The 72,089-nt window shown below is 41.8% G+C and overlaps 2 protein-coding genes across 2 annotated transcripts; one reads left to right on the top strand and one right to left on the bottom strand.

The window, feature by feature from the left end:
- Nucleotides 1–34,939: 34,939 nt before the first annotated feature.
- LOC149390199 (uncharacterized) lies at nt 34,940–37,623 on the bottom strand. Its single transcript, XM_089619704.1, has 2 exons — nt 37,614–37,623; nt 34,940–35,370 (listed from the first exon to the last, which is right to left on the bottom strand). The coding sequence occupies exons 1-2, from the start codon at nt 37,621–37,623 to the stop codon at nt 34,940–34,942; spliced, it is 441 nt and encodes a 146-aa protein (XP_089475830.1).
- Nucleotides 37,624–38,519: 896 nt separating this feature from the next.
- Nucleotides 38,520–46,503, top strand: LOC149390198 (protein RRC1-like). Its single transcript, XM_089619038.1, has 18 exons — nt 38,520–38,688; nt 39,289–39,377; nt 39,462–39,597; nt 39,785–39,830; nt 41,095–41,155; nt 41,240–41,383; nt 41,750–41,866; nt 41,958–42,123; nt 42,494–42,606; nt 42,790–42,861; nt 42,949–43,170; nt 43,346–43,404; nt 43,535–43,619; nt 43,707–43,844; nt 43,937–44,161; nt 44,253–45,058; nt 45,157–45,323; nt 45,829–46,503. Exons 2-18 carry the CDS (start codon nt 39,303–39,305, stop codon nt 46,107–46,109), a joined length of 2,913 nt encoding a protein of 970 aa, XP_089475164.1. The 5' UTR covers nt 38,520–38,688; nt 39,289–39,302; the 3' UTR covers nt 46,110–46,503.
- Nucleotides 46,504–72,089: the final 25,586 nt, after the last annotated feature.

Genomic DNA, 72,089 nt, shown 5'->3' with positions numbered 1-72,089 from the left:
CGCACAATATAAAAAAGACGTGCTAATCGATTATGCCTCCGTTGGCAAATCGAGAACATAAGACGCGCACAAAACAAAAAAGACGTGCAAATCGATTATGCCTTCGTTGGCAAATCGAGAAAACAAGACGCGCACAAAACAATAAAGACGCGCAAATCGATTATGCCTTCGTTGGCAAATCGAGAAAACAAGACGCGCGCAAGACGACAAAGACGTGCAAATCGGTTACGCCTTCGTTGGCGAGTCGAGAAAATAAGACGCGCACAACACAATAAAGACGTGCTAATCGATTATGCCTTCGTTGGCAAATCGAGAACATAAGACGCGCACAATACAAAAAAGACGTGCTAATCGATTATGCCTTCGTTGGCAAATCGAGAAAACAAGACGCGCACAAAACAATAAAGACGCGCAAATCGATTATGCCTTCGTTGGCAAATCGAGAAAACAAGACGCGCGCAAGACGACAAAGACGTGCAAATCGGTTACGCCTTCGTTGGCGAGTCGAGAAAATAAGACGCGCACAACACAATAAAGCCGTGCTAATCGATCACGCCCTCATTGGTAGATCGAGAAAATGAGCCACGCACGATCAACCCGAAACAAAAAGTCGTCCCTCGCGACGCGCGAAGGCCATTCCTCATGACGCAAACCCAATCCATATGAAAGCGTGGATTTTGAGTTTCCACTCGACCTACGCTCGACCAGAAACTCGGGGGGCTAATGTTGTCGGTCCGTCTCGGATCGACGGGGACTAAGGCGTCACTTCGACCCGCGCGACCGATGCAAGGCCTCGAAGGGCGAACCCTTGCCTCGGCCTTTGGCCGGCCCAAACCAGCGGTCGGGTCAAGGGTCAGCCGGCCGGCCATATGCTCAGCCGGCCAGCGGCCGGCCATACGCTTGGCTGGCCTATCGCCGGCCCAAAGGTCAGCCGGCCAATGGCCGGCCATATGCTCAGCCGGCCCTCCATGGCCGGCACTCCAAGGCCGGCCCTCCTCCATGGCCGGCCGGCACTCCAAGGCCGGCACTCCAAGGCCGGCCTCCCTCCATGGCCGGCTCTCCATGGCCGGCCCTCCAAGGCCGGCCCTCCTCCATGGCCGGCACTCCAAGGCCGGCCTTCCTCCATGGCCGGCCCTCCAAGGCCGGCCCTCCTCCATGGCCGGCGCTCCAAGGCCGGCCCTCCTCCATGGCCGGCCGGCACTCCAAGGCCGGCATCCCTCCATGGCCGGCTCTCCATGGCCGGCCCTCCAAGGCCGGCCCTCCTCCATGGCCGGCCGGCACTCCAAGGCCGGCCTCCCTCCATGGCCGGCTCTCCATGGCCGGCCCTCCAAGGCCGGCCTTCCTCCATGGCCGGCCCTCTATGGCCGGCCCTCCATGGCCGGCGCTCCAAGGCCGGCCCTCCTCCATGGCCGGCCGGCACTCCAAGGCCGGCCTCCCTCCATGGCCGGCCCTCCATGGCCGGCGCTCCAAGGCCGGCCCTCCTCCATGGCCGGCCGGCACTCCAAGGCCGGCACTCCAAGGCCGGCCTCCCTCCATGGCCGGCTTTCCATGGCCGGCCCTCCAAGGCCGGCCCTCCTCCATGGCCGGCCGGCACTCCAAGGCCGGCACTCCAAGGCCGGCCTCCCTCCATGGCCGGCCCTCCACGGCCGGCACTCCAAGGCCGGCCCTCCTCCAAGGCCGGCCCAACCTTGCTCACTCGGCCAAGGGGTCTTCAAACCACCCCTTGGCTGCCTATAAATACGAGGGTCCTTCCCTTGACCCAGGTAATCCGAATTTGAGTACTGAAACGCTGTCGAACTCGTACCTCGCTCGTTTCTCTCAAGTCTCGACCTCTAAACACTAAACCCTCTACAAACCACCTCAATCCTACTAATGTTGAGCGTCGGAGAGGTAAACAGAGGCAACCCCTCTGTTTTCCCTTTGTAGTTCACACCTTTCTGTTCACGTTTCAGGTGCTTGGACGAGATAGAGATCATCTACAGCTAAGGGACGGCTTGGGACACCAAGCCCGACACGCTCGAGTCGAGACGAGACCACTTGGTCCGGCCTTGGGTCTAACCGTCTACGACCCCTAAATCGTTGTTCGAAAAACTGCGACAACAGTGGACATTATTGGTAAGCTCCCTAAAGCACCAAGACAGTACAGGTACGCCATAGTTGCCATAGACTACTTCACTAAGTGGGTAGAGGCCGAGCCGCTCGCCAGAATAACTGAAGCGAATACAACGAACTTCATCTGGAAAAGCATCATATGCAGGCACGGTATCCCTGCCTCGATTGTGACCGACAATGGCGCACAATTCAATAAGGCGCGAGTAAGAGATATCTGCGATCAACTAAAGATCAGCAAGACATTCTCCTCGCCGTGTCACCCTCAGGCCAACGGCCAGGTCGAAGCAGTCAACAAGACTATCAAGAGCAATCTTAAAAAGAAGCTCGAAGACAAAAAAGGCGCTTGGGCCGAAGAGCTACCATTCGTCCTGTGGGCTTACCGGACGACCGTGCAAAACACCACCGGTGAAACGCCATTCTCCCTCGCATATGGGATCGAAGCCGTGGTTCCGATCGAAACCGAGATCCCCAAATTCCGAGTCGATACATACGACGAAGCAAACAATGACGAGGCCATGCGCCTGGAGTTTGACTTAATCGAAGAAAAGAGGTCAGAAGCGCTTGTTGCGATATTTTTATAACTAGCACGCAAGCGGACGTATCGAACAAGTAATAGTGTTACGTAAGTAACGGATATCGATCCCACAGAGACTAGTTACTATAGCGATTTTCTAAAACTTGATGCTAATTAATTCCAAGTAAGATTAAGAAGATGGTTGTAACAAAAACAATAATAAAACTAAAGCAGAGAGTTAAATACGAGTTTTGCAAGAAGAGAAGGTAGGGGTCACGATTTCACCGGAACTAACTAGGACGGGGGTTTCGGGCTCGAACAACAAAATCTACTCCTATGGATGCTAATCTCACTCTATCAAAATTATTCACTAGCCTCTCTCGATTGTTCTAGCAAACCTATGCAATTGACGGATTATTATCCTTTCGGCATCTAATCCTATTAAAACAATCACACGCAATGAAACAAGAGTTCAAACGATTACATAAATTGCCTAGATTTTCTAACCTAGGATCAACTATGAAGACATGAAAAAAAGCACGATTATTTACTCTCTCTTGAGTAGCTAAACAATCCTAGATAACAGTTCTAATGGTGATCAAGCACTAGAAAGCATAATGAACAATTCACATCAAGCAATCCATAATAAGGAAGCAAACAATAATTATCTAACCCTAACGAGGACCCCAACCATTATCAATCCCGGCTACATCGCAACCCCATAAGAAACTTAGCCTCTAATGGAATTCATAATCAACGCTAAACATAACAGAATAATTAAAAGCACTAAAATAAAGATTGAAACCAACACAGAATTCATATTAAATAAAATTGATGTTCAACAACAATCTAAAGCAATAAAATAAATAAAAGAAAGGGAAGAAAGAAGAACGATTGAAATCGGAGAAGGGGAACTCGTCGGGTTGTCAATTCCGTTGAAGAACGCCGTTTCCTCTTTCAAAAGCTCTCAAGAACAACCAAACAATAAAAGAGAAACTAAAACAAAAAGGAAGATCGTGTTTTCAGAGCTTAGAGTCTAATATATAGGTCAAGGGGTGATTTTCGGAGCATATTGGGCCTTTGGAATGGCTTAATTCGCCCAAAAACATCAAAAACGGAAAGTAAGTCCGTCAAAACCCGAAGAGCGTGCGGCACGCGGTCCTCCTTGCGCGGCGCGTGGTTCAGATTTCAGCTTATGCGCGGAGCGCGCATAAGACTCTGTGCATTTTCATGTTTGCGTTCCCGGGATGCGCGGCGCGCGACTGTCTCTGCGCGGCGCGCGGTCTCAGATTTTGCCTTAGCGCGGCACGCGATGGTGGGTGCGCGGCGCGCGAGGTCGCCAACTTCTTGCTTATCTCTTTTTTACTCTATTTCGACCGTTTTGTCTCCAAATCCCGTCCTTTTTCCACGAAATTGATTGTAGACGCTCTATTGCTCTTTTGAACCTGAAACTACTCAAAAACCTACTAAAACCATAAAAATACTTGAGGACTCGTCGGTTTTTGGTTCGGGAAATAGGAGTTTTAGGCGTGATTAACGCACCTATCAGCGCTCAACCGCCTCGCTACACAGAAACGCAAGGTTGAAAAATACTACAACTCCAAGATCAAAAGGCGAACCTTTACCGTCGGAAGCCTCGTACTCAGACGGGTGTTTCAGAATACACAAGTGCAAGGCGGCGGCGTCCTGGGCCCAAACTGGGAAGGCCCTTATAGAGTCCGCAAAGTCATTCACGACGGGACATACTACATCGAACACACGGACGGAACGCCAATCCGCCACCCGTGGAATGTGGAACACTTGAGGCAGTACTACCAGTAGCTAGCAACCTCCCCGTTTTAATTATTTTAATTTCCCATTTTCAATAAGGCCTACGAGCAAATGTTTTACGATTTCAACTTTTCCGCAAGCATAATAAAGTTCAAGATTTTCTTTCCAAAATACATTTATATACAAGTTTTCCGATTATCAAAAGCAAAATTTATAACCCAAAAACTCGGGGGGCTAGTAACAGTAAGGAAACCCTCAAGAAAACACGCTCCACCAAAAATTTCAAGTCTCAACCCGAACAGAAATGGGAACAAGGACACTAAGACGCCTACACGGCGCACCTAAGACGCCTACATGGCGCAACTAAGACACCTACATGGCGCACATAAGACGCCTATATGGCGCAACCAAGTCGTCCCTCGAGACGCACCTAAGACGCCTACGTACATGGCGCACGTAAGACGCCTACATGGCGCAACCAAGCCGTCCCTCGAGACGCACCTAAGACGCCTACATGGCGTAACTAAGACGCCTACATGGCGCACATAAGACGCCTACATGGCGCAACCAAGTCATCCCTCGAGACGCACGTAAGACGCCTATATGGCGCACTAAGACACCTACATGGTGCAACTAAGACGCCTACATGGCGCATGTAAGACGCCAACATGGCGCAACCAAGTTGTCCCTCGAGACGCACCTAAGACGCCTACATGGCGCACTAAGACGCCTACATGGCGCACGTAAGACGCCTACATGGCGCAACCAAGTCATCCCTCGAGACGCACCTAAGACGCCTACATGGCGCACTAAGATGCCTACATGGCCCAACTAAGACGCCTACATGGCGCACCTAAGACGCCTACATGGTGCAACCAAGCCGTCCCTCGAGACGCACCTAAGATGCCTACATGGCGCAACTAAGACGCCTACGTGGCGAAACTAAGATGCTTACCTTGCGTAAAAAGTCGTCCCTCGAGACGCGAACAACTAAGATGCCTATATGGCATGACTAACTCACAGTTGAAACGCTTGCAGAACGCAAACCATTCAAACGGTCAGTGCGTCTAAGGCGAAACCCTGCTGAGACAAAAGAACTAGCAAGACTGTTGGTATAAAACGCGTGTCTATCAAAGCATGTCATAACCAAAAATGAGCAAACACGTTCATAAAGGGAAATAATGTTTCATAATAAAGAGGGCAACTGCCCCAAAAATCCAAGAAAGCAAGCGCTAAAACAAGTAAGCTAAAAGGAAAGTCCTAAAAGAAAGCATGCGCTAAACACTTGCTCGAAAAAATAAATGAATAATAAAAGAATAAAAAATATTTTCACTCAGTGGGATTGTCACCAAAGGGTTCGACCCCGTCAAGCGGTGGGAACAGTGAGTCGAAGAACTGGAAGGTGACCCCCCGAGAAACATTCTCGGTAGCTGTAGCGTCCCGACACTCCACCACCGCCGCATGCCTCGCCTCTTCAACCCCGATGTCGAAGTCATCTTGAAGGTCGGACGTGAGCTATTCCGCCGCAGCCTTCTCCGCGGTGACCGGAGCCACTTCCTCCGCCAAGGAGTCATGCTCGCGCTCCGCTCGAACACGAGCAGCTTCGCTCGATGAAAGCTGACCTTGAAGAATGCCTACTTCTTCTGTACGAGACTCCAACTGGCGTCGAAGGTCCCGCACCTCGCTACGGAAAACTTTCATCGATCGAGTCGCCACTTCGAGAGCTTGATGTTCCGTCGTTAGCTCCTCAGCCATTTTCGCCACGGCAGACTGAGCACGGTCGCACTTGCCTCGGGTAACCCCCAACTCCACACGAGCCTCTAGAAGCTGCTCGCGGAGACATGCAAACTCTGCCTTTGAGTGAGAACCTCGCTCGACACGGGCTAGCTGAGACTTCGCTTAAGCAAGCTCCTCCTCGGCAATGCCCATGCGTCGAATAAGGTCATGAAGGATCTTCTCACCCCGGGTCATTCGGGCAAGCACCTGAGAAGGCAAAAGGACAAGTCAGCAAAAGACAAGATCCTAGCAAAACAAAGCGAAAGGATAAAGCAGAGGGGACTTACTCTTTGTGCGTCAGAGACGCCATGGCGGAAGAACTCCATGTCGTTGCTGGCCACGACGCTCTTCCACATCTTCATCAAGATTGCGCGAGCCCCTGGGAACATTCCCCTCTAACCTCCACAGCCTCCACCTCGATCATCGAGTTTGCATGCTTCGAGTCCGAAGACGTATCCGGAAGAGTTGCGGAAGAGGGTCGCTTCAAGGAAGCGCGGGGACCGCCCTCCGCCAAATGACCGGCATCGGACTTCTCCCGAATGTTCCTTGCTGCGATCCGGGAACAGATTGCCGCCAACGATTCCGGGTCTCGAGAAGCCTTCGCCAGGCACGCCATCGCCCTCGCCCTAGCCAAGGAAGCTACAAAAACAACAAAGTCAGAACCCTAGACTAAAACAAAAATAGAAAGAGCAAAAGTCGGAATACATGGAAGACCGCTGCTCGAGGGAGATGACACGACGCTTTGGCACTCTCCGCCCGCTGACTGTCGTCACGGCCAAGAGGAAAAGGTGGTAACCACCCGGTAGAAGCCATCAGCTCAGGCGAACAAAATCGCTCACCAGCTTTCCGAGCCTCCAACATTCCCCGGATCTCCTTCACAAAGTCGAGATCATCAGCCCCGGTGTCGGCAAAGAACTCGGTCAAAGGACCAAATCGGAGTGGTGCATCGCCAAAGGCCTCGGCTGAAACACACACCCATGCTCTCCGGTTGTGCTTCTCCGAATCCGTGATCAGCTTGGTGTTCCGGCGATCGCGGGCCATGAAGAAACTGGGTTGCCCGGGTGCAGGGAAGACCGCGACAAGGTTGCGAAAGTCGCTCACGGTCATCGCCCGCTCAGTTTGGCAATGCCCCGTTCAAGTACATTTTCTTTTCTAAAGTATGAAATGATGTTGATACCTTACCACTCCTTGTGACACATCGCCACCATACGGTAAAACGTTGGGCTCATCTGACAAGCATGCATCCCCAATCGCGCGAGGAGCTGCTGAACGATGGGTTGGAACGGAAACCGCAACCCGCAGTTGAGACTCGCGACCGAAACTGCGGCGAATCCATGACGTGGACAAAAAGGACGATCGTCCGGCAAGGGACGGAGGAGCACCACGGACGACAGAATGGCGAATGCCTCTCTGAGATCGATGAATGTTCGGTAGGTGGGCGAGCTCGAAGCATCCACCCCCGAACAATCGAAGCCCTCGAGAGCAGCAAAGCCTTCCTCGGGATAGCACTCCGTCCTAGCAAGTGACATCGCCGACACTATCGTTTTTGCATCAGGGGTCTCGAGATGAGCACTTCCTGGTTCCAAGGAAGGGCCTCCACCCTCCAATACGGCCGCGGCCCTTTTGGACACTCCGGTGCAAGGCCCTCGGCCCCTGGACATGTCTCTGAATTGCCTCCGGGATCTTCTGACTCGGGCCCAAAGTCATCCACGCAGTCAATCTCATCGAGGACCGATTCTATCGGTGTCATCCCAGCCGCGCCGGAAACTTCTCCCGGCATGCCATAAACGTCCAAGTCGGACTTTGGCGCGTCGGGACGGGGCTTGTCACGCGCACCCTCGCCAACCAAGTTGATCACGAGGCGAGGCGCAGCTTCCCTGGATGTAGGGTGATCGACTCCCCCATCTGTGCCACGCCCAGTCAGCGCACACTCCTCCCAAGGCTGAGGAATGGGCGCAGCCGCGCCTAGCTCGCGTTCTTCGAGCCACTGCTCTATTCCACTTGGATTCTCCTCCACGCGCAAAGGAACTTCCCCTAATCCCGCGAAAAGGTCGTCCTCTACATGCTCAGAGTCCTGAAACAAGAGAGAGAAATCAATCTGGGGAACCTCAGTTGAGAAGGGGGAATGAATATCCATAATGCAAAAGTGTAGAGAAAGAGAGAAAAAATAAAGTGGGAGAATAACAGAGGAGTGAACCAGTATTTATAGACTCCTGGGGGGGTAGGAGTCCAAATCCTACTCCCACAAGGAGAGAAAAAGAAGAAAAACCTCCAAAGAGTCGAATTTCCCCGTGCAAACGCGTCAGCCCCGCGCACGGGGCGCGCGCCGCGCGGTCACCACCTAAAGAAAAGAAAGAAAAACGAAAAACTGTGGGTGGCGGTGAGGACTTTGAAATGAAGTTTCCTCAAACACCCAACCGAAAGGACTTAAAGTTCATCACCAGGAACCTCCCGAGCGACGAACTTGGGGGGCTAATGTTGTCGGTCATTTTCGAAAAACCCGGAACGCCTAGAAGACGCGCCGCTCAAGGGGCCGATGGTCAGGCCGGAGGTCCTGAAGAGTCGCAAGCCTTCCCTCGCGAGTCACCGACAAGTCATCACATCGAGACTCTCGATCCTTCGAGTCGAGCTTCGCTCATCGAGTCGAATCGCTCTCCTCAAGTCGAGCTTCACTCCTTGAGTCGAGTCATTCTCCTCGAGTCGAGTTTCGTTCCTCGGATGGAACCACGGGATATTCTTTTCAAGTTGAGCCTCGGGTCGGTCTCCTCAAGTTGAGCATCGCTCCTCAAGTCGAGCCCCGAGTCACGCTCCTCGAATCAAATCTCGCTCGTCGAATAGACATTTTCGCATTTCGTGCAGCAAGCGCAGTATTCAAAGCCCAAAACTGTCCAACGGGCCCGATAGAACAAAGGCCATGAAGGCCCACAAAAAAGCAGCCAGGTGCGTGCCACGCCCAGTGCGCCGCGCACCGCGCCTGGCTAGGGTCTTGCAGCGTGCAGGGCAGCGCATCCTGCACACTGCGAGTCGTGCGCCGCGCGCACGCGTGCCATGCGCCACGCGCTGTGCGCCGCGCATAGGTTGCGCACCTCCGCTTGACGGTGTGCGTGCCCCTAGTCCCACATGGACGATAAAGGACCCTCTTAAGGCCCTCAAACACCTATAAATACCTCTTCTCACTGAGGGGGAATCCAACGAATAATTTCCTATCGATATGGATTGGGCATGCGACATGTCGCACCTAATATGGATACCTTTAGGTGCGACATATCGCACCTAATACCTTTAGCGACAGACTTTTAGGTGCGAATTTGTCGCACCGAAAGTCGCACCTAATAAACTATTAGGTGCGACTTTTGAGGCATTTTGCACGACAATTGTCGCACCGGATGCCTTTATTTGTTCTAGTGTTTTGGTGGAGCATTTTATTACCTGAAACCGGTAGGGTCCACTGAGTTTTTACACACTGATTCAGATAGTACGCTGATGTTAGTAGTCAGACAATTACTTGAGAATACATTTGAAATCTCATTGCATTGTGAGTGTTTTGGAAGTAGAGAGTCAGCTACTAATTGAAGAACCTGCGTTTGATGAAAGTTAATTAGTAATCCGATCCGAAAAGGAAATGTGGTTCAAAGTTAAAGACCCTAAGGACTCCAACTAGAAGTGGATATGTTATGCCTCAAAGCTTAGCAAGACAACATCATTCGCGATTAAGACGTTTATGTTGGAATTGATCTAGGGTTTAAGAAAAAGATTAACGCTTCGGGTAAGCGGCGGAATTTTAAAAAATTTCTTTTGACAAGTAAAACGATTTTACTAACCTAGAAAAAGAGCAAGTACACGTAAATAAAAATTATTATGAGCATTATAAATTTACTAACCTTTTTAGAAGCTTGAACGTTGCGAAGCTTTTGGAAAGTTGCAACGTTCGTCTCCCCTCGCAGCACGTCTCTCTTCTTTCCTCGGGAACTCGAGCAACCACGGAAGTTTCTATCACAAGAATCACTCGAGAGAAAAGGAATTAGTGAGTGGGCACTTTTAAACACGACGACTCGAGAACAAGTCTCAAAGTCGAAGAGCTAAAACACTAGGTCAAATGTGGACCTAGGTTCCAAAACAAAAACCAAAAATAACTAGAGAGAGAGAGAGAGGATCGCCACAATGTCTACAGAGAGAAGCTCTCAATCTCTAACTTATGTGGGATGAGAAAACAATGAGAATGAGGCCTCTATTTATAATGGAGGGGTTACCTCCAATAAGGTGGTTTCCTCTTCTATAGAATATCACATATTCATGAGCAAATATGGCCTCTTTCTCCTCATGAGTCAAACGGCCAAGGCTTGCCTTCTAGAAGCCTTGGATTTGTTTCCTCTTTTATTTTGCTTCTCTCTTGCCTATTGTTGGCCGCCCACATGGTTTCCTTGTATAGGAAATTTGTTTCATCTTTTTCGTTTGGCAAGTATCTTCATACATTTACGCACAAAATAAACTCTCTTTTTCTCTACTGGGTTGGACGAAATTTAGGCACTAGAACATGCTTCTAGATGTTTCTTCATTTTTTCATGACAACATAAGAAAAGCCCATACAGAATTTTCAATAAAAATTCCATGAAATGAAATTAATCTTCAAGGCCCAAATTCTTTAATATGGCCGAGTGGTTTTTAAATCATTTGTCATCATATGACAATGTCAAAAAATTTATTGACATTCATTTCGTCCTATGTCCAAAAAGACAAAAATACCATTTAGACAATTTTCGTAAAACTTGTCTCGTTCTTGTTTTGACTTAGCTTCTAGTTTAACTATTCCTACTCGATATGATTTGTGAAAGTGACCTCATGGATCCAAATGAACAAAGCTTGAGCTAAATACTTGGACTCAAAAGTTCACAAACATTTTCCAAGTTTAGCTTAATGTCAACTGACTCCACTAAAGAGTTGACACTGAAAATATCTCGGTTCAAATGAATTTATTTTCTACTCAAGAATTCACCCTAATTATGATGAATGGATCCACTGAATATTATCTATGTTTATCCTTCATGAATGTCATCAGCTAGTCGGGATTTACAAAATTACCATTTTACCCTTTTAGCTGTTATTTCCTCAACTCATTTGTCGCTTGTGAATAAGTTAGAAACAATGTATTGACGAGGAGCTAACAAGTCACATTGTTTCATCCAAAAGAGTCAAGACTCAATTTGGACATTGGCCAGTTCATTTATTCACATTCCAAGGAACAAAGCATGAGGTGATATACATTACATTTCAGCAATCTTGTATATGAATTCCATATCTATGAGAACTTCACAAAGTTACTCATGACATCTTCACAACTTAGTACTTCACCAATAGGTCCTGTTCAGAATCATATAGTGAGTCCGAACTCTGACTTTCTCAAATGAGAATACGTAAGCTGTGAAATGGCATGTCTCATTTCAGGATTAAGGTAAGCACGATGCAATTCATTCGTAGTGACTTCGAGACATAAGAGGCTAAATAGTTTGTTCTTATCTTGTCTCTAGAAGTGCACTGGTCAATTCAGTACCTTCAGAAGATACCTAGAAGAACTATAGAGTCTCCAACTCTCAATGCCCCATAACCAGACATCATAGATTCTCCTAATAATCGTACTAAGGTCAATAGTCCTTTGACCCTTAGATTGCGAATATATCATTTTAAGCAAACTACGAAGAGTTTGTTCATGCGAATCTACATTTGTCTCTTCATAAGTTGTTAAGTTTGTTTATGGACTAAAGACTAATGTTTTATCATAAAGCTTCAAACATACAAAGAAGAATGAATGAACGTTTCAACTTTTTATTAAATGAATAAGCAATTACAAGAAAGAGTCTTCGTGAGACTTTATTACATCAAATGTACAAAATAAATACTACAACTCTTCTTGTGGGCACCATTGACAGCAGTTTATACCTGAGCGCACGTTTATACATGAGCTTGGCAAAAGAACGTTTTCCTGCAACATATGGAATATATCATGTATGTAGCTTACTATTGAACTTGATGCGATCAGTGTTATTCGACTCATAACTATGGTTTAATTTGGCTTACAGGGATTCCGTGTGCACATGAAATTTCTTGTATTTGGAAAAGGCATGAACAACCTGAAACGTATGTTCATGATTGCTACAAGAAGGTGACTTACGTGAAAGCTACTAGTACATGGTAAGTGTCGTAGTGGTTTTCGAAAATTATTAAATTCCCCGTGACTTACGAAGAATTCAGCGTCGAATCCCGAATTCGGAGGCCCAACGAGCCAGGCCACAAAAAATCCCATCAAAGCCCACAAAGGCTAAGGCCCACTTGAAACAGACCCGAGGCGAGCCCACACTCGCTCTCGTTGCAGCCACGCACAACATAGGTTGTGTGCCTCGTGCACCACGTGAACATGCGTGGGGAGCGCGCACCTAGAAGCCCATCCCCCTCCGTGCTTGTGCCTCAAAAAAAAGGAGGCATGCATGCGCGCCCAACAGATTGGTGTACCGCGCCTAACAAGGGGGCGACGCACCATAGCACAGAAGGGGCGCGCGCAGCCTGCTTCTGCGCCCCACGCTCATCAAATTCTACCGCCGCTCCAGGAAGTGCGTCCAGAGACTCTCCTAGGCCTCCACATCTACTATAAATACTCCCCCCCTCAGAGAGGGTCAGAGACACATTCATTCTTCCTCAAGATTACTCACTTTTAGAGTTCTGAAACGCTGCCAGAGACTTTCTGCCATGGTTTCCTCTAATCAAGTGCTTAATCTCCCACACACAGCTGTGCCCGTAATTCTCCACTGAGAATATCACTCATCTCTAAGAGAAAACACACATTCTCTCTCGGGTCACTCGATTCTAGAGTCTTGAAACATCGCCGAGGACTTCTCCGCGCTCTGTTTCCTCTGTCGAGCAAACCCTTCAGCCTCGTTGAACTACGTCATGACTTGATCCCATAACTCGGATACCTAGGCAGCTTACATGAAGCGCAGTCACACCCCTCATTCACCCTCTTTTCTCCTTAGAGAACGCCTCCGGAAGCGGCCACTTTGTCTGGCCTTGGGTCAAACAACACGAAGCTTTCTACGTTGCCGATTTTCGTCGACAACAATAAGTCCCTTGAACCCAATCGAGCAATGGTTTTCCACCTATGGCTACGCCTCCAAATAGAGCCGAGCCAAGTAGACCTAAGAATTTGAGGAGGGTGGAATATGATGAGTTTGTGCCACCGTGTGGAACAAGAATTACTCATAAATATGTCACAGTCCGGTGTCCTGGTTGTGAGAAAGCTGAGCACAACCTTAAAACATGCTTTAAGAGACAACAAGAGGATTTGATATTGTTGATTAACATTAAATTGGTTATTGTTTCAAATCTAATCACTAATACATGCACATAGACAACAACAACGAGCTGCTAAAGATGCTCATTGAGCTGGTAGATATGCTCATAGACAACAGTACGGTCTCCGAAACCTCGCGCACCGTCTTGAAGGGCAACCTCGCGATAGCGAGAGCCAGCCCCAAGACCCGGTGAACGACCCCGAGGCCGAGCTCCGAGAGGACACGGCCCGGCGGCTCGCGGAGCTCCTTGACCGTCCCGGCGTTGACAGCTCCCTCATCGTCGGTCTCCTCGGCTACGACGTCGAGGATCGATCAGCTCAAGATTACTCCGACCCCGAGTACGTGGAGGAGTCGAGGACCGGCGAGGCCACCCCTAGCCTCGCTCAAACGCGACCCGAGAGGGCCAACGGTGCGTTGGCCGATCCTTTGTGCCCGGCGCGACAACAGGCACGGTCACAGTCCCGGGGACTCGCCCCCTCGGTTTCAAGAGGTGGCCGGACACGGCCCCTCGCCGAGGAGAGAGCGACTCTGGTCGACGATGGAGCCGATAGCCGAAGCGCTCGCCGGACGACCCGACCAAGGGCGACCTCGCCTCGACGCGCACCAAGCGTGGACCTTAGAGAGCGCTTGACGGCGCAGAGAAACTCCCGAGGGGAGGATCTCCGCCAAAGGCTAAATTCTCGAAGGGACGCGCTCCCCGCCGCAACTCTTGGCCGACCTCAGGCCAATGTCGTGGACCAAGCGTCCAATGAACGCCAACCGGTGACCCCCGTGGCCCCGACGATTGGCCCTGCCAACGGGCTTGATATGGTCACAATGATCCAGAGCCTCCAAAACCAAATCATCGAGATGAGGGAATCAGGGAGGCAAAGGCCATACGGAGGGATCGAGGAATCATACTCTCCCTTCGCCGCACAAGTCCTCGCGCAGCCATGCGTGGGAAACTTTAAGTTACCGTCCATTCCCCCCTATGATGGACGTACGGACCCCCACTTCCACGTCCAACACTATGAGACGTGGATGACGATGCAAGGGCAGACGGACGCCACCCTCTGCCAAGCCTTCAGCCTGACCCTCACAGGGTCGGGCTTTGAGTGGTTCCAAAGTTTGAGGCCTGGAAGCATCCCGTCCTTCCGGGCCTTGCGAGAGGCTTTCCTCGCTCGCTTTGCCACGCTTGTGGCACAAAAGAAATCGAAGACCCACCTCCTCTCCATTCGACAGGGGAGAGATGAGACGTTGAGACAATACCTCGCCCGCTTCACCGAGGAGTCTCACAAAGTCGAGGGCTTCGACGACAGGGACGCCATCACGGCGATTACCGAGGGAGTTCGCACGAGCGACTTCCTCAAGTCCATTGTCGGGCAAGTCCCGCGAGACATGGCGGAGCTGATGACGAGAGCCCGCACACATATGGGAATCGAGGACTATCTCGATGGCCGCGATGGCCGGAAGTCAAGAGGACAAGGTAGTCGCCACCGCGAAGAACGGGACGAAGATCGCCCCGACCCTCAAAGCAAGAGGAGCAAGGGAGGCCGGGCCCCTAACGGTCGCCCCCTCTCCGGTCCAAGATCGTCGCACGTTGATAACTTCCAAGCATTATCAACGTACACCCCGCTGAACACTCCGCAAGAGCGGATCCTAGCTCTGCACCGCGACAAGCTAGGAAGTCCGGCTCCTCTAGCGAAGGATCCCGCGAAGAGGGATCGGAACAAGTTCTGTGAGTACCACCAGGATCACGGGCATCTGACGTCCGAGTGCTATCATCTTAGGCGTCAGATCGAGGCCCTGATTCAGGACGGGAAATTAAAAGAGTATGTCCTGAGAACGGTCGGGGCGGCCACGATGCACGAAGGCCATCCGCGGCAGGGAAGGAAGGGTCCGGCGACGGTGACTGTCATGGACCAGACAGCGATTGAAGAACCGGGGAGCTCACAGCTGCATGTCGTGGGCTAAAGCCCGTCCCCTTCTCTCATTATGTCATTTTATTTCCGGTTTTAAGACAATCTCGAATTTCAATAAGGCCAAAGGCCCAGGGATGTAATTTTTGACTATTTATGCATGGTAATTAGATTACATTTCACCTCGAAGTCTTTATCTTGTTGCATTATAATTTCTAGTCTCCTCTACGAGTACACACGAAACTCGGGGGGCTAATGGGAGACAATGCTCAGCGAAACTAGAGCTCGCTCGCTCAAAAAAAAAAAAAAAAAAAAACAACAAGAATACAAAAAAGACGTGCTAATCGAATATGCCTCCGTTGGCAAATCGAGAACATAAGACGCGCACAAAACAAAAAAGACGTGCTAATCGATTATGCCTTCGTTGGCAAATCGAGAACATAAGACGCGCACAATACAAAAAAGACGTGCTAATCGATTATGCCTCCGTTGGCAAATCGAGAACATAAGACGCGCACAAAACAAAAAAGACGTGCTAATCGATTATGCCTTCGTTGGCAAATCGAGAACATAAGACGCGCACAATATAAAAAAGACGTGCTAATCGATTATGCCTCCGTTGGCAAATCGAGAACATAAGACGCGCACAAAACAAAAAAGACGTGCAAATCGATTATGCCTTCGTTGGCAAATCGAGAAAACAAGACGCGCACAAAACAATAAAGACGCGCAAATCGATTATGCCTTCGTTGGCAAATCGAGAAAACAAGACGCGCGCAAGACGACAAAGACGTGCAAATCGGTTACGCCTTCGTTGGCGAGTCGAGAAAATAAGACGCGCACAACACAATAAAGACGTGCTAATCGATTATGCCTTCGTTGGCAAATCGAGAACATAAGACGCGCACAATACAAAAAAGACGTGCTAATCGATTATGCCTTCGTTGGCAAATCGAGAAAACAAGACGCGCACAAAACAATAAAGACGCGCAAATCGATTATGCCTTCGTTGGCAAATCGAGAAAACAAGACGCGCGCAAGACGACAAAGACGTGCAAATCGGTTACGCCTTCGTTGGCGAGTCGAGAAAATAAGACGCGCACAACACAATAAAGCCGTGCTAATCGATCACGCCCTCATTGGTAGATCGAGAAAATGAGCCACGCACGATCAACCCGAAACAAAAAGTCGTCCCTCGCGACGCGCGAAGGCCATTCCTCATGACGCAAACCCAATCCATATGAAAGCGTGGATTTTGAGTTTCCACTCGACCTACGCTCGACCAGAAACTCGGGGGGCTAATGTTGTCGGTCCGTCTCGGATCGACGGGGACTAAGGCGTCACTTCGACCCGCGCGACCGATGCAAGGCCTCGAAGGGCGAACCCTTGCCTCGGCCTTTGGCCGGCCCAAACCAGCGGTCGGGTCAAGGGTCAGCCGGCCGGCCATATGCTCAGCCGGCCAGCGGCCGGCCATACGCTTGGCTGGCCTATCGCCGGCCCAAAGGTCAGCCGGCCAATGGCCGGCCATATGCTCAGCCGGCCCTCCATGGCCGGCACTCCAAGGCCGGCCCTCCTCCATGGCCGGCCGGCACTCCAAGGCCGGCACTCCAAGGCCGGCCTCCCTCCATGGCCGGCTCTCCATGGCCGGCCCTCCAAGGCCGGCCCTCCTCCATGGCCGGCACTCCAAGGCCGGCCTTCCTCCATGGCCGGCCCTCCAAGGCCGGCCCTCCTCCATGGCCGGCGCTCCAAGGCCGGCCCTCCTCCATGGCCGGCCGGCACTCCAAGGCCGGCCTCCCTCCAAGGCCGGCCCTCCTCCATGGCCGGCCGGCACTCCAAGGCCGGCCTCCCTCCATGGCCGGCTCTCCATGGCCGGCCCTCTAAGGCCGGCCTTCCTCCATGGCCGGCCCTCTATGGCCGGCCCTCCATGGCCGGCGCTCCAAGGCCGGCCCTCCTCCATGGCCGGCCGGCACTCCAAGGCCGGCCTCCCTCCATGGCCGGCCCTCCATGGCCGGCGCTCCAAGGCCGGCCCTCCTCCATGGCCGGCCGGCACTCCAAGGCCGGCACTCCAAGGCCGGCCTCCCTCCATGGCCGGCTCTCCATGGCCGGCCCTCCAAGGCCGGCCCTCCTCCATGGCCGGCCGGCACTCCAAGGCCGGCCTCCCTCCATGGCCGGCCCTCCACGGCCGGCACTCCAAGGCCGGCCCTCCTCCAAGGCCGGCCCAACCTTGCTCACTCGGCCAAGGGGTCTTCAAACCACCCCTTGGCTGCCTATAAATACGAGGGTCCTTCCCTTGACCCAGGTAATCCGAATTTGAGTACTGAAACGTTGTCGAACTCGTACCTCGCTCGTTTCTCTCAAGTCTCGACCTCTAAACACTAAACCCTCTACAAACCACCTCAATCCTACTAATGTTGAGCGTCGGAGAGGTAAACAGAGGCAACCCCTCTGTTTCCCCTTTGTAGTTCACACCTTTCTGTTCACGTTTCAGGTGCTTGGACGAGATAGAGATCATCTACAGCTAAGGGACGGCTTGGGACACCAAGCCCGACACGCTCGAGTCGAGACGAGACCACTTGGTCCGGCCTTGGGTCTAACCGTCTACGACCCCTAAATCGTTGTCCGAAAAACTGCGACAACAGTGGACATTATTGGTAAGCTCCCTAAAGCACCAAGACAGTACAGGTACGCCATAGTTGCCATAGACTACTTCACTAAGTGGGTAGAGGCCGAGCCGCTCGCCAGAATAACTGAAGCGAATACAACGAACTTCATCTGGAAAAGCATCATATGCAGGCACGGTATCCCTGCCTCGATTGTGACCGACAATGGCGCACAATTCAATAAGGCGCGAGTAAGAGATATCTGCGATCAACTAAAGATCAGCAAGACATTCTCCTCGCCGTGTCACCCTCAGGCCAACGGCCAGGTCGAAGCAGTCAACAAGACTATCAAGAGCAATCTTAAAAAGAAGCTCGAAGACAAAAAAGGCGCTTGGGCCGAAGAGCTACCATTCGTCCTGTGGGCTTACCGGACGACCGTGCAAAACACCACCGGTGAAACGCCATTCTCCCTCGCATATGGGATCGAAGCCGTGGTTCCGATCGAAACCGAGATCCCCAAATTCCGAGTCGATACATACGACGAAGCAAACAATGACGAGGCCATGCGCCTGGAGTTTGACTTAATCGAAGAAAAGAGGTCAGAAGCGCTTGTTGCGATATTTTTATAACTAGCACGCAAGCGGACGTATCGAACAAGTAATAGTGTTACGTAAGTAACGGATATCGATCCCACAGAGACTAGTTACTATAGCGATTTTCTAAAACTTGATGCTAATTAATTCCAAGTAAGATTAAGAAGATGGTTGTAACAAAAACAATAATAAAACTAAAGCAGAGAGTTAAATACGAGTTTTGCAAGAAGAGAAGGTAGGGGTCACGATTTCACCGGAACTAACTAGGACGGGGGTTTCGGGCTCGAACAACAAAATCTACTCCTATGGATGCTAATCTCACTCTATCAAAATTATTCACTAGCCTCTCTCGATTGTTCTAGCAAACCTATGCAATTGACGGATTATTATCCTCTCTGCATCTAATCCTATTAAAACAATCACACGCAATGAAACAAGAGTTCAAACGATTACATAAATTGCCTAGATTTTCTAACCTAGGATCAACTATGAAGACATGAAAAAAAGCACGATTATTTACTCTCTCTTGAGTAGCTAAACAATCCTAGATAACAGTTCTAATGGTGATCAAGCACTAGAAAGCATAATGAACAATTCACATCAAGCAATCCATAATAAGGAAGCAAACAATAATTATCTAACCCTAACGAGGACCCCAACCATTATCAATCCCGGCTACATCGCAACCCCATAAGAAACTTAGCCTCTAATGGAATTCATAATCAACGCTAAACATAACAGAATAATTAAAAGCACTAAAATAAAGATTGAAACCAACACAGAATTCATATTAAATAAAATTGATGTTCAACAACAATCTAAAGCAATAAAATAAATAAAAGAAAGGGAAGAAAGAAGAACGATTGAAATCGGAGAAGGGGAACTCGTCGGGTTGTCAATTCCGTTGAAGAACGCCGTTTCCTCTTTCAAAAGCTCTCAAGAACAACCAAACAATAAAAGAGAAACTAAAACAAAAAGGAAGATCGTGTTTTCAGAGCTTAGAGTCTAATATATAGGTCAAGGGGTGATTTTCGGAGCATATTGGGCCTTTGGAATGGCTTAATTCGCCCAAAAACATCAAAAACGGAAAGTAAGTCCGTCAAAACCCGAAGAGCGTGCGGCACGCGGTCCTCCTTGCGCGGCGCGTGGTTCAGATTTCAGCTTATGCGCGGAGCGCGCATAAGACTCTGTGCATTTTCATGTTTGCGTTCCCGGGATGCGCGGCGCGCGACTGTCTCTGCGCGGCGCGCGGTCTCAGATTTTGCCTTAGCGCGGCACGCGATGGTGGGTGCGCGGCGCGCGAGGTCGCCAACTTCTTGCTTATCTCTTTTTTACTCTATTTCGACCGTTTTGTCTCCAAATCCCGTCCTTTTTCCACGAAATTGATTGTAGACGCTCTATTGCTCTTTTGAACCTGAAACTACTCAAAAACCTACTAAAACCATAAAAATACTTGAGGACTCGTCGGTTTTTGGTTCGGGAAATAGGAGTTTTAGGCGTGATTAACGCACCTATCAGCGCTCAACCGCCTCGCTACACAGAAACGCAAGGTTGAAAAATACTACAACTCCAAGATCAAAAGGCGAACCTTTACCGTCGGAAGCCTCGTACTCAGACGGGTGTTTCAGAATACACAAGTGCAAGGCGGCGGCGTCCTGGGCCCAAACTGGGAAGGCCCTTATAGAGTCCGCAAAGTCATTCACGACGGGACATACTACATCGAACACACGGACGGAACGCCAATCCGCCACCCGTGGAATGTGGAACACTTGAGGCAGTACTACCAGTAGCTAGCAACCTCCCCGTTTTAATTATTTTAATTTCCCATTTTCAATAAGGCCTACGAGCAAATGTTTTACGATTTCAACTTTTCCGCAAGCATAATAAAGTTCAAGATTTTCTTTCCAAAATACATTTATATACAAGTTTTCCGATTATCAAAAGCAAAATTTATAACCCAAAAACTCGGGGGGCTAGTAACAGTAAGGAAACCCTCAAGAAAACACGCTCCACCAAAAATTTCAAGTCTCAACCCGAACAGAAATGGGAACAAGGACACTAAGACGCCTACACGGCGCACCTAAGACGCCTACATGGCGCAACTAAGACACCTACATGGCGCACATAAGACGCCTATATGGCGCAACCAAGTCGTCCCTCGAGACGCACCTAAGACGCCTACGTACATGGCGCACGTAAGACGCCTACATGGCGCAACCAAGCCGTCCCTCGAGACGCACCTAAGACGCCTACATGGCGTAACTAAGACGCCTACATGGCGCACATAAGACGCCTACATGGCGCAACCAAGTCATCCCTCGAGACGCACGTAAGACGCCTATATGGCGCACTAAGACACCTACATGGTGCAACTAAGACGCCTACATGGCGCATGTAAGACGCCAACATGGCGCAACCAAGTTGTCCCTCGAGACGCACCTAAGACGCCTACATGGCGCACTAAGACGCCTACATGGCGCACGTAAGACGCCTACATGGCGCAACCAAGTCATCCCTCGAGACGCACCTAAGACGCCTACATGGCGCACTAAGATGCCTACATGGCCCAACTAAGACGCCTACATGGCGCACCTAAGACGCCTACATGGTGCAACCAAGCCGTCCCTCGAGACGCACCTAAGATGCCTACATGGCGCAACTAAGACGCCTACGTGGCGAAACTAAGATGCTTACCTTGCGTAAAAAGTCGTCCCTCGAGACGCGAACAACTAAGATGCCTATATGGCATGACTAACTCACAGTTGAAACGCTTGCAGAACGCAAACCATTCAAACGGTCAGTGCGTCTAAGGCGAAACCCTGCTGAGACAAAAGAACTAGCAAGACTGTTGGTATAAAACGCGTGTCTATCAAAGCATGTCATAACCAAAAATGAGCAAACACGTTCATAAAGGGAAATAATGTTTCATAATAAAGAGGGCAACTGCCCCAAAAATCCAAGAAAGCAAGCGCTAAAACAAGTAAGCTAAAAGGAAAGTCCTAAAAGAAAGCATGCGCTAAACACTTGCTCGAAAAAATAAATGAATAATAAAAGAATAAAAAATATTTTCACTCAGTGGGATTGTCACCAAAGGGTTCGACCCCGTCAAGCGGTGGGAACAGTGAGTCGAAGAACTGGAAGGTGACCCCCCGAGAAACATTCTCGGTAGCTGTAGCGTCCCGACACTCCACCACCGCCGCATGCCTCGCCTCTTCAACCCCGATGTCGAAGTCATCTTGAAGGTCGGACGTGAGCTATTCCGCCGCAGCCTTCTCCGCGGTGACCGGAGCCACTTCCTCCGCCAAGGAGTCATGCTCGCGCTCCGCTCGAACACGAGCAGCTTCGCTCGATGAAAGCTGACCTTGAAGAATGCCTACTTCTTCTGTACGAGACTCCAACTGGCGTCGAAGGTCCCGCACCTCGCTACGGAAAACTTTCATCGATCGAGTCGCCACTTCGAGAGCTTGATGTTCCGTCGTTAGCTCCTCAGCCATTTTCGCCACGGCAGACTGAGCACGGTCGCACTTGCCTCGGGTAACCCCCAACTCCACACGAGCCTCTAGAAGCTGCTCGCGGAGACATGCAAACTCTGCCTTTGAGTGAGAACCTCGCTCGACACGGGCTAGCTGAGACTTCGCTTAAGCAAGCTCCTCCTCGGCAATGCCCATGCGTCGAATAAGGTCATGAAGGATCTTCTCACCCCGGGTCATTCGGGCAAGCACCTGAGAAGGCAAAAGGACAAGTCAGCAAAAGACAAGATCCTAGCAAAACAAAGCGAAAGGATAAAGCAGAGGGGACTTACTCTTTGTGCGTCAGAGACGCCATGGCGGAAGAACTCCATGTCGTTGCTGGCCACGACGCTCTTCCACATCTTCATCAAGATTGCGCGAGCCCCTGGGAACATTCCCCTCTAACCTCCACAGCCTCCACCTCGATCATCGAGTTTGCATGCTTCGAGTCCGAAGACGTATCCGGAAGAGTTGCGGAAGAGGGTCGCTTCAAGGAAGCGCGGGGACCGCCCTCCGCCAAATGACCGGCATCGGACTTCTCCCGAATGTTCCTTGCTGCGATCCGGGAACAGATTGCCGCCAACGATTCCGGGTCTCGAGAAGCCTTCGCCAGGCACGCCATCGCCCTCGCCCTAGCCAAGGAAGCTACAAAAACAACAAAGTCAGAACCCTAGACTAAAACAAAAATAGAAAGAGCAAAAGTCGGAATACATGGAAGACCGCTGCTCGAGGGAGATGACACGACGCTTTGGCACTCTCCGCCCGCTGACTGTCGTCACGGCCAAGAGGAAAAGGTGGTAACCACCCGGTAGAAGCCATCAGCTCAGGCGAACAAAATCGCTCACCAGCTTTCCGAGCCTCCAACATTCCCCGGATCTCCTTCACAAAGTCGAGATCATCAGCCCCGGTGTCGGCAAAGAACTCGGTCAAAGGACCAAATCGGAGTGGTGCATCGCCAAAGGCCTCGGCTGAAACACACACCCATGCTCTCCGGTTGTGCTTCTCCGAATCCGTGATCAGCTTGGTGTTCCGGCGATCGCGGGCCATGAAGAAACTGGGTTGCCCGGGTGCAGGGAAGACCGCGACAAGGTTGCGAAAGTCGCTCACGGTCATCGCCCGCTCAGTTTGGCAATGCCCCGTTCAAGTACATTTTCTTTTCTAAAGTATGAAATGATGTTGATACCTTACCACTCCTTGTGACACATCGCCACCATACGGTAAAACGTTGGGCTCATCTGACAAGCATGCATCCCCAATCGCGCGAGGAGCTGCTGAACGATGGGTTGGAACGGAAACCGCAACCCGCAGTTGAGACTCGCGACCGAAACTGCGGCGAATCCATGACGTGGACAAAAAGGACGATCGTCCGGCAAGGGACGGAGGAGCACCACGGACGACAGAATGGCGAATGCCTCTCTGAGATCGATGAATGTTCGGTAGGTGGGCGAGCTCGAAGCATCCACCCCCGAACAATCGAAGCCCTCGAGAGCAGCAAAGCCTTCCTCGGGATAGCACTCCGTCCTAGCAAGTGACATCGCCGACACTATCGTTTTTGCATCAGGGGTCTCGAGATGAGCACTTCCTGGTTCCAAGGAAGGGCCTCCACCCTCCAATTCGGCCGCGGCCCTTCTGGACACTCCGGTGCAAGGCCCTCGGCCCCTGGACATGTCTCTGAATTGCCTCCGGGATCTTCTGACTCGGGCCCAAAGTCATCCACGCAGTCAATCTCATCGAGGACCGATTCTAGCGGTGTCATCCCAGCCGCGCCGGAAACTTCTCCCGGCATGCCATAAACGTCCAAGTCGGACTTTGGCGCGTCGGGACAGGGCTTGTCACGCGCACCCTCGCCAACCAAGTTGATCACGAGGCGAGGCGCAGCTTCCCTGGATGTAGGGTGATCGACTCCCCCATCTGTGCCACGCCCAGTCAGCGCACACTCCTCCCAAGGCTGAGGAATGGGCGCAGCCGCGCCTAGCTCGCGTTCTTCGAGCCACTGCTCTATTCCACTTGGATTCTCCTCCACGCGCAAAGGAACTTCCCCTAATCCCGCGAAAAGGTCGTCCTCTACATGCTCAGAGTCCTGAAACAAGAGAGAGAAATCAATCTGGGGAACCTCAGTTGAGAAGGGGGAATGAATATCCATAATGCAAAAGTGTAGAGAAAGAGAGAAAAAATAAAGTGGGAGAATAACAGAGGAGTGAACCAGTATTTATAGACTCCTGGGGGGGTAGGAGTCCAAATCCTACTCCCACAAGGAGAGAAAAAGAAGAAAAACCTCCAAAGAGTCGAATTTCCCCGTGCAAACGCGTCAGCCCCGCGCACGGGGCGCGCGCCGCGCGGTCACCACCTAAAGAAAAGAAAGAAAAACGAAAAAGTGTGGGTGGCGGTGAGGACTTTGAAATGAAGTTTCCTCAAACACCCAACCGAAAGGACTTAAAGTTCATCACCAGGAACCTCCCGAGCGACGAACTTGGGGGGCTAATGTTGTCGGTCATTTTCGAAAAACCCGGAACGCCTAGAAGACGCGCCGCTCAAGGGGCCGATGGTCAGGCCGGAGGTCCTGAAGAGTCGCAAGCCTTCCCTCGCGAGTCACCGACAAGTCATCACATCGAGACTCTCGATCCTTCGAGTCGAGCTTCGCTCATCGAGTCGAATCGCTCTCCTCAAGTCGAGCTTCACTCCTTGAGTCGAGTCATTCTCCTCGAGTCGAGTTTCGTTCCTCGGATGGAACCACGGGATATTCTTTTCAAGTTGAGCCTCGGGTCGGTCTCCTCAAGTTGAGCATCGCTCCTCAAGTCGAGCCCCGAGTCACGCTCCTCGAATCAAATCTCGCTCGTCGAATAGACATTTTCGCATTTCGTGCAGCAAGCGCAGTATTCAAAGCCCAAAACTGTCCAACGGGCCCGATAGAACAAAGGCCATGAAGGCCCACAAAAAAGCAGCCAGGTGCGTGCCACGCCCAGTGCGCCGCGCACCGCGCCTGGCTAGGGTCTTGCAGCGTGCAGGGCAGCGCATCCTGCACACTGCGAGTCGTGCGCCGCGCGCACGCGTGCCATGCGCCACGCGCTGTGCGCCGCGCATAGGTTGCGCACCTCCGCTTGACGGTGTGCGTGCCCCTAGTCCCACATGGACGATAAAGGACCCTCTTAAGGCCCTCAAACACCTATAAATACCTCTTCTCACTGAGGGGGAATCCAACGAATAATTTCCTATCAATATGGATTGGGCATGCGACATGTCGCACCTAATATGGATACCTTTAGGTGCGACATATCGCACCTAATACCTTTAGCGACAGACTTTTAGGTGCGAATTTGTCGCACCGAAAGTCGCACCTAATAAACTATTAGGTGCGACTTTTGAGGCATTTTGCACGACAATTGTCGCACCGGATGCCTTTATTTGTTCTAGTGTTTTGGTGGAGCATTTTATTACCTGAAACCGGTAGGGTCCACTGAGTTTTTACACACTGATTCAGATAGTACGCTGATGTTAGTAGTCAGACAATTACTTGAGAATACATTTGAAATCTCATTGCATTGTGAGTGTTTTGGAAGCAGAGAGTCAGCTAGTAATTGAAGAACCTGCGTTTGATGAAAGTTAATTAGTAATCCGATCCGAAAAGGAAATGTGGTTCAAAGTTAAAGACCCTAAGGACTCCAACTAGAAGTGGATATGTTATGCCTCAAAGCTTAGCAAGACAACATCATTCGCGATTAAGACGTTTATGTTGGAATTGATCTAGGGTTTAAGAAAAAGATTAACGCTTCGGGTAAGCGGCGGAATTTTAAAAAATTTCTTTTGACAAGTAAAACGATTTTACTAACCTAGAAAAAGAGCAAGTACACGTAAATAAAAATTATTATGAGCATTATAAATTTACTAACCTTTTTAGAAGCTTGAACGTTGCGAAGCTTTTGGAAAGTTGCAACGTTCGTCTCCCCTCGCAGCACGTCTCTCTTCTTTCCTCGGGAACTCGAGCAACCACGGAAGTTTCTATCACAAGAATCACTCGAGAGAAAAGGAATTAGTGAGTGGGCACTTTTAAACACGACGACTCGAGAACAAGTCTCAAAGTCGAAGAGCTAAAACACTAGGTCAAATGTGGACCTAGGTTCCAAAACAAAAACCAAAAATAACTAGAGAGAGAGAGAGAGGATCGCCACAATGTCTACAGAGAGAAGCTCTCAATCTCTAACTTATGTGGGATGAGAAAACAATGAGAATGAGGCCTCTATTTATAATGGAGGGGTTACCTCCAATAAGGTGGTTTCCTCTTCTATAGAATATCACATATTCATGAGCAAATATGGCCTCTTTCTCCTCATGAGTCAAACGGCCAAGGCTTGCCTTCTAGAAGCCTTGGATTTGTTTCCTCTTTTATTTTGCTTCTCTCTTGCCTATTGTTGGCCGCCCACATGGTTTCCTTGTATAGGAAATTTGTTTCATCTTTTTCGTTTGGCAAGTATCTTCATACATTTACGCACAAAATAAACTCTCTTTTTCTCTACTGGGTTGGACGAAATTTAGGCACTAGAACATGCTTCTAGATGTTTCTTCATTTTTTCATGACAACATAAGAAAAGCCCATACAGAATTTTCAATAAAAATTCCATGAAATGAAATTAATCTTCAAGGCCCAAATTCTTTAATATGGCCGAGTGGTTTTTAAATCATTTGTCATCATATGACAATGTCAAAAAATTTATTGACATTCATTTCGTCCTATGTCCAAAAAGACAAAAATACCATTTAGACAATTTTCGTAAAACTTGTCTCGTTCTTGTTTTGACTTAGCTTCTAGTTTAACTATTCCTACTCGATATGATTTGTGAAAGTGACCTCATGGATCCAAATGAACAAAGCTTGAGCTAAATACTTGGACTCAAAAGTTCACAAACATTTTCCAAGTTTAGCTTAATGTCAACTGACTCCACTAAAGAGTTGACACTGAAAATATCTCGGTTCAAATGAATTTATTTTCTACTCAAGAATTCACCCTAATTATGATGAATGGATCCACTGAATATTATCTATGTTTATCCTTCATGAATGTCATCAGCTAGTCGGGATTTACAAAATTACCATTTTACCCTTTTAGCTGTTATTTCCTCAACTCATTTGTCGCTTGTGAATAAGTTAGAAACAATGTATTGACGAGGAGCTAACAAGTCACATTGTTTCATCCAAAAGAGTCAAGACTCAATTTGGACATTGGCCAGTTCATTTATTCACATTCCAAGGAACAAAGCATGAGGTGATATACATTACATTTCAGCAATCTTGTATATGAATTCCATATCTATGAGAACTTCACAAAGTTACTCATGACATCTTCACAACTTAGTACTTCACCAATAGGTCCTGTTCAGAATCATATAGTGAGTCCGAACTCTGACTTTCTCAAATGAGAATACGTAAGCTGTGAAATGGCATGTCTCATTTCAGGATTAAGGTAAGCACGATGCAATTCATTCGTAGTGACTTCGAGACATAAGAGGCTAAATAGTTTGTTCTTATCTTGTCTCTAGAAGTGCACTGGTCAATTCAGTACCTTCAGAAGATACCTAGAAGAACTATAGAGTCTCCAACTCTCAATGCCCCATAACCAGACATCATAGATTCTCCTAATAATCGTATTAAGGTCAATAGTCCTTTGACCCTTAGATTGCGAATATATCATTTTAAGCAAACTACGAAGAGTTTGTTCATGCGAATCTACATTTGTCTCTTCATAAGTTGTTAAGTTTGTTTATGGACTAAAGACTAATGTTTTATCATAAAGCTTCAAACATACAAAGAAGAATGAATGAACGTTTCAACTTTTTATTAAATGAATAAGCAATTACAAGAAAGAGTCTTCGTGAGACTTTATTACATCAAATGTACAAAATAAAGACTACAACTCTTCTTGTGGGCACCATTGACAGCAGTTTATACCTGAGCGCACGTTTATACATGAGCTTGGCAAAAGAACGTTTTCCTGCAACATATGGAATATATCATGTATGTAGCTTACTATTGAACTTGATGCGATCAGTGTTATTCGACTCATAACTATGGTTTAATTTGGCTTACAGGGATTCCGTGTGCACATGAAATTTCTTGTATTTGGAAAAGGCATGAACAACCTGAAACGTATGTTCATGATTGCTACAAGAAGGTGACTTACGTGAAAGCTACTAGTACATGGTAAGTGTCGTAGTGGTTTTCGAAAATTATTAAATTCCCCGTGACTTACGAAGAATTCAGCGTCGAATCCCGAATTCGGAGGCCCAATGAGCCAGGCCACAAAAAATCCCATCAAAGCCCACAAAGGCTAAGGCCCACTTGAAACAGACCCGAGGCGAGCCCACACTCGCTCTCGTTGCAGCCACGCACAACATAGGTTGTGTGCCTCGTGCACCACGTGAACATGCGTGGGGAGCGCGCACCTAGAAGCCCATCCCCCTCCGTGCTTGTGCCTCAAAAAAAAGGAGGCATGCATGCGCGCCCAACAGATTGGCGTACCGCGCCTAACAAGGGGGCGACGCACCATAGCACAGAAGGGGCGCGCGCAGCCTGCTTCTGCGCCCCACGCTCATCAAATTCTACCGCCGCTCCAGGAAGTGCGTCCAGAGACTCTCCTAGGCCTCCACATCTACTATAAATACTCCCCCCCTCAGAGAGGGTCAGAGACACATTCATTCTTCCTCAAGATTACTCACTTTTAGAGTTCTGAAACGCTGCCAGAGACTTTCTGCCATGGTTTCCTCTAATCAAGTGCTTAATCTCCCACACACAGCTGTGCCCGTAATTCTCCACTGAGAATATCACTCATCTCTAAGAGAAAACACACATTCTCTCTCGGGTCACTCGATTCTAGAGTCTTGAAACATCGCCGAGGACTTCTCCGCCCTCTGTTTCCTCTGTCGAGCAAACCCTTCAGCCTCGTTGAACTACGTCATGACTTGATCCCATAACTCGGATACCTAGGCAGCTTACATGAAGCGCAGTCACACCCCTCATTCACCCTCTTTTCTCCTTAGAGAACGCCTCCGGAAGCGGCCACTTTGTCTGGCCTTGGGTCAAACAACACGAAGCTTTCTACGTTGCCGATTTTCGTCGACAACAATAAGTCCCTTGAACCCAATCGAGCAATGGTTTTCCACCTATGGCTACGCCTCCAAATAGAGCCGAGCCAAGTAGACCTAAGAATTTGAGGAGGGTGGAATATGATGAGTTTGTGCCACCGTGTGGAACAAGAATTACTCATAAATATGTCACAGTCCGGTGTCCTGGTTGTGAGAAAGCTGAGCACAACCTTAAAACATGCTTTAAGAGACAACAAGAGGATTTGATATTGTTGATTAACATTAAATTGGTTATTGTTTCAAATCTAATCACTAATACATGCACATAGACAACAACAACGAGCTGCTAAAGATGCTCATTGAGCTGGTAGATATGCTAAGCGTGGACAAGCTGGTAGAGATGCTCATAGTGGACCTGCTCACACTCGTGGTGGTCAACCTGCACAAGCTGAAGGTGGAAGTAGTCAAACTGGACCGAGCCAAGTCACTCAGGAACCACAACTAAGGGTTAGTGTTAGGATAATCAATTTCAGTATAAATACTCAAATACTAAGAGTGTCATTTCTAATCAAGTTTAATGTTTTGACCTTGCAGTGTAGGGTTTCAACCATGCAAAATGGGGTTACTGCCAATTACTTTATTCTGATCGATTGCATTCGGTTCCATATATTTTGGTTTTTAGGTGATATGGTCTTAGATTAAAGTGTTTGAGAGACATACTAGTACGAATGGTCATTTTGATTGTATTCAGTTGGATATATGATATGCACCAATTCTTTTTCTGTCCCAAACTTATGTAATGTGTATGGAAGCCTTTTGTATATGGTCTCAAACTCTGATGTAGACCTTGCTCTATTTTGAAAATTTTACCACTAAAACAATGCTATTTTAATATTTATTTTATGTCAATTTTCATGTTCTGAATACTATCATCCATTTTCAGTTTCAAATACAATAAATCAACAACAATGGTCCATGATATGTACTTGATCCTCAAAATAGTGGATATAAGCCGATCTTAATTACATTCCAAATAACTTGTCACCTTTGAAATTAGTTGTGACAATAAAACCAACTAAAATCACAAAGTATAATCCTAGTTTGAAACTACTTATACATCAAAATAATAGCACTGTCAAGACACATTACAGTCAGATATAGCCTAATTTTTTTGTGATTCCTCACCCAATCTCTCTCATCTCCTTCAGCTAAGCTTGGACTTCATTATCTCCATATTTCTTTGAAAATTGTTCACTTTGTTCATCTTTGAATTTATTTATTTTCTTCAACAATCCGGAAATGATTTGAACATGCCTTTTACACATTTGTGGATCAATCTATTCTAACATTCTAGGAAGTCCGCTTGACACACGATACACCGCAATAGCAACGAGGCCGCCGATGATTGTTGAATGACTCCTCATTTTCAATACTGTTAGATATTTTTACACATACTAAAGGTGTTCTAGCAACATGAACACGTTAAACCGGAAGAAAAAATGATCGGTTTACCTCCGGCCATTATTGTGTTTTTCCGGTGAGCTCCGGACTCCGATTCCGGCGAGTTGCTTTGAGGATCTTCTAAACTCTCGCTCTCACCCTCATATGGCGTTGGTATTCCGAATGTGTGAGTAAGTTTAGGGACCTCAAAACGTTTTATTTACAGTCTCATTGCCATCAATGAGAAAAATCACAATCCCGCTATTGTGGGCAATTACTTGATTCTTGGGCATTTATTTGAGCTCGAATTTGGCCATTAATTACTTGGTCAATCTTAATATATATGGACCACAATAAGGAAAAAATATTTCCTCATTAATGAATATCTTATAGAAATATTCTTACATTCTCCCACTTGGTCCATATAGCTCAAAATTTACAAAGAACAAAATATATGAATCATGGCGATAGGTTCTCTATGAGCGAGTATTATCTTCCATGTATTACTATAAATTCAGCCTCTCAACTTAATAGCCCTCTTATTCTTTAGTGAATAAACCATATGTTTATTCCAGGTCTACTTAAACGATATTTCTCAATAAATATAATGAATGTGCACAACTATATGAGAAAAATCAAACTTAATATGAGTTTCTTAAGAAGAAATGTAGCGTACAATGAAAAATTACATCATGGAACCAAGTCCCATATTTTCCACATGATCCTTAAATTTCTTTGGTGGCATGCCTTTAGTCAAAGGATCGGCAATCATCAAATCGGTGCTAATGTGTTGGATGACCACTTTATCATCTTTAACACGTTCTCTTATGGCTAGATATTTGATGTCGATATGCTTGCTTTGACTTCCACTTTTGTTATTCTTAGCCATGAAGACAGCAGCAGAATTGTCACAGTACAACTTTAGTGGCCTAGAAATAGAGTCTACAACTCTAAGCCCATATATGAAACTCTTCAACCAAACACCATGCGATGTAGCTTCAAAACAAGATACGAACTCAGCTTCCATCGTGGATGTAGCAGTCAATGTCTGCTTAGTGCTTCTCCATGACACGGCTCCACCGGCTAGCATAAAAACATATCCCGAAGTGGATTTTCTTGAAACAATGCAGCCAACGTAGTCAGCGTCAGAGTAGCCTATCACTTCCAATTCATTGGTCCGTCTGTACATAAGCATGTAGTCCTTTGTTCCTTGAAGGTATCTCATAACCTTCTTTGCAGCTTTCCAATGGTCAAGACCTGGGTTACTCTGATATCTACCCAATACTCCAACAACATATGCAATGTCAGGTCTGGTACAAACCTGAGCATACATAAGGCTTCCTACAGCGGAAGCGTATGGAATATTCTTCATTTGTTCCCTCTCAAGGTCATTTTTCAGACATTGGTCCAAACTGAATTTATCACCCTTCACAATAGGTGCTACACTTGGTGAACAATCTTTCATCCGAAATCTCTCAAGAACTTTGTTGATATAGGTCTCTTGAGACAAACCCAAAATGCCTCGTGATCTTTCTCTGTGGATCTTAATGCCAATAACATAAGATGCCTCACCCAAATCTTTCATATCAAAGTTCTTTGAAAGAAACTGTTTCACTCATATAGCATTCCATTATCATTAGTTGCAAATAAAATATCATCCACATATAAAACAAGGAAACATATCTTGCTCCCACTAACCTTTTGGTATATACATTGATCCATGACATTCTCTTCAAAACCAAATGAAGTGATAACATCATGGAACTTCAAATACCATTGGCGGGAGGCTTGTTTCAAACCATAAATGGATTTATTAAGCTTGCAGACTAAATGCTCATGATCACTAGAGGAGAATCCTTCAGGTTGTTTCATGTAAACCTCTTCCTCTAGATCTCCGTTAAGGAATGCTGTTTTCACATCCATTTGATGTAACTCAAAATCAAAATGGGCTACTAATGCCATAATTGTGCGAAGGGAATCTTTCTTTGAAACAGGAGAAAATGTATCCGTGTAATCGATTCCTTCGCTTTGAGTAAACCCTTTGGCTACAAGTCTTGCCTTATGTCTCTCGGTGTTGCCTTATGAGTCTTTCTTTGTTTTAAAGACCAATTTGCATCCAATGGATTTTACACCATTAGGCAACTCGACAAGATCCCAGACTTGATTAGTTGCCATAGAGTTCATTTCCTCAATCATGGCATTGTGCCATAAGTTAGATTCTTTAGAACTTACAGCTTGTGAAAACGTTTCAGGATCATTCTTGGCTCCAATGTTGCAGTCCGTCTCTTGCAGATACACTTCATAATCACTAGGAATTGCTGATCTTCTAACTCAAGTAGATCTTCTTCATATTCCTTCATTATTTTCTTGAGGATCTTGTTGTACAATCGGTTGTTCAATTGGTTGTTCAACATGATCTTGATCAGCAACTTGATCTAAAGGATCAGCATTATTAACTTAGTGGAATTCAATAGCTGGTTGTCTTACACACGATTGATCTTGAGGAGTGTGTACGATAATCAGTCTATCACTTAAACTAGAAGGTTCAGCTTCATTGTGATCTAATGCAGATACTGAGTCATGCAATTGGTCACTCCCACTAATCAAGTCATTCTCAAGAAATTTTGCGTTTCTTGATTCCACAATCCTAGTATTGTGAGATGGACAGTAGAATCTATAACCTTTAGACTTCTCGGCATATCCAATGAAATACCCACTTATGGTCCTAGGGTCTATTTTCTTTTCTTGTGGATTATAAATTCTCACTTCAGACGGGCATCCCCAAACGTGTATATATCGCAAACTGGGTTTCCAACCTTTGAATAACTCAAATGGCGTTTTTAAAACAGCCTTGGTTGGAACTCGATTTAATATATACACAGCCGTCTTTAGTGCTTCAATCCACAAGAATTGAGGAAGTTTTGTTTTACTCCTCATACTTCTCACCATGTCCATTAAAGTTCGGTTTCTTCTTTCTGAAACACCATTCTGGTCCGGAGTACCAGGCATAGTGTATTGGGCAACAATCCCATGTTCTTGAAGAAACTTCGCAAATGGCCCAGGTGCTTGTCCATTCTCAATATATCTACCATGATACTCACCACCTCTATTTGATCTCACAATCTTAATTTGTTTACCATATTGTTTCTCTACTTCAGCCTTGAAAACTTTAAAGGCGTCTAAAGCTTCATCCTTAGAACGAAGTAAATAGAGATACATATATCGTGAGAAATCATCTATGAAAGTGATAAAGTATTTTGGACTACTTGCATCCATGTCAGGACAACAAATGTCTGTATGTATGATTTCTAACAATTCAGTACTTCTCTTTGCACCCTTTTTAGACTTGTTGGTTTGCTTTCCCTTAATGCAATCCACACATGTCTCAAAGTCAGTAAAATCAAGAGCACTAAGTACTCCCTCATTCACTAACCTTTTAATTCTCAGAATGGAGATATGTCCCAATCTCCGGTGCCACAATAGAGAAGAATTTTCATTCATAATACAACGCTTCAACCCAGCAGTTTCGTTCAAAGAGCTATTAGCAACATCATTTTGCAGTGTAATTGAATAAAGACCACCAGACAGTGTACCATAACCAACAATTTCAGATTTATTTAATAATGTAAAACCATTATCCGAAAAGTTAAAGTCAAAACCAAGAGGCACAAGTCTTGAAACTGAAATTAAATTCCTTGAAAAACTAGGAACATAAACGGTCTTTTCTAAACGCAAAATAAATCCACTACTTAACACCAAATCGCAAGAACCGACAGCCTCCACATGCGAGCTCATCCTGCCTCCTGAAAGGATGTAGTGCTCACTTCCCACCGGCTTCCGTAGGTTTTGCATACCCTGCAAGGTATTTGAAACATGGATTGTAGAACCAGAGTCAATCCACCAAGTATTATGACCAACATCAGTTAGATTTGATTCATAACATACAAACGAAAGTTGAATACCTTTCTTGTCAAGCCAATTTTTGAACTTAGAGCATTCTTTCTTCATGTGTCCTTTCTTCTTGCAAAAGAAACACTTTGATTCTTTCTTTATGTCCGGTTTGATAGGGATCTTGCCTTTGTCTTTGGCACGATCTTTCTTCTTCCTTTCAGTGAAAGTCAGATTCACTTTCTCACCCTCTTCCATAGCCAGCCTATGTTCTTCTTGAACACACATGGTCATAAGTTCATTAATTGACCATTTATCTTTATGTGTGTTATAAGAAATCTTAAATGAGCCATATTGCTGGGGCAGAGTGCACAGAATGAAGTGAACAAGAAAGGTTTCAGACATTTCAACTTCCAACGTCTTTAATTAGGTCGCAATATCCCTCATGCGCATGATATAATCACGCATACTTCCTACTCCAGTGAGCTTCATGGATGAGAGCTGCATGATAAGAGTACTTGCCAAAGCCTTATCTGAAGTGACAAATTGATCGTCTATTGCTTTCACTAAGAGACGAACTTTGTCATATTGCTCAATTGAACCCCTAATCCTAGCAGATACTTTGGTCTTTATGAACATAACGCAGAGGCGATTAGATCGCTCCCACTTTTCATAAAGATCAACCTGATCTGGGGTACTCTCCTCAGTAATTGAGGGAGGTTCAGGCTTCCTTATGGCATAGTCAATATCCATCCATCCTAGTTGAAGGAGAACTCTCTCTTTCCAGACCTTAAAATTGTCCCCTTTGAGTTCAGGAACATCACATTTAACATCAGAGTAACCTACAGTTTGACTAGCTGCAATTTACAGAAATTAAACATGCTTATTAAAATATGTTTTGAAGAAAATAACTATATCATGATTTACCAATGCAAAACATGTTTTACTCAATGAATCTAGAGACATAAAACTTGCCTGTGGGCTAAAGTTCTAATTCAGTTAGATTCACACAATTATGATAAAACTATCAAACTATGTTCCTTTTCCTAATACCTGTGGGTTAATTAGGAAATATAGTTTGATATTTTATCCTAATTAATCATACAAATATTACAAAATTCCTGTGGGTAGATTCCATAATATAGCACATGATTAACCACAATTATTATTTTAATGCGATTTTAATTCTAAATATACAACCTATATTAATTAAAGATGCTGTGGCTACTCTCTAATTAATAAAGATCATATTAATCACAAAAATAATATAACTAAAATAAATAATATTGTGCTAGTCATTAAATTGCTAAATGTTCTATGCATGTCCCAAACAATAATAATAAATGGCATATAACTTTTAAATTATTCTTAACACAATATAATTTGAAAGCAGATTCTAAATAATGCAAAACAAGTATCAATTTATTTTATATATTCAACATAATATGACCATAAGTCATATTCATATATATATATATTAAAGGATATTATTATATTATATATATATATATAGCAAAACCCACTTTTTACTATTCATGCTACAGTGATTCTCATTTTTTTTAATTTTAAAAAATACCTATTTAAGTTTTAAAATGACATAAGTAACAGCTTAACAAAATTTCAAAAACAACTTTAAAAAACGAAAATTCCAAAACAACTCTAAAAAGCGAAAATTCTATAAACGACTCTAAAAATAAAAATTCCCTAAACTAACTTTAAAACGATAAAAATTATTAGTCGATTAATAGTTTTACAATTCAAAGTTTTGGTTAATCATAATTTTTGTATTGCTAAAAAAAATTGTGTTCATAATTACAATTTATTATTTCTATTTTTTTTATATCTAAGTTATTATTTAATTAAAATGATTTAAATATATATTAAAAAGTGGTAAAAAAAATGCTAACTTTTACGTATGAAAAGTGACAACCAACAATTGCAAACTGTTCACACATTATTATTTAAATTAAAATTCATCAAACCTTCCGGGCAACGCCGGGGCCTATTGTTTATATATATATATATATATATATATATATATATATATATATATATATATATATATATATATATATATATATAAACTTGCATTTACTTAAACGCATAAGCATAATAAAACATATACTTTTAACAAATAAATAAAGATTCATATATAGATCATAAAGCCATTGCACGTGGGTTTGAAAAACAAAAAAAAATGCATTAACCTATTAGTTGCATAACGGTAGTCTGAACAGCCCAAAAGGAAAATTAATATCAGACCCATTAGGTTGTGTTTGGTAGTTAACTCAAAAAAATTTTGTTTTCTATTTTTTAATTTTTGTAGTTGTATTGAAAAATTATTTTGCAGTTGTTTTCAAAAAGCTGTTTGGTACAGTTTTCATTTTTGTTTTTGAGAAATTGAAAAAACTGAAAAAAAGTGTTTGGTATAGTTTTTATTTTTGTTTTTGAAAAAATGAAAAGAGAAGATGAGGAGAATGAGGAGAGAAGAGAAGAATTTTTTTTCCAAAAACACATTTTATTTGTTTTCAGTTTTCTTTACTCTTTTACAAAACAACTTCAAAATTTTTTGAAATTTTTTTCCAAAAACTTAAACCAAACATGTTTTCAATTTTTTCAACTAAAAAACTAAAAAATTGTTTTTGAGAGGAATACCAAACACACTTAAAGACTTTATCAGCCCAGCGATAGCAAAGACAAACAGCAGTAGTAAACGACTTAATGTATGAAAAACGACAAAAAAATATTTAAAACAGAAACGACATGTCGTTTGCAGTCGTCTTCTTCACCCATCAAAACAAAACCTGACCCGCGAACCCGTTTGAAAAACCCGACGGGTTCTCCGTCCTTTCTCCATGGTTTTCAAGAATTTAAAGCCCAGAATTGATAGAAAAACAATTTTAAAAGGATTTGACGTATTAGTTTTTCAAAACAACGTGGAACATGAAAACCCCAAGGATGGAAAAAAAACAACAACACCATTAACAACAAGGCAAATGTATAGAAAGCTCTGATACCAAATGTTAGATATTTTTACACATACTAAAGGTGTTCTAGCAACATGAACCCATTAAAACGGAAGCGAAAATGATCGGTTTACCTCCGGCCATTGTTGTGTTTTTCCGGTGAGCTCCGGACTCCGATTCCGACGAGTTGCTTTGATGATCTTCTAAACTCTCGCTCTCACCCTTAGATGACGTTGGTATTCCGAATGTGTGAGTGAGTTTAGGGACCCCAAAACGTTTTATTTATAGTCTCATTACCATCAATGAGAAAAATCACAATCTCACTATTGTGGGCAATTACTTGATTCTTGGGCATTTATTTGAGCTCGATTTTGGCCATTAATTACTTGGTCAATCTTAATATATATGGACCACAATAAGGAAAATAATATTTTCTCATTAATGAATATCTTATAGAAATATTCTTACAAATACTTCCAATAAAATCACTCATGGGAGACGATTATATCAATGTAGTCCAGATCCGTGTGACGAATATGTGTTCTGAGATCGATTGAGATTTTTGGGGATCATCACAAACAATTTGGGATTCAGGGTTCGCGAAATATTTCCTTCTCATATGCAATTTGTTTTTTGTTTTTTTTTTTTTTTTTTTTAAAGTTGGCATTGGATTTTAATTCATTAATAGATTTGTTATCCATGATTAAAATGGTAATTTCCACGTTTTCAGCTTTCATGCGACTAAAACGTGATTACAAATTTGACGATAACAAAGATTTTAAGACAAAAATAGCAACATACAACAAATTTGATAATTCAGATATATCGTTTGTCACAAATTGAAGTTGAAGAGATAGTTCGTTAATCGACCTCAGCCTTTCTGTAATTTATCTTAAAATGAAATTTGTATGGCCGTTGCAAGTGGCTGTTCTACAAATAAAAAAAAAAAGCTTAATTGGTTATTTTGTATTCCCAACTTTGTCAAAGGGCTAGACCGTAATTTACAGCCGGGGAAGAAATAAACGACTGATTTTTTACAGATCGGATTAAAAAAAAAAAAATTGAACACCTCATGACTCGACCCGATTCGACTCGACTCAGGTCACTCCTTTCGCCAAAACCTCTCCAATAACTTGCCTTTGTCTTCTTCTTGTTCGTGTTCATCAGCTCTGCGGAATAAGCTTAGAGTCAGTCGATTCTGATTGCGAGGTTAGTCTTATTCCCGGTCCACATTACGAAACGTCATTTTCCTTTATTATATATATATATATATATATATATATATATATATATATATACTTCGGTTGCCACGATTAGAACAGTGCGGAGTTCTTTGCCGTCGATGTTGGTATATTTTTGTTTCATTATAATAATCGAGTTGATTTGGTTGTTTTTCTGTTGATTTTATTTTTCGAATGCAGCCCTACTTCATCAGAGTGGATGATTTAGTGGATAGATTTTTACTTTAATATCGTTAATTTTCTTGGTTGGAAGAAAAAATTGATTTACTTTATCTCCCGGCCGTATGAAAAACTAGCGACTTGCTTTTGTTTTTCTGATCGTTGCGTTTCGACCGAGGATTGATATCTCTTTCCATCTTAGAACCCTAGTTTATTGGGGCACTGCATATGAATTTAGGGTTTAGAAAGTCTATACTCAGCAGCGTAAGAGATGAGATAAGTGGGTGTTTTGTGGAGCTTTAATGTGTGCCAAATTTCGTTCTAATCCTTCTGGGTCGTTCGTGCCTAATATCATGAATGGGCTTGTGTTTTGGGAGCCATGTTTCTAATTATTTGGACTGTTTTGTAGAAGTAGATGCCAAAATGAGTTCTTTCTCAATTACTCGGAAAAAAACGCCTTTTCAAAAGCATAGAGAGGAAGAAGAGGCAAAGAAGAAGGTAAGGAATATCAGTTATCTGATATTTGTGCATGTCCTAATTCTTGGGTTTGTTTTTAATCATTTTTTATTTTTGCACTTACAGAGAGCAGAGGATGAGACGGCTCGTTTATATGCTGAGTTCGTGGAGTCATTCCAAGGGGAAAACACTCCTGGGTCAAAAGCTTTTGTTCGAGGGGGACTGATCAATCCCAATGAGAAAGCAAAGGCCGAGAGCGATGGTTAGTAGCAGAAATTAACTCCAATAATCTTTTTTTTTTCTGTAGAAGTTGGAGTGCTTTTTAGAATTTTTTGTTTTCCCTATTGTGTAATCCTTAACACTATGGATAAATTGATGTTTTGCTTTATTACCACTACCGGGACACATTAATAAAAGTATGGACCTTTTTATGCATTCACGGATGGCAGGTGAAAAGTCCAAAGATGGGGTATCTGGTCCAAAGAAGGGAAGTAGGTAAATAAATGTTTTTTTGATTTAACGAAGTTGTAACTTCTCTCGATAATGCATCATAGGTGGAGATTTTTTTATCACCTTCTTAGATGTAATCTTGAGATGTTGAGGTTTATTATGGTATTGAAAATGTGGATGGTGTAGGCATGCTCCAATATGTATTGAATCAAGCCACCCAAAAGAAAAATGGAAATTGTTTTTGTTTGTGGTAGAACATAATATTTTCTTTGATGAATCAATTTAAATATATTGCTGAGATTCATAGTCTCAGTCTCTGCGAAGTGCAGTAGCTTTTGTTAATATGTTGATAGCTTCCTTTCCTGGAGATTTTATAATTTTGAGATCATATCCTCTTCTATAATCACATCTTTAGTGATTGTTTTGACATCTTCCCAGGGGCATATGCTTTTAATGTTAAAAGGCAACTCATAAGAGTACAGATTAAGGCCTCTTTCAAAATTTAATGGAATGTAGAACAGGGGCATAATTTTTTTATGTGAAATGACTAGATTATGTAGGATGACACACTTTTATTAAGATAATCTATATTGGATGCCTTTGTGAATATAAGCAAGGCTGTGGCTATGGACTCTACTATTAATTTTGTTTTTAAAGGTGGCTATGTACTTTCCTTGAGCTATGTATGACATACAACACATCTATTGATATTTGAGGGACTAACTATACTGGATGTCTTTGTGAATGTGTGCAAGGCTTAAATTCTGTGGCTATGTATCCTCGAGTAGTGTATGAAATACAACACAACTATTGAGAGACTAACTATATAGGACATGTCTTGTGAATGCCATTTATGCATCCATTGAGCTGTGTAGGAAGACTTCTGATGGAAACCGTACGATTGAGAAAGTGTAAATAATTTGAGGGCTTAGTTGCTTGGTTAGTTTTTTTTTTTTTTTTTTTTTTTTTTTTTTCGGCTGGCCATAATGAAAATGGATAAATGGCTTACAAAGATTGTTGGTTTGTTAAGAGCCTCATTTGAACTTGAGTCGATTGGATCAACTGATTTTTGGGATTGGATTCTAAACTATGGAAAATATATTCATTTTCTTAAGAATGAATATGACATTTGGCTGTTAAGAATGCTTATGTAGATTTTTAGGTGCCAGATAAAATGCCTTAAGATACCAGAATTTTGAATTTAGGCATTTTTAAGCCATGTTATCTTATACTACTCCATTTGAGGTCTTACTAGTTTGTAAAGAACTTCAGTTTCTATAAAGTGTGTGGATCATTTTTTCGACTGCAGATATGTTCCATCTTTTATTCCACCTCCTTTTGCATCTAAGGGTAAAGAACCTGAGAATAAGGTAAGTAGCAGGGAAATCTAATTACTTCATTATGGGACAGAGTTGGAGCTTTACATTTTTAAACGCAAATTTTTTATTCAACAGAAGGAGGAGGAGAAACCGAGAGAGAAAGAAAAAGGAAAATCTCGAAACATCGATCATTTTATGGAGGAATTGAAGTTTGAGCAGGAGTTGAGGGAGAGGCGAAATCAGGACCGCGAAGGTTATCGCAGTACTGACAATTCTGCAGTAAGTCTTGTGAATCTATTAGTTGAAAATATTACGTAAAAACAGTAAACCATGCCTTGAACTTTGGAGCTGTTAATCTTCGGTTCACGTTACCTTGATGTAAAAACAGTAAACCATGCCTTGAACTTTGGAGCTGTTAATCTTCGGTTCACGTTACCTTGATAATGGTTTCCTTTGGAAGCCTTGATTGTGTTCGTTATCCTTGGTGTCAACATAACTTCTACAACCTGTCTGCATATTTAAGAATAATATGAGAAATATCATATCCATTTCACGATCAACCCTCTCAGAGACATTCCATTTATCTGTACTCTGAATTTCTTTTTAGGTCCGAGACATTAATATCGTTATCTTTCTGTGTTGCAGGCAAGTCGCTTTGATGAACTGCCTGATGAGTTTGATCCAAGTGGCAGGCTTCCTGGGTCGTTTGACGATGGGGATCCACAAACTACTAATCTTTATGTTGGAAATCTCGCTCCACAAGTCAGTTTTTCCTTTCATCTATAGCGTTTCCCGTGTTTGTTTATGGCTTGCTTTATTAAACAATAACCGAAATCTTCCATTACAAATCTAGGTGGATGAAAATTTCCTTTTGCGAACATTTGGAAGATTTGGTCCTATTGCAAGTGTGAAAATAATGTGGCCTAGAACTGAAGAGGAGCGGAGACGCCAAAGGAATTGCGGATTCGTTGCTTTTATGAATAGGGTTGATGGACAAGCTGCAAAGGATGAAATGCAAGGTCTTAATTTTTTTTCATCTTCAGTAGTTTTCCTGAGTACTCACCTTTAAAACAGACTTGAGAACAAAGTTAGTGTATGTGTACACTTCTCTGTATGTAGTATTATGTACAGATAGTCACATCTTGTGACTTAATTGAAAATGCATAATCATAATCACAATTTTTTCTGGTCAATATTTTTTTTTTTTCTGAATATAAATCCCATATAGCAGTCACTCATAAGCTACCAAGAAATCCACAAACTACTAAGAGACTGGCATTTTAGAAGTCGAACTATCAACACCTTTATATCTATGATATCTTCCTCGTATTTATTATTGCTGCGCATTGCAAGCACGTGGGTAAGTTGAAGAAACAAGTAATTTTTCAGGTGTGATTGTTTACGAATATGAGCTGAAAATCGGATGGGGCAAGTCTGTTGCTTTGCCATCACAAGCACTTCCTGCACCACCGCCGGGACAAATGGCCATCAGGAGTAAGGAGGTCCGGCATTTATTTTATACATATATATATATATATATATATATATATATATATATATATATATATATATGTTATTCCTTGTTTGCGCACCTTGTTTTGCATTATACCTTTTAGAGGATCTGAGTAGCAGCATAAAGTCAAGATTTATAGAACAGTTGTCGTTATAATTTTTTTTGGTTGCAGGGTGCCACTGTAATCTTATCTGGCCCATCAGGTCCGCCTGTCACTTCTGTCCCAACCCAAAATTCTGAACTGGTAATTTTCTGTCTATTGTTTTTAGTTAGTCAAGAATAATTATTCAATGATTCATTTTTTTCTTCTTACATGTCCTGTTGATCCTAGGTTCTTACTCCGAATGTTCCTGACATATTGGTGGTTCCACCCGAAGATGATCACCTTCGCCATGTAATTGATACCATGGCTCTTTATGTTTTAGACGGAGGATGTACTTTTGAACAAGCTATAATGGAGAGAGGCAGAGGGAACCCTCTTTTCAGCTTCTTGTTTGAGCTCGGCTCAAAAGAGCATACTTACTATGTTTGGAGGCTTTATTCGTTTGCTCAGGTGTGTCATATTACCACTGCTTAATTTCTAGCTGTAACAAATAATAACTCGCACCATTTAGCTTCTTCTTCTTCTTCTTCTTCTTCTTCTTCTTCTTCTTCTTCTTCTTCTTAAAAGAACATTATTCTTCCTTGTTCTTCTTTTACTTGACTGAAGATTATTTTGGTCTTGGTAGGGTGATACCCTGCAAAGGTGGCGAATGGAACCTTTCATCATGATAACCGGCAGTGGAAGGTAATGCAAGCTTGTTCTGTTTTCGTGCCATCAAGTTCAGCCTTATTTGTTCTTTTTTTCTTTTATGAAATGAGGGCTTGAAGTCCATATATATGAGTAACTGTTTCATCCTGGGTTTTAATGTTTTCAGATGGATACCACCATCCCTGCCTATTGCTAAAAGCCCTGATCTTGAAAAGGAATCCGGGGCCACATATGCTGCAGGAAGAAGCAGGGTAATATTTTTTTTTGTCCTGTTGAGGAACGGCTTCTCTATTCATATTTTCTCCTGGTCTAATTTGGTCGTTCCGGTAAAATTTCAGCGTGTAGAGCAAGAACGAACGCTGACTGATTCGCAAAGAGATGAGTTTGAGGATATGTTACGCGCATTAACATTGGAGAGGAGACAAATAAAGGAAGCTATGGGATTCGCATTGGATAATGCCGATGCTGCTGGAGAGGTAATAGTTTTTAGTTCAATACAATATCGAGTACCTAAGAGGTCATCTTGTTTGGTTCATTATATATATGACTCGGTCTGGTCTGAATTCAGATAGTAGAAGTTCTCACCGAAGCATTGACACTAAAGGAGACTCCAATCCCGACCAAAGTTGCAAGGCTGATGCTTGTCTCTGATATCCTTCATAATAGTAGCGCTCCAGTAAAGAATGCTTCTGCGTATCGAACCAAATTCGAGTCTACATTACCGGATATAATAGAGAGCTTTAATGACTTGCACCGCAGTGTAACGGGAAGGATTACCGCTGAGGCCCTCAAGGCATGTACTGATTGAATAATGCGGTGTTGATTTTGAGTTGTTTTATGTGCGATCGTTTGTGTAATAATGTTATTTTGTGGTCTCTGTGCAGGAAAGAGTTTTGAAGGTTTTGCAAGTATGGTCGGACTGGTTTCTATTCTCTGACGCTTATGTAAATGGTTTACGAGCCACTTTTCTTCGGTCTGGGAACTCTGGTGTGACTCTCTTCCACTCCATAAGCGGTGAAGCAACAGAGCTTGAAAAAAGAACAGGTTCTGAAGACAAAGGAAATATTGGTAGGACCAACGAAGACGCTGCCTTGGCAATGGGGAAAGGCGCAGCTATGCAGGAGCTAATGAGTCTTCCCATTGCTGAACTGGAAAGACGATGCAAGCACAACGGGCTGTCTCTTGTCGGTGGTCGAGAAACGATGGTCGCTCGACTGTTGAGTCTGGAAGAGGCTGAAAAGCAAAGGGTATATGAGCTTGATGAGAACTTGAAATATGGCCATAGAGAGTCGAATTCTGGTAGCCGGAGAGAAGCAAATGTCGAACCTGAGGCCATGGGATCGGTGGGATGGAATGATTACAGAGACGATGAAACGGGCATCAAAGAAAAAGGGATGTCACTGCCTATATCCCAGACATTTTCGATTCCACAGCCCGAGCTTAAACCGTTTGTGAGGAAAGAGAAGAACGATCCTCCTGTTTTGCCAGCTTCAAAGTGGGCTCGGGACGACGATGATGATGATGATGGCGATGACGGACTAAAGTGGAGTAAAAAAAGTATTGGGTTGAGCTATTCATCTTCTGGAAGTGAGAACGATGGTGATGGGCCTAGTCGTGCCTATGAGAGGAACTCTGCGACTGATTTAATCGTTGCTGTGCAGCCTGATGGTGGAATGAGTGACGAGCAGAGGTTGCTTTTCAACTATACCTAAACAGATTAATAATATAGCGCTTGGTTTTATTGCCACATCTGGCATGTAGTCATTGATTAAATTATTAATATTACAGGAAAAAGTTGAGACATTTGGAGGCTGCAATGATTGAATATCGTGAATCTCTGGAGGATAGGGGAATCGCAAATCACGAGGAACTTGAGAGAAGAGTAGCACTTCATCGTAAAAGGCTGGAGTCTGATTTCGGGTTGTCTAGCTCCAACGAAGACGCTTTTGGAAACAGTAAGTACTTCGATTGATCTCGATTCGTTTGTAGTTGCCATATTAATCCTTTAGTCTGCTATATTGTATAACAACTACTATTTGATTGGATCTGCATATTTCACATATGATAATTGAGTTACTAACACCTTTGGATGTTTATGATTTATGACAATGATATTTCCGAGCATTTTGGGCCACCTTGAGATTTTGAGATTGTGGGCTTGTTCAAAAAAAAAAAAAAAAAAAAAGGCTAGAATAATTCATCTTTTGTTTATCCATCCCCTCAAACTTCCAAAACTGTATCTTTTATCTCGTTTAAAGGTGAAGTCCTAATCTGGCATGGCTTCACTGTTGTCTTCGAGTTGTATAGAGGCTCAATGTCGTTCTTTCCCGGACCTTAGTAGAGACTGGTCTAGTGTGATCAACGCTTGAGATGTATTCTTGTATTGTCATTTGCTTCAAAAAGGGTTTGCCATGTTTGCTATACTGAGTCCTAAAATATTTACATCTACTTGTGCTGCAGAGAGAACATCTTCGGAGAAGAGAGAAAGGCGAGACAATAGCCAAGAAGCAACACGGAAGAGACATCGCAGCCGAAGCCGAAGCAACAGCCCATCACGGAGACCATCTTCCAACAGGGACAAGGACCGAGAGAGACTCAGGGACAGGGCCAGGGACAGGGACAGAGGTAATCCTCGTGATTTAGAGAGAGATCGTGCAAAGAGTGGAAGCAGAGAGAGGGACGACAATGACCGGGACAAGAGCAGAGAAAGAGAGAGGGATCGGAGAAGGCGTATGAAGTGAATGAGTTTGACATTTCAAGTGTGTGCTCAGGTGAGTCGGGATTGTTTCCGTGACCGGGTTCTCGATAATTTTCAGTGTCAATAATGGATTTGAGCCTTGAGGAGACATGGAAATGATTGAATGATTCGCTGCAAATGCAATGGAGAGAGGGTGGAGATTATTAAGCAATGTTTCTTCGAAGTCAAAATCTTGCTTTATTAATTAACTTTAGAAAACGGTCATTTTTATTGCAGTGTATGGTAGTTTGTATCTTTTGTTTTATCTGTTTTATGCACTCTTTCACATTTTAGTTTGGTCCACTGTGTTGTTCAAATTTGTGGTCAACCATTGAATTTTGGCAGCACAACAGGCAACTTCAAATATTGCCCTGCTTATAAATTCCATCACTTTCATACCCCCGCTTACACTATTTAAGATATATTTGGAAAATTGGAACTCGTACTCTATGATTGACAAAAAAAAAAAATCGATAAATGATGCTGAGGGGATAAAAGTTTATATGGGTACTGAAACAATAAAATTGTAACATGTGGTCAATTTTGTAAAATAGTCGTTTAACAAATATTAATATACCTAAAGGGAAAAATATGCCATTATATACCAAATTCCACCTTTTTATATATATATATATATATATATATATATATATAAGGTTGATTTTTTTTTTCCCAAGTCTATTATCATGTTTGGTTTATTCTTTTTAAGATTTGTAAGTAACTAGCCACTTTAAACATGTGATTTTGGATCTAGTCTATGTTTGACAATTTTTAAGGATATAGCCAAATGACTTATGTGGCAATAATTAAGGTCTGATTTGCCCTTATTTATTAACAAATTCGTCACTTTCTCTCTCCTATTTTTTTCAAATAATTTTTTTTGCATCAAAACTTCAAAAATTCGTATCTTTCTCATACGAACTCGAAATTGAGTGATTTCAGATCCTACAAATTCGTGGCGTCGAGATCTTCAAAAATAGACCCATTGTGTATGATGAAAAATTATGTTTAATGCATCATAGTTACGTTTCCATTTATTTTTTTGATAATTTCAAAAATTTCCAGTTATTTCCATATTTAAGGTAGTAACGTGATTTTTCTACATCTATGGTATTAAACATGATTTTTCATCAAATACAATGGATCTATTTTTGAAGATATCGGCGTCACGAATCCGTAGGATTTGAAATCACTCAATTTCGAGTTCATATGATATAGATATGGTTTTTTGAAGTTTTTATGTAAAAAAAAGTGTAGGAAAAAGTAGGAGAGAGAAAGTGACGAATTTGTTAATTAATAAGGGTAAATCAGACCTTAATTATTGCCACAAAAGTCTGTTGGCTATTTCCCTAAAAGTTGTGAAACATAGGCTAAAAACAAATTTCATAGTTTCATTTTGGCTATTTCGCTACAGTGTCCATTCTTTAAAGTGTATTTTTTTGAAAAATTAGTCGATCTAAGCCACATCAAACGTTGCAATTGTAATCTAGCCAACGTTTCGTTTAATTTTCGAATCTAGCCAAATTTGATGACGTGTCATATTTATGTAAGATGGTATTTATTATATTAGCATTGGTTTGGTTTCAAAAATACTAGCCTACGTTTTGAAACTTGGTTTTGTAGCCGAATTTGTTATATTTGGTTTATATTTCGAATTTTAAAAAAAATTCTATATTTGGCAAAGTTGGTAATTAACATTATAGCCGTGTAAGCAAATACAGTGTAAATGTTTGTAAATTTTTGTTAATCTCCGTTGCTTTGTTAATTTCTGTTAATTATGGTAAATTTACATATGTGCAGGTAGAGCCGATTTCTTTCCTTTCCTTTAATATGCATTTAATACGGTATTTTTGTTTTCCAAATTTATTTTCTAATTTTGAACGGGTCATGAGTAATTACGTGTATTCATGATCCTGTTTGATTTATTCAATCAATAAATATTTCCTTTCCCTTTTAATTACATCACCGAATCTCCTATTATGAATTCAAAAAGCTGAAATTAAATTGCTGAAATTATAGCCGTGTAAGCAAATACAGTGTAAATGTTTGTAAATTTTTGTTAATCTCTGCAGATTTGTTAATTTCTGTTAATTATGGTAAATTTTTTGTGCATTTATTGCATTACTGGATTCACACGCATAATATCAAATAAAAATTGCGAAAAAATATGAAATTAAATAGTTGTATACAATTCAAACCGGTCAAACGTGGGCTAGTGCTATGATCAAGTAAGTATAAGAAAAAGGGTAAATTAGGTATTTTATATCTGTAAATTTCAGTAAATGGCTAGATTGCAAAATTTACCAAACGTTGGCTAGGTTCCAAAAGACATGTTTCAAAATGGCTACGTTACTAGTTTAGCCTTTTTTTTTTTATGTTGTGTTATTTTATACATTAAGTCATATATGCTGTCATAAAATATTTATATATATAGTTTTAGAGGTTTGTTCTTTGTTGATGCAAAGAAAGTCACTATCAGTAACCAAGCTTATGTAAAAAGAAAAAAATATAAAAAACATAGGCTTAGATAAAAAGAAAATTTTGAAAAATGTCTATATATCACATAAATAAGTGGTATGTGATGTGCATGCATATTTACAATTTGTTATTAAAAAAAGTGCTTTTAATTTTGGATTTGTGTGTAAAACTTAAACTAAATATTAAAATTAATATAATTATTATTTAGCCATTTTATATGGATTATATTAAATATAGAAATATAACTGTCAAGTTAGATTGTATCTTGTTTGATTTATGAAATAATTAAATTTCCTATACGCGATTAAAGAAATCACTTATTTAATCACGCGATTAAATAACATTTTTTGTATTATAGGATATAGTGTACGGTAAAACCAAAGGTATTGTGCATACTTGCAAGTTGTACTGCTGTTGATGTCACAAGGATGGATAGATCAAAGGTTCGAAATGCCATTTTTGATGCCGTTTCGAACCTCCTGATTTATGGAAAATCGATACGCCGATGGAAAACCGAACGGAAAAAATGTGGAAAATAAAAAATGAAATTCCGTTTTCAAATGTCGTTTTCGATGAAAAACCGACATGTCGATAGAAAATCGAACGGAAATAATGTTGCATAATATGTTATATATATATATATATATACATACACATATGTCTTCTAATTTTTTAACCTTATAAAATATATAGAATTTAAAATGTAGTTTAATATGTAGGATAATTATTTTTCTTATTTATATCAAATGTATATAAGTTAATGATGATCTTTTCCCTTTTAAAATTCCTATTTTATTTGATATTTATAAATTTTGTGCTAGCAAAAACACTTAGGGGAATTGACACAAATAATACCATATGAATGTCCCTTACCAGATATAGCCCAAAACCAAAAAAATTGACACATGTAATACCTAGGCCATTGTGTAAAGACTATTATACCCTCAGAAATCTTTTAAACGCATGCAAACCCATTCCCGGGTATTCTTCATCTTTTTCCCAAAAAAAAAACCCTCATCTTCTCTCTCTCTGTCTCTCTCTCTCTCTCTCTCTCTCTCTCTCTCTCTCTCTCTCTCTCTCTCTCTCTCGCACGATCCCCCCATTTTTTTCTCGCTCAAAAAAATCGGCCATTCCCGGGTATTCTTCATCTTTTTCCCAAAAAAAAAAATCCCTAATCTTCTCTCTCTCTCTCTCTCGCACGATCCCCCCATTTTTTTCTCGCTCAAAGAAATCGGCCGCACGTTCTCTCTCTCTCTCCCTCACACGTTCTCTAGCGAAACAATGATCCTCCATCGTCGTTTCAGGTCGCAAGGCATAACAAAAAAAGGTATGGGTATTACTTATGCAATTTTGAAAGCTAGAACTCCGATACCCATGTCCGCCAGCTTACTCAAATCTCTATTTCATTTATTTCGGTCTCTTAAAACCCTAGAAATACGCTCAGTACTCAGACAAATGCATGTATTAACTGACCCCTATTCAAACTTTGTGTTTTAGCTTTGACGTTAATCGGTGAAGAAGAAGAAAAGATTGTGTTCATCTTCATATCAAGGTAAATCGGCCGATCTCTATTAAAGCCTCAAATTGATTGAAAACTCTATTTAACCTCAAATTATTTGATTTAGAGTTTTTGGCTCAAAATCTTTTTGGGTGTTTTAGTGTATTTGGTGTTTGGGCGAGTGTTTGTTGTGTTTGGCCGAGAATGTGTTGTGTTTGGGTGTTTGAGTGTATTTGTGTTTGGGTGTTTGAGTGTATTTGTGTTTGGCCGAGAATGTGTTGTCTTTGAGTGTTTGTGTGTATTTGTGTTTGGGCGAGTGTGTGTTTGTGTGTATTTGTGTGTGTTTCGTGCTCGTGTGTATATTTGATTGAACAATGTTAGGGTTTGGCGAGTGTGTGTGTGTGTATTTGGTCTTGTTTAGGTTTTATATTCAATGACGAAGTCTAAAGGAACCAAGGTCGAGGAGGCCTCAAACATTCGAAGAAGTTCTAGGACGGCTTCGAAAAGGAATATAATTTCGCCGTCAAGCGTTCCAACGATGATGACGCGTTCATCGTCGCACCAACAAAGATAAAGAAGGTATAGAATAAAAATGAAGTGACTTAATTAGAGCAATGTATGGTTATTTGATTTTGTTTTGTGTTTGATATAGCCAAAAAACAAGGCTGAGTCCTCGGGTGTTGCGACCGCCTTGGAGAGTCCTACCACTGTTATTTCCCGAAAGGTGAGTGTCAGAAACTCATTTTGATCCTGGTTCGTGACAGATGTGTCACGGACTCGATGACTTCGTGACAGGTGTGTCACGAAGTCAGCGAGTCCGTTACATATCTGTCACGAAGTGGGTGAGTCTGTGACACATCTGTCACGAACTCAAGCATAATGGTTTCACTAATAATGTCATCGACTCATATGTGTAGGAGTGGAGACGGTTTATACCGGAGTCCAACGTTGAAGGATTTTCCTTTAACTTCCATGGGGGATTGGAAAATTTCTTGGCTCTCTTACTCGGCCGCAGCGCCGAAACGCAAGCTGGTTTCGCCCAATCATGTTTTGGGCAGTTTGTGGGGCAACCCAAAATAATGCGGTCATCGGCGATTATAAGCCACTTGGTGTTGAGGACCGGGAGCTTCGACGGAGAAACCAGTGACGGGCTTCTAATTGAGATTGGAGGCCAAGTCCGGGAGTTCACGAAGAGAGACTTCCAAGAGATTACATTTCTCAAAGTCGTCGATGACTACGAAGAATTCAAGTTCGAGGGGGTTGTTTCTAATGACAGCCTCTTCAAAAAATTCTTCCTGGGGAAGTATTTGAGTCGGAACTTGGTCAACCAATTCTTGGAGGCGAGCGTAGATTGGCCGACGGAAGTTCAGGTAAATTACCTGAAAATTTACTTCGTCTTGAATGTCCTCCTGGCGGACGATGCGAAGAACAGGACACCGTGCTTAGAGCTCATTAAGATGGTGGAGGACACGGACACATTCGGTCGCCATCCATGGGGCAACGTGGTGTGGAACTAGCTTCTCGGCGAAGTCCGGAAGTTTGTGGAGAAGGGTGGCGAGCCAATGGAGCAAGGTAAAAAAAAAAGAAGCTCCATCTCCCCGGATTCGTCGAGCCGCTTCAGGTTTGGGGGTACGAGTCTTTCCTGACGAACATGGGGGTTTGTGAGAAAGTCTCCACCACAGCTTGGCCAATAATGCGTCGGTGGAAGTCTATCGGACTTGTTCAGGATGCCGCCATGAGAGGAATCAACTTCAATGAGGTAATAAATTTGTAGGTTAATTCATACTTAATATTGATCACACTCATTTGTTAACTTGTCCCACGTATAGGTTGAATTTCACGGAATCGGCGACACTTCTTCAAGCGTTGCAACCCCTTCTACGACGTTAGCGGGGGTGGACAAACGCCCGGAGAAGAAACCCAAAAAAGACGCCCCACAACCAGAAGCACCACCACCACAACCACCACAACAACCGTCCCATTCACAAGCACAGACAGTTGAGGTAACACAATTTTGGGTTTCTATTTTAATTTAAATAACCATACTCCGTGACAGATGTGTCACGAAGTGGATTCACTCCGTGACACATCTGTCACGAAGTGGATTCATTCGTCAGCCAGCTTACTTTGTTATTTTGGTCATGGACAGTCCCGGCTCGACTCTCTCGAAAACTCAGTTGGAAATCTCCACGAGCGTTTCCGCTATATGCAAGACGACTACAGGAAGTTCAAAAAAGATATTTTGGACGCGGTGAAGAGCTACAGAGTGGCTCTTGATGAACTAGATCAGTACTACGATTGGAGAAACGAGTTGCAGTTAGAAAAGAAGCGCCAGGAGAAGAATGCCGAAGAAAAAGCGGCCAAATTCAAGAAGTACGAAGAAGAGATGGCGAAGAAGAAAGCGGAAAAAGAAAAAAAAAAAAAAGAGGAACAAGAATATGTTGAGAAGCTGAAGAATATGCAGGAAGAAGAGAAGAAAATGCAGGAAGAAGAAGAAGAAGAAGAGAAGAAGAAGAGAGAAGAAGAAGAGAATAAGAAGAAAGAAGAAGAGGAGAAGAAGAAGAAAGAGGAAGACGAGGAGAAGAAGAAGAAAGAAGAAGAGGAGAAGAAGAAGAAAGAGGAAGACGAGGAGAAGAAGAAGAAAGACGAAGAAGAGAAGAAGAAGAAAGACGACGAAGACGAGAAGAAGAAGAAAGACAATGAGGACAAGAAGAAAAAGGACGATGATGGGGACAAGAAAAATAAGCAGGACAAAGACGACAAGAAGAAGAAGGACGATGGCGCCAAGAAGAGCAAGAAACCGGAGGAGAAGAAGAAGGATGGCAACCAAAAGAAGAAGAAAAACGAAGTCGAGAAAGGGAAAAAGAAGCAAACCAGTCAACAAGAGGTACAAGATATGCAATAGACATATTATTTTGTTGTTTAAAATCTTAAATGCGGAGATGAGTGGATTCACTCCGTGACAGATGTGTCACAGAGTGTACTTAGTGCGTGACACAGTGTCACGGAGTCGCTGAATTTCATTATTTTGATTACACTCATGTTGAACTAAATGATTTTGAATGGTCATGAGGACGAAAGTGATGTGGAAAACACACAAGGTCAACAATCTTGGGGTGATGAAGATTCGCCTCTCAGTCTAGAAGCCCAAATGAATGCAGAGGCTATGGAAGAGTATGAGTTGTTAGGGACACAGGGGGTTCAAGAGGTACCTCCATTAATTTGATGGTTGAACTTAATTCTTGACTTGTTTAGAAGCATGAATTTATAACCATATGAATTGTTATCTTTTACGGTTGAACTCAAATAAGCATATGAATTGTTATGAATTATTATTTTATGGTTGAACTCAACAATAAACTTGAACTCAAATAAGCATATAATTGTTATGAAATATTATTTTATGGTTGAACTCAACAATAAACTTGAACTCAAATAAGCATATAATTGTTATAAAATATTATTTTATGGTTGAACTCAACAATAAACTTGAACTCTATTTCTCTTGTTGGATAGATATATGACTTGAACACACCGAATCCCCATATCTTGATTGAAGACTCACCTATCAAGAAACATTTGACCCGGCAACGACGCAGCCCCGATAGGTTTACTCCTTTTAAAAAGGCGTTGCCTTTTCTGAGGTTCACGAATGCTCCGGACGTGCTTCCTGATGAACTGCCGCTGTCGGAGGTAACCAAACGACCGGACCAGGATGACGTTGACGTCATGAAGTTGTGGATCCAAGTCGCCTTGAAGAGGGGCCACAAGAACATATCTCAGGGCAAACCAAAATATAAGCCGGAGGAAGAAACCATAGCGCCTTCTATGGAACTAGGACAGATGGCTATCAACCAGAAGACCTTCTTCTACAACATGTGGCACGAGGACGGTTGGTTGTCTGATCAGGTATTAATGTGTGTTAGTAATTTTTAAAATATGTCTTGTTTTGCAGCTCACTTCATGACAAATGTGTCACAGAGTCAATTCACTTCGTGACAGATGTGTCACGGAGTCAATCGACTCCGTGACAGATGTGTCACGGAGTCAATTCACTTCGTGACAGATGTGTCACGGAGTCAATTCACTCTGTGACACATGTGTCACGAAGTGTACTTAGTCCGTGACACATGTGTCACAGACTGAATTCACTCTGTGACACATTTGTCACGGACTAAAGTCACTCCGTGACACATGTGTCGCGGACTGAGGTATTTAGTGCTTATGTTTATCTTTTGTCGTGCAGCATGTGGACGTCGCGATGTACTACCTTCGGAAGAAGAAAAAGGCGGGTTTGTTACGTCACTCCTTCACCATCATGTCCACGGTCTTCTTTAAGTATCTCCGAGATACTTACACTCAGTTCAATGCTAGTCAAGATCCGGGTGTATTCTTAAAGAAGAAACTGAAAAAATGTGTCGTCGACCACATTACCGGAGAGTCTGGAGCGGAGTAACTGGTGGACCCATGGGACGGGGTCGATGATGTCTTCATCCCTATAATAGATGGCGGACACTGGTATCTTCTTGTTGTCAACGTGCGTTCAAGGTGTATAACAGTGTACTACTCCATGAGTTCCACCGGTGGACACCAAACGCTCGTGGACACTGAAGTCAGAAACTTGGCCACCATTTTGCCATATGTTCTGCATGTCGCCGGCGTTCTACTCTCCAATGAAGAAATATTCAAGGTCGTCCACTACGATCAAATACCACAACAAGACAATGGGTAAATATTTTAATTCTTAATTTTACATTCTTAATGGCACATCAATTAAAGCATGCGTTTTTTGTTCCTTCATAAATGATTGTGGCATGTTTATGATCAAGACTGCCGAGTTTTTGGCGCACGACCTTCCATTGTCTGATTTGAAACAGGAGGACATGATCATGTATCGACAGAAAATGACCACCGAATTATACCGACACGGAGCGCTAAAACTACACACGCGTGGAAATGTCAATGTTGAGGCAACTTGAAATTATGTGTTTATGATTGTACGCATGTGTTTATAACTTTATATATGTATTCTTAGAACTTTATGTATTGTCTTGACATCAATTTCTTAGTTTAAAAGTGTATGTATTGTTTCGAAATCAATTTATGTATCACAAACTGACCTCATTTCGTGACAGATGTGTCACGGACTGAGATCACTTCGTGACAGATGTGTCACGGACTGTGTTCACGTCTTAGCAATAAGATTGTTTTATAAACCATTCTTAACAATAAACTCAATACCAATAAAGTTCAAAATATTCAAAATGTAATACATAGCAAAACACCAAGGAAGTTCTAGATATTCAATGATAAAACGTGTCGAATTACAACCAAACCAATGTCCCATCCTCGGAGCCCTCATTTCTGGTGGAATTGGGTTGCGACACGTAGCTCTATTGTGACCTACACCTCCACAATGGGAACATTTACGAAGCGGGGTATCAGATTCTCCAAGAGAGGGAATCCTTCTCTTCTTAGGTCTACCCGCCGGACGACCTAAGAAGTTAGGCGGATTTACTTTGATCTGCTTGATTTCGTCGGGAAAAGTCCATGACGATTCACTTCCTAGAGGATGAATAACCCCTGCATACGCCAATTTCCAATACTCGGTCGTGTAGTACTCTGCACAATAGCTCTCAACTGGTAGGTTGCGTAAGCGACAAGCCGCAATGGCATGGACACATACAAATAGAGCAGTTTGAAATTCTCGACACGAGCACGTCTTATCAATCAAGTTCACTGCCCATGGTGTTCCTTTTGTGTCTAAAACCTCGAATTCGTATACTGCAGAAGGCCGGACCTAAAACATAAGCAAAAAAAAGTTTAAACATAACCACTCAGTCCGTGACACATGTGTCACGAAATGACCCGAGTCCGTGACACCTGTGTCACGAAGTGGATTCACTCTGTGACACATGTGTCACGGACTGAAGTCACTCAGTGACACAAGTATCACGGACTCGGGTCATTTCGTGACAGAATTTAAAAATTAAAAACACACTATAACCTGCATATTTGCCGAGACAGCAAGTTTTTTTTAACATTTCGGTATGATATTCCATTGACAACACACTTTGAGTTGATGCCGCCTTTTCTCGTCGTTGGTAGAACCAAACTTGCATTCTCTCCCTCAACCAATCAAGGCACTTCACTATTGGAAATGATCTTGCTTTAACAGTTAACGCATTCAAAGACTCTGCGTTGTTTGAAGTTATGATCGTATACCTTGATGTCTTGAAAAAACAACGTGCCCACTTCTCATTTCCTACTTCGTTGACAAGGTACGGACGTATCAACGGGTCTTCCTTGTCCAACATGCGCATAAACTTTTGATATTCAAATATAGTATACGTTTTTGCTGCACTGTAGAACTTCCAATTGAATTCCTTGCCAAGTTTTTTGAATTTTGCCTTGACGTTATTCTTCACGTGGTATGCGCAAAAACCATGTTCTGCTCTTGGAAAAACTTTCTTCGCGGCGTTAATGATTCCGGTGTTTTGGTCGGATACGATGACCATGTTATCCCTCTCCCCCAATGCTTCCTTAAGTTTGTTGAAGAAATAAAACCAGGACTTGGAAGTTTCGGACTCACCAATACCATAGGCAAGCGGGAATATTTGCTCATTTGCGTCCATCGCGGAAGCCGTAAACATGCTGCCCTTGTGATAGTTTGTCAAGAAGGTTGCATCAACAATTACAACAGGCCGACAATACTTCCATCCCTCTCTGAACGGAGATAAAGAAACGAAAAAGTACATGAAATATTTATGACGGTCAGTTTTTAGGTCGATGAGAGAACCTGGATTCTTTTGCTCTAACATGTACTTGTATTTTGCAAGAGAGGCATATGACTCATCATCAGTCCCATACAAGGATTGTATTGCACATTCTTTTGCCCTCCATGCTTTTCTGTATGAAATATTGACTCCAACCTCTGTTCGCATGTAACTCTGAATCTCCTTTGGGTTACAACTATGTACAGTTGGATCAATAAATTTGTGTTTCACCCTCTCTCCAACCAACTCTGCAGTAGCTTGCAGTTGCCCTTTTTGTCTTTCCTCCACAGAACAAGTATGCTTTGGATCATATCTTGAACCATAAACACATACACACGATCAAAAACATTTTAAAAATAAAAGGGCATACATTTCCTGACATATCTGTCACGAAGTACATCCACTCGTGTCAGGAGTGGATTCACTTCGTGATAGATCTGTCACGGACTGATTCATCTATGAAGAGAAATGAAATTTCAAATAAAATCAGTTTTTAGGTCGTGAAATTTTACCTTCTAATTTCAAAACAATCCGTGTTCTTTAGCTTCACTGCCCGGACCGCCCAATCACAATTTTTACCCGCACAAATGACATGAAGTTTGAGCGGAGATGAGTTCTTCGTTTTGAACCGATAATGATTATTGATTGCATCCATCCGCAAATGCTTCAACAACGCCGCTTTGTTTGCATATAATCCTTTTTTTTACACTTACCGGAGATAAAATGTCCAACACCTCAATATCGTTACTCTCGACACATGTATTTGATTCGGGAGCCGTAACCGAACACCCCCCAATCTCTTGGCTCGATACCCTCTCTTTTCTTTGTGATCGAGTTCGCGGCTGTGGTGGAAGAGGAGGCTCTTCCTGGTGTTGAGTCTGTGGTGGAGCCTCTATCGACAAAATAAATGGTGGTGGAGACCTTCTGGGTTGGGGTGTTGCCTGGCTAACAGTATTGATGTCATCCAACCCAACAGTATCATTGTCGAAAGCCTCCGGACTTGGTACGTCCCATTCACGTGCCTCGGATATAGGACTCTGCATGTTTGGAATGATCCTGCTTCGATTGCAACCAAATCCACTCTCGCTTGTGTTTGGTGTTGGAGTGGATCCAACCCGTGGAGAAGACGCGTCATCCGCTTTTTTATCCTGAAATGCCTCCGGACTAATCTCAAGTACAAGATTCAACTTCGTCCGGTTCGGTTCGTTCTTCCTCAAGTACAAATAACATCGCAAACTTTCGTCGTCGTCTATGGTTGGCGGTACGAGCCTGTCAGCTTCATGTTTGACGTTGATTGAATGCGTTGCAGGGGTCACGTTCAACCAAGCATACAATGTTTGCATCAAACTTTGGTAATTCAATTTGGTAGGAAGTAAAAGCGTAAGAGTACCACCCTCTTGATATACGCCCGGTTTTACCCACTTCCCGCTTTGCTTAGCATATAAACATATTTCCGCCATACCTGTATACGTTCACTCGTATTAGATATGAGTATTAAAAGACGGTTATTAACATGGAAAAACATCCAGTTCGTGACACTAGTGTCACGAAGTGAATCCAGTTCGTTACACCAGTGTCACGAAGTAAATCCTGTTCGTGACACTAGTGTCACGAAGTGAATCCACTTCGTGACACCCTGGAAAAATCGGGAAGTGTCACGAACTGGATCCACTTCGTGACACCCTGGAAAAATTGGGATTTCAACAAAAAACACCATTTTGACAAACAAATCACACTCAAACACAATGGAACCTATTTCAACATGAATCAAAACAATTAAACATGTTCTTATATGTTAAAAATAGGATGAACTTACCAACTTATGTTTGTAGAAGTTTTGGATCTTGGATTTGCAAGAAGAAGAACCTTGGATCTTGAAGTTTTGATGAACAACCTAGGATTTGCAGGAAACTTCTTCAAACATTATTGCAAAATGGGTTTAAGATGGGTTTAGCATTATTGGAAAATGGGTTTAAGATGTGTTTACCATTATTGTAAAATGGGTTTAAAATGGGTCTAGGAAACTTACCGTCGACGAGCAAGATTCCGGCGACCCAAGATTCCGGTTGTCTCGTCAAGCAAGCTTCATCAACTTCTCCAGCTCAGACCCAAACGAGGGAGAAGCAAAGAAAAAAAAATCGGCCACAATAGGTTCTCAGAAGAAAAAAAACGTAAGTAGATGGAGGGTAGGGTTGATGGTAGATGGGGAGAAATTAATTTCTCTCACCTACCAAAAGTACTACTTTTGTCAAATTTTTCATTTTGGGCTATATCTGGTAAGGGACATTCATATGGTATTATTTGTGTCAATTCCCCGAACACTTAAAGAACTATATATTAATTTATCATTGTGTATATTACATTGTATAATATTAGTATATTACGGTAGCAGTAGTAGTACTAGACTACTAGTACCTATTAATAAATATAATATATAGTAGTAGTAGTAGTATATAAATAAAGAGTGTATAGGTTGGTCAGAGTCAGACTACTAGTATTAACATATAGTAGAGTCAGACTACTAGTACCAAAAAGCAGTAGTAATATATTTTGAAATTTGGTCTCTTCGTCTCTCTCTCCTCTTTCATCTTCTTCTTCTTCCTTCTCCTGCTTCTTCATCCTGGGTTTCATTTTTTTTTTTTTACAAAAACTAGGTTTATGATTTCAAACTGAAAACGAAAATCGGGAACTTGGTCACCGAAACTCGCCGATTTATTGCGGAATTTTCATTACGCCTTGTAGTAACGAAAGGAAAAGCCCCGGGTTTCGCCGATTATCACCGGAATCTCCTTTTTCTTCTTCGTCAGACTGAAACGAAGACGGCCGCTTAATTTTTTGTTCTTTCTCTCGCTTTCTTTGATTCTCCATGCTTAACTTCGCATTTTATACATTTTTCAGACCGTAAAGTAGCGGTCATTTTTGTTACAAACGGCTTGTCATTTTCAGAGAAAATCGAACAACATAATATGGAAAAACGACTTTCATGAGTTCGTCGACTGTTTTTCCGGCGAAAATGACACCGTTGGCGAAAATCGGGGAATTTCGGCAACATTTAAATCCTTGGGATGGATATAGAGGAAAAGTGGAGGCCACGTGCAAGTGGAAAGAAAAATTGGACCCACATGCGTAGAAGAGAGAGAGAGAGAGAGAGAGAGAGAGAGAGAGAGAGAGAGAGAGAGAGAGAGAGAGAGAGAGAGAGATATGGACAGGGAGAGAGAGTATTATCAATCAAATAAAAAGTTATTCTATGTAGTTCCTAAGAAAATGATTTTTTTTTATTTTTCGGGGTCTCAAAGGGGCGTGGAACTGGAAACACATAAGAACTCTTGAATGGAAATGAAAAAGCATCCAATCTCCAAAAAATCTCAATTGTTTCCAACTTTTTCTTTTTGGATTTTTAAGGAATCCCTATGAATAGGATCAAAACATATTCTACATATAACAAACATAATAACAATTGTTCAACCCTTTTTGTTATTAGAATTATAATTCATTCTAATTAATAAAAAATATAGTTTATGTATAATTATAAATTAATAAAAAAAATCACTTTTTTATTACAAATAAAAAAAATTATATTATCCCTTCAAATATGAATGCTACCGTAGTAATTTTATGAAAAACCAAAGCCCCTTATCGGATTTGATGATGTCTAATCAACTGTTGCGCCTCAACGCATTTTGGGGAGAACCAGCTAGCTTTGGGTTCGAGTGGCATTTCACCACAACTCATCCGCTGATTCTTCATGCACTTGTTAGTACATCTGAGGAACAAAGGATTATCCCGGACCTACGCCGAGGTATTGACGGTGATTCTCAAATATCACACAATGTCATCCCTACCTATTACTTACCTTATGTAAAGAGGATCCCATTCATATTGATTAAAATAAATATGATATGCAAACAAATTTATTTTTTATGCTAGTATATATAGCCAAGACAGGTTGGCTGGTTTTTTGTGATAATAAAAATAGAGTGTTACTGAACTTTTGTATTTAAAAAAGGTTTTGATCTGGATCTCTGAAGTATATGGTGGTTTTTGAGAACGGTTAGATTTCATTGAAATGAAAATATAGTTGTATTAAAAATATTCGAAAATTTTAGATTGCATCGTGGGTTGACGTATAGTGCGACTCGTTGGTTTTTTTAGGATTGGAGTAAAAAAAAAGCCGAGCCCAGAGTCATAGTCTTCACTAATAACCAACTCCCACGAACTAGATCAGAATCATTCTCAACGAGTCCATAAGAAGTGATCCCATTTTTTTTCATCGAGTTCGGGTAGAGACCAAAAGTCTTGAGCGACCGAACAAGAAATTATCTATATGTTAAAAAGTGTATCACAAACATAAGGGCTATAGCTCAGTTAGGTAGAGATTAAAAAAAACCGACTTGATTCAAGTCATAATCTATATGGGAAGTTTTGGTATGTTAGGGGATATCATTATTGCCGAACCCGACGCCTACATTGAATTTGCTGGTAAAAGAGTAATTGACAAACATTGAATAAGACAGTACCTAAGGGTTCACAAGTTTGATAAAGAATTGAGATTTTTGGGAAGTATCATGATCATCCAATAAGAAGGGTTTCTATTTTTTCAAATGAACGATTTGAAGACCTATTGATTCTAACAACTAATTGTGGATTCTGGCAATGCAATGTAGTTGGACTGTCATGTCGATCTGAATGAATCCTCCTTTCCTCGGAGGTAAATCTTTGCCCGCTAGGCAAGAGGATAGCAAGTTAACAAATTCTGTCTCGGTAACTCGACCGCTTCGCCTAGCAGCATGACGCTTGTATTGCTCTCCCACAACCCTGTTTTCACGGTTTAGGGTTAGCATTGAATAAGTATTCACCTTATCAATATCTCAAATCAATGATGTCCAAAAGTAAATCAACCCCTTGAACTGCTACGAAAAAAACCGTCGGATTTCAAAAAAACAAAATAATTTTTCTGTATCTCAATTGAAAGTAATGAACCTTCCAAAACTGGAAGGCTCATTACTTCAACTAGTCCCCATTCCCCAGAATTTAGTAACTTCAACTACATCAACAAATACTTATGAATCGTTTTTTGGATTGGACTATGCAGCTCTTTTATGCGGAGCCTTATTATCAATAGCTCTTCTATTTATTACATCTAAAAATTAGCCAGATAAGTTGTAAAAATCATAACTATACTTAAGAATAAAATACTTGTAAAAACCCACATATGGCGAAGAGCTTTTGTTGCCGTGGGGAGAACTAAAGTCCTGCTCCTATTTATTATATTGTTTAATACGTTCACTGATAATGTTACTAATTTCATCGGCTCGCCAAATCTTTTCAAAAAAATGTGTACAACACTTTTGTGTTTACGAGCCAAAGTTTTAAAACAAGAAAGTTGAAGTATATTCATGGAATACGATTCACTTTCAAGATGCCTTGATGGTGAAATGGTAGACACGCTAGACTCAAAATGTCGTGCTAAAGAGCATGGAGGTTCGAGTCAGAGCGAGAGAGAGAGAGAGAGAGAGAGAGAGAGAGAGAGAGAGAGAGAGAGCACGACATATGGACATGGAGAGAGAGTAAAAACACCATGTGGATATCAAAACTAAGAAAAAAAATGCACGAAACGTCTCTTGATGCGTGCTTTTAGGGTATGTAAAGATTTACATGGGTGTAATTATCAAGAGATTTATCGCCAAGTAAATCGCTTTCAAACGTGAGAATTCTAATTTATTCATGTATGAAATTTTAAATAAATAGTCAAATAATTTATTACGCCACATTCACCTTATTTGATTAGTTAAGAGCACTTTAACAAAATAACTATATTGAAACATTATAATTTCAATTTAGCCAACGTTTTAACAATTTTAGTTCAATAACCATGCCTTTTATTAACATACCAAAATACTCTTTGACTCCTAATTTTTATTTTCTAGAAATAAAAATTGGAAATCAATTAGTTCTATATTAAAAAACTTAATCCCTTTTAAAAAAATGTAGATATGTAACCTATTACCAAAAAGATGCAAATAATATTAATTCTGAATTAAAACAAAACTGAGGGAAAAAAAATTCAAAAAAATCCGATTTGGATGATATTAACGTTAATTGATGAAAATTTACCGTGATGAAAAATATAAAAAACCAGAGGTTAGAAACAAGAAAACTATATAAAACCCCATAATTTATTAATGTGAATCAACTTTGTGTACACAAATTCGAAGAAAAAACTTGAATACCATTAAAAAAAAAAAAAGCAAACTATTAACATTGTTTAACAAAAATTTACAGTAATTTACTATACATATTGTTATGCCGTTATTTTCACATTTTATAAATAACACCCCGAGAGCAAACAATGACATATCAAGCCTATACACAAGGCTCGAGTCCACAAGCAAACTCACGCGCAAAACTCGTGATCAACACTCATAAGGTGTCTCTCAAATAAGCTCTCAAAAGAGACTCTTAAAGCATGTTTTCAAGCTAGACTCTTTGACAAATCTTCAAGACAAAGCCATAACATGACCACCCGGTCGGTCAAAAAAAATGACCACCCGGCCGGCCAAAAAAGAAGACCATCCGGCCATCTTCACTCGGCCAAGACCACCCGGCCACTTTCACTCGGCCAAAATCACCCGATCGTCTTCACTCGGCCAAGATCACCCGGTCGTCTTCACTTGGCCAAGATCACCCGGCCAAGACCACCCGGCCGTCTTCACTCAGCCAAGATCACCCGGCCGTCTTCACTCGACCAAGACCACTCGGCTATCTCCACCACCCAGTCAAGTACTTTTCACCAAAATCTTGTCTTCTATAAGTACCCCACTCATTCACAACACAAGGGAAGTTTTTCTCAACTTGTCAATACTCTACAAAATTCACACTACAACTCTCTCTCGATAGAAAACATAGAGACGAATACAAATCGTTCACCAAGAACACAATACAACACAAATAATGTTGAGCGTTGGAGCACGCGCCGAGGGAAAACCCTCCGCGTCCCTCTAGATTCACATTTTCTTATGGTTAGGTGAAGGTGCAAGGATTCGAAGACCCGACAAAGAACACGAAGAATGTGGAAGATCCAAAGATCCGGCGACTCGAAGATCCGAAGACCCGGACACTTGAAGATCCGAAAAACACGAAGAACACAAACACGTGAAAAACACGGAGAACGTGGAAGATTCAAAGGGTTGAAGACTCAAAGAAACAAAGACTCAAGAACTCAACAAAGAACGCGAAGAACACGATGAACGCGGAAGATCCAAAGACTCGGAAACTCAAGGAACCGGAGACCCAAAGATCGTAAGAACACGAACAAGACGATAAGAGAAGAACTTCACCAAACCCAACCTACATGCGGTCATAGGGTCCGGCCCTAGATCGAACCATGGACGGTTCTTAGTGCTAATCCAAAAATGCGATTAACACATATTCAGACGTAAACTTAAAAAATTATATAAATTAACGTTTTTTAATATTAATTAACGAAAATTAACATAAATTCATTAATATTTTTTTACATCGCATTTATCTTTGCAATATCGATGAATTGAAATGAAGGGCTTTAGCAAATCATAGATATGTATATATAAAATATATGAATGTATATATGAATGCCTAAGTATATAAATGTGTGTATATAATGTATATGTGCGAATGCATACGAAGATGGAGGAAAAAAAATCAAGACTCACCACGTATGTCAACAAGTTTATTTTTTTATTGGAAAATTATGTAAATAAGTTAACGAGAAAGAGAGGGAGAGAGAGAGAGAGAGAGAGAGAGAGAGAGAGAGAGAGAGAGAGAACTACCAAGAGAAAATTAAGGAAATAAAATGTCAAAATATCACAGATGTTAATTCAAAAAAGGGAAATAGTAGCAATAATACTCAATGTTTGGTCAAAATACTTCTTATATATTCAAAAAAAAAAATTTGACAAAAATAACACATGTTACGTTATAGTGGGTCCGTTACTCCTCTAAATATTGAGTATTTTTGCCACCATTTCACTAATTCAAATTCATTACTTTTTTTTTCAAGCCCGGGGGAGAACTTTCATATAAATTTTTACAAAAATTATCATATATATTAATATTGACTATTTTACAAAAAAAAAAAATCTAATTTAAATCTTTAATTAGTTCTCTCTCTCTCTCTCTCTCTCTCTCAAATTTGGTTTTGTTTTTCATCAAAAACTTCATAAATGCATATCTTCATCATATGAGCTCGAAATTGAATGATTCTGAATTCTATGAATTCGTGGTGACGAGGGCTTCAAGAATATGCTCATTGTATTGGCTGAAATATCTTATATTCTATCGTGAAATTATGCCGGATCTGGGCTCCGAAGACGACGGAGCTCTTCGTCTACGTCGAGCATCGAGCGGCCAAATTCACGCTCTGAGGGCAGCGTAGCTCTTCGTCGACCAGCCAAAGTACAATGTATCGATCAAAGAGAAGTGGAACACTGTGCCAGAATCTTCCGTAATTTTTTGTTAATTAACATTAATTAATGTTGTGTTCCATGTTTTCCTAACTTTTTACTTATGAATCTTATTCAGTTAATTAATGTAATTTTCGTTAATAATAGTTCATTATTGTTAATAAGCAATCGTGTTCATCTTCGACTATATTTTTTTAGAGGTTTTTTTTTCATCATTTTTTGTTTGTCAATAGTTTTTTTTCTCGGAATTAAAATTGGATTGTAGGGCTGTTACATGTTTTTTGGGATTCTTTTTTTTTTTTCTAAAAAAAATCATAAATTAAAATGAGCGTTTTTCTAGGTTAGGGTCAAAATCAAAGTTTACATGCTAAAAAAATTTACGCACCAGCAAGTGGCTATTTGACTAAAATTTATGAAACGGCGGCTAAATTGGAATTTCAAATTTTAATTTGGCTAATTCGCTAGAGTGCCCAATTATCAATAATAATCAATAAAAAGGAAACGAAACATCTGCCTAGATAGCCCGATGATACTTTGTTTCCCTAGAAATTGATTGAAAATGAGGGAACAAAACCATAAAAACTAAAAGAAGAAGAAAAGATTTCACCGATATAATAGAGGGAGTCAATCTTCTACAGGAGAGAAAGAGAGAGAGAGAGGGAGAGAGGTATTGTAGATCCATGAGAGAATAGGAGAGGTACTGTAATAATTACTCGCCCAAAATTTGAGGGATATCAAGGCACTAAACATGTAGCCATCATACAAAGAAGAAAAAGAAGAAAAAAATAAACAAAGATTTACAATGTGTTCAGCATGAATTTTTTTATTATTATTTTATTTTATATACTTTACGTACATGTTTATATGTATATATATATATATATATATATATATATATATATATATATATATCTGATTTATTTATTATATGTATATGTCTGTGAACATGAAAGCCCAGAGGGCTCTTTAGCCCCCCAAATTAATCTCGTCATGGGCTTTGACACTGACTATTTATGGGCTTTTCTTTGCTTATGTTTATAGCCCATTAGTTCCTCCACTTGTTGAATAAAAAAATTAAAATAAAAAGGTGGGGACGGATCTAGGACTAAAAATAAGGCTCTTTATGATTCCTTATAAAAATTAAAAAGTTAAAAAAACTAGTTGCAAGAAGTTGAAAAATTTACCAAAAATTACCAAATTTTTCAAATGAGGCTTATGTTGGATCCTTTATGGCATAGTCTAAGTTTGGCAAAACAAATTGTAACTGTTTCAAGTCTAGCTACAAGAAGTTTTTCAATACCCGATTCACTTAAAGTCACATGTCCTCTCACGCAAATAGAACTAGAAACATTACATTTTTAGTTCAGTGTTTATGGATAGACAATCTCGGATATTTGATTTCTGAGAACAACAGATTCGCGGAGATTTTGTGATAGCCTAATAAAACTCATTTAGGATTGCAATTAGGTTAATTAATTTTCTTTTTTTTTTTCAATTCATGCTGGCCTTACTCTTGAACTTGTCTCTCTACCTTGGAGATCTTCATCAATAATATGTTCAATATTACTTGCTACTGCTGTACATTATTTGTGCAGAGTTGGTGAGTGCATGTTTTGCATTAACATGATGTGTCAATCTTCGCGAGAGTATTGTGTGGAAAAGAAAGAGTATCTTTGATCTAAATGGAGTTTAGATTGAAATCTATTGGAGGATCAAAGAAGACATGTGTTTGAAAGGGAGTCTACAAACCTAATTCCTTGTGACTTTGATTGAGATATAATGGATTGATTTCTACTACCGAACGTATAAGTAACCCTGAGCAATGTTTTATCTTCGAATAGAGTTACCATATGTGTCCTCGTTGCTTTCTACTTTTGATTGTTTGGTTATTTAATCTTGCATAAACAATCAATTGTTCAATTATTTGTTATAAACGGTAGTTGAACAATCAATTGTTTGTCTCTTTCCTTCAACTTTACTCAAGTTAGTTTACGCCATTTCAAGAGTTTGTTGAGCTTCTTGTGGATCAATGTCACTACCCTTCTTTTAAGATCTGTAAGTCTAAAGTCTAAAGAAAAGAGGAAATAAAAAAAATTACTTTAGGTTTCGAAGACCTCTGTCCTATCCATTAGACAACTCGCGCACCGGATATGGACCGAACTGTCTCACGACGTTCTGAACCCAACTCACGTATCGCTTTAATGGGTGAACAACCCAACCCTTGGACCATACCATCCCCAGGTGGCAAAGAGCCGACATCGAGGTGCCAAACCTCGATCGAAAAAATATCAATAGAAAAAGTCAATTCCGAGGAATTGATGTCTTACTCTATGCTTTATGAGAATAATAGAAGTCCTGGCTGTGAGGGCTCTCAGCCACATGGATAGTTCAATATGTTCATCAGCGCTAAATGATTCCGATAACTTCGGGGAGAAAGAGGCATTGTTAAGTAATTTAAAAAATTATGCCAAAATTTTCTAATCACAAGTTCCATTTCTTTTTATAATGAAGAGGTAATTTCAGAAATTTTTGGGACTATAAAAGGTACTGATTATAACTGATAATTTCATGTATTAGTGTTAATCATTGTAGATCGATATCAATAACATCAATCCGGATGTTAAGAACAAGAAGAAGAGTACTGCTTTTGTAATGAGAATGATGATATTGACGTTCAGAATGTCAAAATCTGACAAGGCAAAAGGCTCAAGAAGTAATCAAGGAATCCATCCTCAACTTATGGAAGAAATAAAAAAAAAATGAAAAACAATATTCTTGTGTTGATTACTTCTGCTGCAAGATCGAGACGCTGGATTTTGAGATAAAAAAAAATATGAATACAAAGATCCCAACTTTGAAAGACTTGATGCTAATGTATATTAACAAGGATAATATAATAGGCTCCTGAAGTCCCTTAATAAACACAATATCACGTATAAATATTTAATATTTGTAGTATTTTAGTAAAATTGTATTAAAGCTTTGGAAATCCAGGGAAGTGAAAAACCCGCACTGAAGGAGCAAATGGAGAAACAACACCAACTAACATCCTAAACAATGTACTATACTAAATCTACATGCTATTTATAAGGAGTATTTACATGAATACCCTTTGAACTCATGCACTTGTAACCCGATGCCCCTTAAACTTGAAAATCGTACACATCAAATCTTAAAATACTGCATCGTAGCAAAATTATGCCTACTGTCACATATGTTTCACGGATGTTGGGTGTTGGTCACGTTTTTAGCACGTGACAATGGAAAATATCAAAATACCCATATCGTTGATGAGTATAAGACGTATTCTAACAATTTAGGGTTTTGAAATTCCCGAATTAAATCGTTTGATGAAAATGGAAGCGATTCAGTCTAGGAATAGTGATTCGAGGAGCTATGGTTGAAATGATGCAGCCTAGTCTTCCGGGATGCTCGTCGACCGATGACAACCCTGGACGACGGTTCTATAGGTGTGCTCGGTATAAGGTATGGATATTAATATGTTTTAGGAATTGACGAGTACCCGATTGTCTGAATTTCCAACTCAGTCTGAAAAAAAAGTCATCTCCTTGTCATGTGAATGAATTTACAGAAAGGGTAATTTTAATGGATGTGGTTTTCTAGAGTGGATCGATCCACGAATTTGTAAGAGATCAATTGAGGTTATACCTGGATTATTGAGGAAGATAAATAGATATGAAGTTGAACTCGACAAGGAAAAAGAGTTCCATCGCAGCGACAGAGATGTGAACGGTGGCAAAATGAATGAAATTGGCGTAAAATTTAAGTTGAAACCAAGAAATTGAAGCTTTTGTTGATGGTAATTATTGTTAGATTATTGTATTTAATTTTAGTGAAGTAATATTGTACGTGTATGTAATCTAAGTATTTTTGTTTTGGAATGTAATGCAAATTAACTGAGTCATGTTCAGATACGTTTTGTAAACCTGAAATTGAATGTGAACGTGAAATTTAATGTAATAGACGTGAACTTCCCTGCATCTTTTGGGATTAGAAAGTACCAAACATCAACATTGTTAGGGATTATAAAGTACCAAAATAGATATTCCATACATACATCTAATGTACTTGATCACATGTTTTCCTACACATAATACACTTCAAAAACATACACAAAATAAGCCATGTTCTGATTACTACACATTCTAATCAGATTTGTTTCACACAAAAATACGCTGATTGGTCCTTGTTAGGCTTCGAAAAGTTGAATCATCTAGATTAGGACACTTGGCTGCAATCCATTCTGATTTCTTAGCACCATGTTTGCTTGGAATCGTGGACTCCTCTGCACATCAAGTAATGTGCTAATAAGAGAAGCTAAAAAGCAAATGTGTTCTAAAATAACGTAATGTATTTTGATTGTCACTTACCTTTAAAATTGGAGACCAGCTTGGAGTAAACGTGATTTGGCTTGGATCTGACTGTGATTATGTTGACTTAGAGCATTAGTGGTTTGGGTTTGACTCTGACTCTGTTGATGTGGAGCATTAGTGGTTTGACGTTGACCTTGTTTTTGGCTTTGATTTCTACTAGCACTGTTCTTCTTTTGTCGTCTCCGTGCAAAGAAACAAGTAACTCAAACAGGTGAACCAGTAAACAAATACATAAGCTGATCACAAGCTTACCAACTCTTTTTGTTTCCTCCTTGAACAAGTCTTTACATTACAAGTCTTTACATTATGTCCATTCACACCACACTGTGAGCATTTTATGGTGATGTACTTTCTTGCTATCCTAGTTGCACTAGGAGGAATAACTTCATCATTCTCAACACGCTTTAGTTTTTCTTGGCCTCCATGGCTCAGCTCGATCAAGAGGTCATGACATTGGTGTTTTTCCTGCTTTAGGCCATTTCTCGAGTGGGTTAATCGGATTGATCTTGTATTTGTACGTATTGTCATATGCTTCCTTTTTTCAGACATCGGATACGTACGCCTCTGGATTCTCTTGCTTTTGCCAGATGTAGAAAATGGTGTGTCCACAAGGTGTACCCGAATAGCAAGTAATCCATTACCATTTACAACTGTATGAACAATAACTGGTTTTACACTATCAACAATGCTATAAACATATCTAAAAGATCCCACATTTTACATGAACACATTTTGTTGTTTAGATCAACAACATACATTGACTCGTACATATTTGTAACTTGGAAATGTCCTCCTTTAGCCCATAATGCAATATTCTCGGTCGATTGAAATTTATTTTTCTCATAAATCTTTGAGACACAAGGTCCTAACTCACCATGCCATTTGGAAGCAGCAATTCTTTGTTTTGTGAATCGTTGTAGCAGGTATAGTCTGATTCTTTCAATCATTGACAATATTGGTTTGTTTCTTTAAGGATGGACCTGTATAGTATAAGTTATACACTTGTTAGATATAGGAATAAGTTAATCTATGGACATGTAAAGTATAATTTATACCTGGTTCCATTGAAGCATTCACATAGATTGTTAAAAAGGATGTCACATTTCGGATTGGTTCTAAACCCACTCCTGGCCCAATGGCTTGTACCCTTCTCAATTAGCCACTCATAAGCCTTGTCGTCCTCGGCTATAATGAGCTCCATTTCAACATGAAATCTCTCAATTGAATATTGCATTATCGCTGTCATCATTTGTTGCTTTAAGAACAGACCATTGGAAACTTATATGTTATTGATCATCCAGCTAATAACATATATGTTTACTAAATAAAAATACTGAACATGTTCTCACCTTGGTAAAATTACCCTGCATATGTGTTGCACAATGGCGATGCTTAGTCTGTACTGCACCTTCTTCCCATAAACCATTTAAGGCCTCTTTCAACCCCTTCTGCTTGTCTGTGATGAAAGTCCAATGATGGTCGCTGTTTATCTGCACATCCTCTTTGAGCCGCTGCAGAAACCATGTCCAAGTTGCTTTCCCTTAGGACTCAACAACAACAAATGATATATGGAACATACTGTTATTAGCATCGATCCCTATTGCAATCAAAAGATGGCCTTTATGGTGTCCTTTAATGTGGCAACCATCAAGACCAATGACTAGTCTGTAGCTACTTAACCCATTCTTGTAGCCATCATAGCAAATGTATACCCTCTTGAACACATGTTTCCCTTCATGGTCAACATCATAGTCGAACTCAACAGTTGACCCCGGGTTAGACCTTTTGATCTCAACTCCATAATCCCAAAGCACATCATATTGCTTCTCATAAGTCCCTTGAATAATAACGTATGCGGCTTTCTTTTCTCTATATGCCTTCATCCTAGAATATTCCAGACATATGTTGCAAATTTGTTTTTGTTCTTCCATGCACATGTATGTTCACCTCTAAACGTTTTGATCATCCAAGTTGATGACTTGCCAACACATGATGCAAAATAGACCAAATTACAGTTATGGTCTCTGCACTTGGCACATGCTCTGTCAACAACAACTTCATCTTCACTATGTTCATATCCACTATCTTCTTGTACCGGACCTTGCTCTTTTACATCATCTTCTTCTTGCTCTTCTTCATCATCTTCTTCTTGCACTGGTTCAGTGGCTTGTTGCTATTCCTTAGCAGTTTTTTCTTACACTGGTTCAACGGCTTGGTCTTGCACATCTTCAGTAGGCTCTTGCCCATGCGGATGATCACAACAAACTTCTATTTCTCGTGAGATCTCCATTATCCCGCGTAATGCAGTAAGAAGGTATTCATACAAATGTACTCCTTCTGAGTCATCGACCCTATTACAAGTACGAAATACATTAATCTTTACGTGTACCCTAAGTT

This window comes from Urtica dioica, chromosome 7 (assembly GCF_054948205.1).
Source record: "Urtica dioica subsp. dioica isolate 48M chromosome 7, U.dioica_male_clone48M_v1_H2, whole genome shotgun sequence".
Lineage (NCBI taxonomy): Eukaryota > Viridiplantae > Streptophyta > Magnoliopsida > Rosales > Urticaceae > Urtica > Urtica dioica.
The sequence above is the reverse complement of the archived record's forward strand: the minus strand, read 5'-3'. Positions and strand labels throughout refer to the sequence as shown.

Coding starts and splice junctions, on each gene's coding strand:
- LOC149390198 (XM_089619038.1), top strand. CDS start 39,303: ATGAGTTCTTTCTCAATTACTCGGAAAAAAACGCCTTTTCAAAAGCAT. Junction 39,831..41,094: donor GGTCCAAAGAAGGGAAGTAG/GTAAATAAATGT, acceptor TTTCGACTGCAG/ATATGTTCCATCTTTTATTC. Junction 43,171..43,345: donor GGCTTTATTCGTTTGCTCAG/GTGTGTCATATT, acceptor TGGTCTTGGTAG/GGTGATACCCTGCAAAGGTG.